The following is a 72,089-nucleotide window of genomic DNA, read 5'->3' as shown; positions in this document are numbered from 1 at the left end:
GCAGATTAGCCGTTTGGGAGGCAACATGACACAACATGGTGAGAGCGGGACTCTTTTCCAGAACCACTTGGTTTTTAACTCTTGTCCAAAGTTTGTCGAGTGCAAGCAACTCACTGGAGTTTTATTGTCGGCACTACAACAACCAGCAGGCCAAGCGAGAGCCAACGCCCACTGGGGCAGCTGGTGAGACTACTATTTTTGTAATGCCGAGTGCTTCACTTCACAAGGACTCTAGCCTCTGAAGAAATGCTGTGTGAAGCATGAAACGCATCAGGCTGAGTAATTCTTCTGGAACAGACTTGCTTTTGCTGTGCTGCAACTTCCCAATAAAAACGAAATATTGCTATCTGCGTGGGCTCTCCTAAGTGGGCTTTGTGAGACGTAATTAAATGACGGCCGGTCCCGGTCATGGGAGAGACCTGCCATGGATGGATGGACTGTGCTGCTTTTCACTTGAGGCAGCACTGCAGGCAGATTAGCCGTTTGGGAGGCAACATGACACAACATGGTGAGAGCGGGACTCTTTTCCAGAACCACTTGGTTTTTAACTCTTGTCCAAAGTTTGTCGAGTGCAAGCAACTCACTGGAGTTTTATTGTCGGCACTACAACAACCAGCAGGCCAAGCGAGAGCCAACGCCCACTGGGGCAGCTGGTGAGACTACTATTTTTGTAATGCCGAGTGCTTCACTTCACAAGGACTCTAGCCTCTGAAGAAATGCTGTGTGAAGCATGAAACGCGTCAGGCTGTGTAATTCTTCTGGAACAGACTTGCTTTTGCTGTGCTGCAACTTCCCAATAAAAACTAAATATTGCTATCTGCGTGGGCTCTCCTAAGTGGGCTTTGTGAGACGTAATTAAATGACGGCCGGTCCCGGTCGTGGGAGAGACCTGCCATGGATGGATGGACTGCGCTGCTTTTCACTTGAGGCAGCACTGCAGGCAGATTAGCCGTTTGGGAGGCAACATGACACAACATGGTGAGAGCGGGACTCTTTTCCAGAACCACTTGGTTTTTAACTCTTGTCCAAAGTTTGTCGAGTGCAAGCAACTCACTGGAGTTTTATTTTCGGCACTACAACAACCAGCAGGCCAAGCGAGAGCCAACGCCCACTGGGGCAGCTGGTGAGACTACTATTTTTGTAATGCCGAGTGCTTCACTTCACAAGGACTCTAGCCTCTGAAGAAATGCTGTGTGAAGCATGAAACGCGTCAGGCTGTGTAATTCTTCTGGAACAGACTTGCTTTTGCTGTGCTGCAACTTCCCAATAAAAACGAAATATTGCTATCTGCGTGGGCTCTCCTAAGTGGGCTTTGTGAGACGTAATTAAATGACGGCCGGTCCCGGTCGTGGGAGAGACCTGCCATGGATGGATGGACTGCGCTGCTTTTCACTTGAGACAGCACTGCAGGCAGATTAGCCGTTTGGGAGGCAACATGACACAACATGGAGAGAGCGGGACTCTTTTCCAGAACCACTTGGTTTTTAACTCTTGTCCAAAGTTTGTCGAGTGCAAGCAACTCACTGGAGTTTTATTGTCGGCACTACAACAACCAGCAGGCCAAGCGAGAGCCAACGCCCACTGGGGCAGCTGGTGAGACTACTATTTTTGTAATGCCGAGTGCTTCACTTCACAAGGACTCTAGCCTCTGAAGAAATGCTGTGTGAAGCATGAAACGCGTCAGGCTGTGTAATTCTTCTGGAACAGACTTGCTTTTGCTGTGCTGCAACTTCCCAATAAAAACGAAATATTGCTATCTGCGTGGGCTCTCCTAAGTGGGCTTTGTGAGACGTAATTAAATGACGGCCGGTCCCGGTCGTGGGAGAGACCTGCCATGGATGGATGGACTGCGCTGCTTTTCACTTGAGGCAGCACTGCAGGCAGATTAGCCGTTTGGGAGGCAACATGACACAACATGGTGAGAGCGGGACTCTTTTCCAGAACCACTTGGTTTTTAACTCTTGTCCAAAGTTTGTCGAGTGCAAGCAACTCACTGGAGTTTTATTGTCGGCACTACAACAACCAGCAGGCCAAGCGATAGCCAACGCCCACTGGGGCAGCTGGTGAGACTACTATTTTTGTAATGCCGAGTGCTTCACTTCACAAGGACTCTAGCCTCTGAAGAAATGCTGTGTGAAGCATGAAACGCATCAGGCTGTGTAATTCTTCTGGAACAGACTTGCTTTTGCTGTGCTGCAACTTCCCAAATAAAAACGAAATATTGCTATCTGCGTGGGCTCTCCTAAGTGGGCTTTGTGAGACGTAATTAAATGACGGCCGGTCCCGGTCGTGGGAGAGACCTGCCCTGGATGGATGGACTGTGCTGCTTTTCACTTGAGGCAGCACTGCAGGCAGATTAGCCGTTTGGGAGGCAACATGACACAACATGGTGAGAGCGGGACTCTTTTCCAGAACCACTTGGTTTTTAACTCTTGTTCAAAGTTTGTCGAGTGCAAGCAACTCACTGGAGTTTTATTGTCGGCACTACAACAACCAGCAGGCCAAGCGAGAGCCAACGCCCACTGGGGCAGCTGGTGAGACTACTATTTTTGTAATGCCGAGTGCTTCACTTCACAAGGACTCTAGCCTCTGAAGAAATGCTGTGTGAAGCATGAAACGCGTCAGGCTGTGTAATTCTTCTGGAACAGACTTGCTTTTGCTGTGCTGCAACTTCCCAATAAAAACGAAATATTGCTATCTGCGTGGGCTCTCCTAAGTGGGCTTTGTGAGACGTAATTAAATGACGGCCGGTCCCGGTCGTGGGAGAGACCTGCCATGGATGGATGGACTGCGCTGCTTTTCACTTGAGGCAGCACTGCAGGCAGATTAGCCGTTTGGGAGGCAACATGACACAACATGGTGAGAGCGGGACTCTTTTCCAGAACCACTTGGTTTTTAACTCTTGTCCAAAGTTTGTCGAGTGCAAGCAACTCACTGGAGTTTTATTGTCGGCACTACTACAACCAGCAGGCCAAGCGAGAGCCAACGCCCACTGGGGCAGCTGGTGAGACTACTATTTTTGTAATGCCGAGTGCTTCACTTCACAAGGACTCTAGCCTCTGAAGAAATGCTGTGTGAAGCATGAAACACGTCAGGCTTTGTAATTCTTCTGGAACAGACTTGCTTTTGCTGTGCTGCAACTTCCCAATAAAAACGAAATATTGCTATCTGCGTGGGCTCTCCTAAGTGGGCTTTGTGAGACGTAATTAAATGACGGCCGGTCCCGGTCGTGGGAGAGACCTGCCATGGATGGATGGACTGCGCTGCTTTTCACTTGAGGCAGCACTGCAGGCAGATTAGCCGTTTGGGAGGCAACATGACACAACATGGTGAGAGCGGGACTCTTTTCCAGAACCACTTGGTTTTTAACTCTTGTCCAAAGTTTGTCGAGTGCAAGCAACTCACTGGAGTTTTATTGTCAGCACTACAACAACCAGCAGGCCAAGCGAGAGCCAACGCCCACTGGGGCAGCTGGTGAGACTACTATTTTTGTAATGCCGAGTGCTTCACTTCACAAGGACTCTAGCCTCTGAAGAAATGCTGTGTGAAGCATGAAACGCGTCAGGCTGTGTAATTCTTCTGGAACAGACTTGCTTTTGCTGTGCTGCAACTTCCCAATAAAAACGAAATATTGCTATCTGCGTGGGCTCTCCTAAGTGGGCTTTGTGAGACGTAATTAAATGACGGCCGGTCCCGGTCGTGGGAGAGACCTGCCATGGATGGATGGACTGCGCTGCTTTTCACTTGAGGCAGCACTGCAGGCAGATTAGCCGTTTGGGAGGCAACATGACACAACATGGTGAGAGCGGGACTCTTTTCCAGAACCACTTGGTTTTTAACTCTTGTCCAAAGTTTGTCGAGTGCAAGCAACTCACTGGAGTTTTATTGTCGGCACTACAACAACCAGCAGGCCAAGCGAGAGCCAACGCCCACTGGGGCAGCTGGTGAGACTACTATTTTTGTAATGCCGAGTGCTTCACTGCACAAGGACTCTAGCCTCTGAAGAAATGCTGTGTGAAGCATGAAACGCGTCAGGCTGTGTAATTCTTCTGGAACAGACTTGCTTTTGCTGTGCTGCAACTTCCCAATAAAAACGAAATATTGCTATCTGCGTGGGCTCTCCTAAGTGGGCTTTGTGAGACGTAATTAAATGACAGCCGGTCCCGGTCGTGGGAGAGACCTGCCATGGATGGATGGACTGCGCTGCTTTTCACTTGAGGCAGCACTGCAGGCAGATTAGCCGTTTGGGAGGCAACATGACACAACATGGTGAGAGCGGGACTCTTTTCCAGAACCACTTGGTTTTTAACTCTTGTCCAAAGTTTGTCGAGTGCAAGCAACTCACTGGAGTTTTATTGTCGGCACTACAACAACCAGCAGGCCAAGCGAGAGCCAACGCCCACTGGGGCAGCTGGTGAGACTACTATTTTTGTAATGCCGAGTGCTTCACTTCACAAGGACTCTAGCCCCTGAAGAAATGCTGTGTGAAGCATGAAACGCGTCAGGCTGTGTAATTCTTCTGGAACAGACTTGCTTTTGCTGTGCTGCAACTTCCCAATAAAAACGAAATATTGCTATCTGCGTGGGCTCTCCTAAGTGGGCTTTGTGAGACGTAATTAAATGACGGCCGGTCCCGGTCGTGGGAGAGACCTGCCATGGATGGATGGACTGCGCTGCTTTTCACTTGAGGCAGCACTGCAGGCAGATTAGCCGTTTGGGAGGCAACATGACACAACATGGTGAGAGCGGGACTCTTTTCCAGAACCACTTGGTTTTTAACTCTTGTCCAAAGTTTGTCGAGTGCAGGCAACTCACTGGAGTTTTATTGTCGGCACTACAACAACCAGCAGGCCAAGCGAGAGCCAACGCCCACTGGGGCAGCTGGTGAGACTACTGTTTTTGTAATGCCGAGTGCTTCACTTCACAAGGATTCTAGCCTCTGAAGAAATGCTGTGTGAAGCATGAAACGTGTCAGGCTGTGTAATTCTTCTGGAACAGACTTGCTTTTGCTGTGCTGCAACTTCCCAATAAAAACGAAATATTGCTATCTGCGTGGGCTCTCCTAAGTGGGCTTTGTGAGACGTAATTAAATGACGGCCGGTCCCGGTCGTGGGAGAGACCTGCCATGGATGGATGGACTGCGCTGCTTTTCACTTGAGGCAGCACTGCAGGCAGATTAGCCGTTTGGGAGGCAACATGACACAACATGGTGAGAGCGGGACTCTTTTCCAGAACCACTTGGTTTTTAACTCTTGTCCAAAGTTTGTCGAGTGCAAGCAACTCACTGGAGTTTTATTGTCGGCACTACAACAACCAGCAGGCCAAGCGAGAGGCAACGCCCACTGGGGCAGCTGGTGAGACTACTATTTTTGTAATGCCGAGTGCTTCACTTCACAAGGACTCTAGCCTCTGAAGAAATGCTGTGTGAAGCATGAAACGCGTCAGGCTGTGTAATTCTTCTGGAACAGACTTGCTTTTGCTGTGCTGCAACTTCCCAATAAAAACGAAATATTGCTATCTGCGTGGGCTCTCCTAAGTGGGCTTTGTGAGACGTAATATATATATATATATATATATATATATATATATATCCAACAGTTCAGGCAGCACTTTGAAGAAGAGCCTCTGGGAAATGAAATTAGTTCGTTTCTTTATTGTGAATACATGCCATCAATCACAGCACCAGGGCACAGGCATCCACAGTGAGGCCAGACGCGTTTCAGGAGTCCAAATCCTTTCATCAGTGGCCGGTTGAGAAATGAAAGGTCGCGCTGCAGACCAACAGTTTATATTCCACACACCTGCTCCTATGGGCGTGGCTCTCTCACAGCCTTGTGGTGTTTGTAGTTTGTCTGTGTTTCTCCATGTAGGTGCGCTTTCAAACATTTCATTTTTAAAATATTTAAATGAATAAATCCCATGTGGGTTGATGCACAGGTCCCAGCGCCGTGACTGCTCGGTTTTGTAGGAATTCACACGAACTTGTGCAGGCTGCAGCCCTGAACTGAAGACAAGCACCTTCCCTTCCGATATTTCTGGCTTATAACTTGGAGCCAAAACGGACCTGCACAGCAGTGAGCTCTTCTTATGCGACCGTGCAAGGCCGTATAAAATCGAACAGTTCAGGCAGCACTTTGAAGAAGAGCCTCTGGGAAATGAAATTAGTTTGTTTCTTTATTGTGAATACATGCCATCAATCACAGCACCAGGGCACAGGCATCCACAGTGAGGCCAGACGCGTTTCAGGAGTCCAAATCCTTTCATCAGTGGCCCGTTGAGAAATGAAAGGTCGCGCTGCAGACCAACAGTTTATATTCCACACACTTGCTCCGATGGGCGTGGCTCTCTCACAGCCTTGTGGTGTTTGTAGTTCGTCTGTGTTTCTCCATGTGGGTGCGCTTTCAAACATTTCATTTTTAAAATATTTAAATGAATAAATCCCATGTGGGTTGATGCACAGGTCCCAGCGCCGTGACTGCCTGGTTTAGTAGGAATTCACACGAACTTGTGCAGGCTGCAGCCCTGAACTGAAGACAAGCACCTTCCCTTCCGATATTTCTGGCTTATAACTTGGAGCCAAAACGGACCTGCACAGCAGTGAGCTCTTCTTATGCGACCGTGCAAGGCCGTATAAAATCCAACAGTTCAAGCAGCACTTTGAAGAAGAGCCTCTGGGAAATGAAATTAGTTTGTTTCTTTATTGTGAATACATGCCATCAATCACAGCACCAGGGCACAGGCATCCACAGTGAGGCCAGACGCGTTTCAGGAGTCCAAATCCTTTCATCAGTGGCCGGTTGAGAAATGAAAGGTCGCGCTGCAGACCAACAGTTTATATTCCACACACCTGCTCCGATGGGCGTGGCTCTCTCACAGCCTTGTGGTGTTTGTAGTTCGTCTGTGTTTCTCCATGTGGGTGCGCTTTCAAACATTTCATTTTTAAAATATTTAAATGAATAAATCCCATGTGGGTTGATGCACAGGTCCCAGCGCCGTGACTGCTCGGTTTTGTAGGAATTCACACGAACTTGTGCAGGCTGCAGCCCTGAACTGAAGACAAGCACCTTCCCTTCCGATATTTCTGGCTTATAACTTGGAGCCAAAACGGACCTGCACAGCAGTGAGCTCTTCTTATGCGACCGTGCAAGGCCGTATAAAATCCAACAGTTCAGGCAGCACTTTGAAGAAGAGCCTCTGGGAAATGAAATTAGTTTGTTTCTTTATTGTGAATACATGCCATCAATCACAGCACCAGGGCACAGGCATCCACAGTGAGGCCAGACGCGTTTCAGGAGTCCAAATCCTTTCATCAGTGGCCCGTTGAGAAATGAAAGGTCGCGCTGCAGACCAACAGTTTATATTCCACACACTTGCTCCGATGGGCGTGGCTCTCTCACAGCCTTGTGGTGTTTGTAGTTCGTCTGTGTTTCTCCATGTGGGTGCGCTTTCAAACATTTCATTTTTAAAATATTTAAATGAATAAATCCCATGTGGGTTGATGCACAGGTCCCAGCGCCGTGACTGCCTGGTTTAGTAGGAATTCACACGAACTTGTGCAGGCTGCAGCCCTGAACTGAAGACAAGCACCTTCCCTTCCGATATTTCTGGCTTATAACTTGGAGCCAAAACGGACCTGCACAGCAGTGAGCTCTTCTTATGCGACCGTGCAAGGCCGTATAAAATCCAACAGTTCAAGCAGCACTTTGAAGAAGAGCCTCTGGGAAATGAAATTAGTTTGTTTCTTTATTGTGAATACATGCCATCAATCACAGCACCAGGGCACAGGCATCCACAGTGAGGCCAGACGCGTTTCAGGAGTCCAAATCCTTTCATCAGTGGCCGGTTGAGAAATGAAAGGTCGCGCTGCAGACCAACAGTTTATATTCCACACACCTGCTCCGATGGGCGTGGCTCTCTCACAGCCTTGTGGTGTTTGTAGTTCGTCTGTGTTTCTCCATGTGGGTGCGCTTTCAAACATTTCATTTTTAAAATATTTAAATGAATAAATCCCATGTGGGTTGATGCACAGGTCCCAGCGCCGTGACTGCTCGGTTTTGTAGGAATTCACACGAACTTGTGCAGGCTGCAGCCCTGAACTGAAGACAAGCACCTTCCCTTCCGATATTTCTGGCTTATAACTTGGAGCCAAAACGGACCTGCACAGCAGTGAGCTCTTCTTATGCGACCGTGCAAGGCCGTATAAAATCCAACAGTTCAGGCAGCACTTTGAAGAAGAGCCTCTGGGAAATGAAATTAGTTCGTTTCTTTATTGTGAATACATGCCATCAATCACAGCACCAGGGCACAGGCATCCACAGTGAGGCCAGACGCGTTTCAGGAGTCCAAATCCTTTCATCAGTGGTCGGTTGAGAAATGAAAGGTCGCGCTGCAGACCAACAGTTTATATTCCACACACCTGCTCCGATGGGCGTGGCTCTCTCACAGCCTTGTGGTGTTTGTAGTTCGTCTGTGTTTCTCCATGTGGGTGCGCTTTCAAACATTTCATTTTTAAAATATTTAAATGAATAAATCCCATGTGGGTTGATGCACAGGTCCCAGCGCCGTGACTGCTCGGTTTTGTAGGAATTCACACGAACTTGTGCAGGCTGCAGCCCTGAACTGAAGACAAGCACCTTCCCTTCCGATATTTCTGGCTTATAACTTGGAGCCAAAACGGACCTGCACAGCAGTGAGCTCTTCTTATGCGACCGTGCAAGGCTGTATAAAATCCAACAGTTCAGGCAGCACTTTGAAGAAGAGCCTCTGGGAAATGAAATTAGTTTGTTTCTTTATTGTGAATACATGCCATCAATCACAGCACCAGGGCACAGGCATCCACAGTGAGGCCAGACGCGTTTCAGGAGTCCAAATCCTTTCATCAGTGGCCGGTTGAGAAATGAAAGGTCGCGCTGCAGACCAACAGTTTATATTCCACACACCTGCTCCGATGGGCGTGGCTCTCTCACAGCCTTGTGGTGTTTGTAGTTCGTCTGTGTTTCTCCATGTGGGTGCGCTTGCAAACATTTCCTTTTTCAAAATATTTAAATGAATAAATCCCATGTGGGTTGATGCACAGGTCCCAGCGCCGTGACTGCTCGGTTTTGTAGGAATTCACACGAACTTGTGCAGGCTGCAGCCCTGAACTGAAGACAAGCACCTTCCCTTCCGATATTTCTGGCTTATAACTTGGAGCCAAAACGGACCTGCACAGAAGTGAGCTCTTCTTATGCGACCGTGCAAGGCCGTATAAAATCCAACAGTTCAGGCAGCACTTTGAAGAAGAGCCTCTGGGAAATGAAATTAGTTTGTTTCTTTATTGTGAATACATGCCATCAATCACAGCACCAGGGCACAGGCATCCACAGTGAGGCCAGACGCGTTTCAGGAGTCCAAATCCTTTCATCAGTGGCCGGTTGAGAAATGAAAGGTCGCGCTGCAGACCAACAGTTTATATTCCACACACCTGCTCCGATGGGCGTGGCTCGCTCACAGCCTTGTGGTGTTTGTAGTTCGTCTGTGTTTCTCCATGTGGGTGCGCTTTCAAACATTTCATTTTTAAAATATTTAAATGAATAAATCCCATGTGGGTTGATGCACAGGTCCCAGCGCCGTGACTGCTCGGTTTTGTAGGAATTCACACGAACTTGTGCAGGCTGCAGCCCTGAACTGAAGACAAGCACCTTCCCTTCCGATATTTCTGGCTTATAACTTGGAGCCAAAACGGACCTGCACAGCAGTGAGCTCTTCTTATGCGACCGTGCAAGGCCGTATAAAATCCAACAGTTCAGGCAGCACTTTGAAGAAGAGCCTCTGGGAAATGAAATTAGTTCGTTTCTTTATTGTGAATACATTCCATCAATCACAGCACCAGGGCACAGGCATCCACAGTGAGGCCAGACGCGTTTCAGGAGTCCAAATCCTTTCATCAGTGGCCGGTTGAGAAATGAAAGGTCGCGCTGCAGACCAACAGTTTATATTCCACACACCTGCTCCGATGGGCGTGGCTCTCTCACAGCCTTGTGGTGTTTGTAGTTCGTCTGTGTTTCTCCATGTGGGTGCGCTTTCAAACATTTCATTTTTAAAATATTTAAATGAATAAATCCCATGTGGGTTGATGCACAGGTCCCAGCGCCGTGACTGCTCGGTTTTGTAGGAATTCACACGAACTTGTGCAGGCTGCAGCCCTGAACTGAAGACAAGCACCTTCCCTTCCGATATTTCTGGCTTATAACTTGGAGCCAAAACGGACCTGCACAGAAGTGAGCTCTTCTTATGCGACCGTGCAAGGCCGTATAAAATCCAACAGTTCAGGCAGCACTTTGAAGAAGAGCCTCTGGGAAATGAAATTAGTTTGTTTCTTTATTGTGAATACATGCCATCAATCACAGCACCAGGGCACAGGCATCCACAGTGAGGCCAGACGCGTTTCAGGAGTCCAAATCCTTTCATCAGTGGCCGGTTGAGAAATGAAAGGTCGCGCTGCAGACCAACAGTTTATATTCCACACACCTGCTCCGATGGGCGTGGCTCTCTCACAGCCTTGTGGTGTTTGTAGTTCGTCTGTGTTTCTCCATGTGGGTGCGCTTTCAAACATTTCATTTTTAAAATATTTAAATGAATAAATCCCATGTGGGTTGATGCACAGGTCCCAGCGCCGTGACTGCTCGGTTTTGTAGGAATTCACACGAACTTGTGCAGGCTGCAGCCCTGAACTGAAGACAAGCACCTTCCCTTCCGATATTTCTGGCTTATAACTTGGAGCCAAAACGGACCTGCACAGCAGTGAGCTCTTCTTATGCGACCGTGCAAGGCCGTATAAAATCCAACAGTTCAGGCAGCACTTTGAAGAAGAGCCTCTGGGAAATGAAATTAGTTTGTTTCTTTATTGTGAATACATGCCATCAATCACAGCACCAGGGCACAGGCATCCACAGTGAGGCCAGACGCGTTTCAGGAGTCCAAATCCTTTCATCAGTGGCCGGTTGAGAAATGAAAGGTCGCGCTGCAGACCAACAGTTTATATTCCACACACCTGCTCCGATGGGCGTGGCTCTCTCACAGCCTTGTGGTGTTTGTAGTTCGTCTGTGTTTCTCCATGTGGGTGCGCTTTCAAACATTTCATTTTTAAAATATTTAAATGAATAAATCCCATGTGGGTTGATGCACAGGTCCCAGCGCCGTGACTGCTCGGTTTTGTAGGAATTCACACGAACTTGTGCAGGCTGCAGCCCTGAACTGAAGACAAGCACCTTCCCTTCCGATATTTCTGGCTTATAACTTGGAGCCAAAACGGACCTGCACAGCAGTGAGCTCTTCTTATGCGACCGTGCAAGGCCGTATAAAATCCAACAGTTCAGGCAGCACTTTGAAGAAGAGCCTCTGGGAAATGAAATTAGTTCGTTTCTTTATTGTGAATACATGCCATCAATCACAGCACCAGGGCACAGGCATCCACAGTGAGGCCAGACGCGTTCCAGGAGTCCAAATCCTTTCATCAGTGGCCGGTTGAGAAATGAAAGGTCGCGCTGCAGACCAACAGTTTATATTCCACACACCTGCTCCGATGGGCGTGGCTCTCTCACAGCCTTGTCGTGTTTGTAGTTCGTCTGTGTTTCTCCATGTGGGTGCGCTTTCAAACATTTCATTTTTAAAATATTTAAATGAATAAATTCCATGTGGGTTGATGCACAGGTCCCAGCGCCATGACTGCTCGGTTTTGTAGGAATTCACACGAACTTGTGCAGGCTGCAGCCCTGAACTGAAGACAAGCACCTTCCCTTCCGATATTTCTGGCTTATAACTTGGAGCCAAAACGGACCTGCACAGCAGTGAGCTCTTCTTATGCGACCGTGCAAGGCCGTATAAAATCCAACAGTTCAGGCAGCACTTTGAAGAAGAGCCTCTGGGAAATGAAATTAGTTTGTTTCTTTATTGTGAATACATGCCATCAATCACAGCACCAGGGCACATGCATCCACAGTGAGGCCAGACGCGTTTCAGGAGTCCAAATCCTTTCATCAGTGGCCGGTTGAGAAATGAAAGGTAACGCTGCAGACCAACAGTTTATATTCCACACACTTGCTCCAATGGGCGTGCCTCTCTCACAGCCTTGTGGTGTTTGTAGTTCGTCTGTGTTTCTCCATGTGGGTGCGCTTTCAAACATTTCATTTTTAAAATATTTAAATGAATAAATCCCATGTGGGTTGATGCACAGGTCCCAGCGCCGTGACTGCTCGGTTTAGTAGGAATTCACACGAACTTGCGCAGGCTGCAGCCCTGAACTGAAGACAAGCACCTTCCCTTCCGATATTTCTGGCTTATAACTTGGAGCCAAAACGGACCTGCACAGCAGTGAGCTCTTCTTATGCGACCGTGCAAGGCCGTATAAAATCCAACAGTTCAAGCAGCACTTTGAAGAAGAGCCTCTGGGAAATGAAATTAGTTCGTTTCTTTATTGTGAATACATGCCATCAATCACAGCACCAGGGCACAGGCATCCACAGTGAGGCCAGACGCGTTTCAGGAGTCCAAATCCTTTCATCAGTGGCCGGTTGAGAAATGAAAGGTCGCGCTGCAGACCAACAGTTTATATTCCACACACCTGCTCCGATGGGCGTGGCTCTCTCACAGCCTTGTGGTGTTTGTAGTTCGTCTGTGTTTCTCCATGTGGGTGCGCTTTCAAACATTTCATTTTTAAAATATTTAAATGAATAAATCCCATGTGGGTTGATGCACAGGTCCCAGCGCCGTGACTGCTCGGTTTTGTAGGAATTCACACGAACTTGTGCAGGCTGCAGCCCTGAACTGAAGACAAGCACCTTCCCTTCCGATATTTCTGGCTTATAACTTGGAGCCAAAACGGACCTGCACAGCAGTGAGCTCTTCTTATGCGACCGTGCAAGGCGGTATAAAATCCAACAGTTCAGGCAGCACTTTGAAGAAGAGCCTCTGGGAAATGAAATTAGTTAGTTTCTTTATTGTGAATACATGCCATCAATCACAGCACCAGGGCACAGGCATCCACAGTGAGGCCAGACGCGTTTCAGGAGTCCAAATCCTTTCATCAGTGGTCGGTTGAGAAATGAAAGGTCGCGCTGCAGACCAACAGTTTATATTCCACACACCTGCTCCGATGGGCGTGGCTCTCTCACAGCCTTGTGGTGTTTGTAGTTCGTCTGTGTTTCTCCATGTGGGTGCGCTTTCAAACATTTCATTTTTAAAATATTTAAATGAATAAATCCCATGTGGGTTGATGCACAGGTCCCAGCGCCGTGACTGCTCGGTTTTGTAGGAATTCACACGAACTTGTGCAGGCTGCAGCCCTGAACTGAAGACAAGCACCTTCCCTTCCGATATTTCTGGCTTATAACTTGGAGCCAAAATGGACCTGCACAGCAGTGAGCTCTTCTTATGCGACCGTGCAAGGCTGTATAAAATCCAACAGTTCAGGCAGCACTTTGAAGAAGAGCCTCTGGGAAATGAAATTAGTTTGTTTCTTTATTGTGAATACATGCCATCAATCACAGCACCAGGGCACAGGCATCCACAGTGAGGCCAGACGCGTTTCAGGAGTCCAAATCCTTTCATCAGTGGCCGGTTGAGAAATGAAAGGTCGCGCTGCAGACCAACAGTTTATATTCCACACACCTGCTCCGATGGGCGTGGCTCTCTCACAGCCTTGTGGTGTTTGTAGTTCGTCTGTGTTTCTCCATGTGGGTGCGCTTTCAAACATTTCATTTTTAAAATATTTAAATGAATAAATCCCATGTGGGTTGATGCACAGGTCCCAGCGCCGTGACTGCTCGGTTTTGTAGGAATTCACACGAACTTGTGCAGGCTGCAGCCCTGAACTGAAGACAAGCACCTTCCCTTCCGATATTTCTGGCTTATAACTTGGAGCCAAAACGGACCTGCACAGAAGTGAGCTCTTCTTATGCGACCGTGCAAGGCCGTATAAAATCCAACAGTTCAGGCAGCACTTTGAAGAAGAGCCTCTGGGAAATGAAATTAGTTCGTTTCTTTATTGTGAATACATGCCATCAATCACAGCACCAGGGCACAGGCATCCACAGTGAGGCCAGACGCGTTTCAGGAGTCCAAATCCTTTCATCAGTGGCCGGTTGAGAAATGAAAGGTCGCGCTGCAGACCAACAGTTTATATTCCACACACCTGCTCCGATGGGCGTGGCTCTCTCACAGCCTTGTGGTGTTTGTAGTTCGTCTGTGTTTCTCCATGTGGGTGCGCTTTCAAACATTTCATTTTTAAAATATTTAAATGAATAAATCCCATGTGGGTTGATGCACAGGTCCCAGCGCCGTGACTGCTCGGTTTTGTAGGAAGTCACACGAACTTGTGCAGGCTGCAGCCCTGAACTGAAGACAAGCACCTTCCCTTCCGATATTTCTGGCTTATAACTTGGAGCCAAAACGGACCTGCACAGAAGTGAGCTCTTCTTATGCGACCGTGCAAGGCCGTATAAAATCCAACAGTTCAGGCAGCACTTTGAAGAAGAGCCTCTGGGAAATGAAATTAGTTCGTTTCTTTATTGTGAATACATGCCATCAATCACAGCACCAGGGCACAGGCATCCACAGTGAGGCCAGACGCGTTTCAGGAGTCCAAATCCTTTCATCAGTGGCCGGTTGAGAAATGAAAGGTCGCGCTGCAGACCAACAGTTTATATTCCACACACCTGCTCCGATGGGCGTGGCTCTCTCACAGCCTTGTGGTGTTTGTAGTTCGTCTGTGTTTCTCCATGTGGGTGCGCTTTCAAACATTTCATTTTTAAAATATTTAAATGAATAAATCCCATGTGGGTTGATGCACAGGTCCCAGCGCCGTGACTGCTCGGTTTTGTAGGAATTCACACGAACTTGTGCAGGCTGCAGCCCTGAACTGAAGACAAGCACCTTCCCTTCCGATATTTCTGGCTTATAACTTGGAGCCAAAACGGACCTGCACAGCAGTGAGCTCTTCTAATGCGACCGTGCAAGGCCGTATAAAATCCAACAGTTCAGGCAGCACTTTGAAGAAGAGCCTCTGGGAAATGAAATTAGTTTGTTTCTTTATTGTGAATACATGCCATCAATCACAGCACCAGGGCACAGGCATCCACAGTGAGGCCAGACGCGTTTCAGGAGTCCAAATCCTTTCATCAGTGGCCGGTTGAGAAATGAAAGGTCGCGCTGCAGACCAACAGTTTATATTCCACACACCTGCTCCGATGGGCGTGGCTCTCTCACAGCCTTGTGGTGTTTGTAGTTCGTCTGTGTTTCTCCATGTGGGTGCGCTTTCAAACATTTCATTTTTAAAATATTTAAATGAATAAATCCCATGTGGGTTGATGCACAGGTCCCAGCGCCGTGACTGCTCGGTTTTGTAGGAATTCACACGAACTTGTGCAGGCTGCAGCCCTGAACTGAAGACAAGCACCTTCCCTTCCGATATTTCTGGCTTATAACTTGGAGCCAAAACGGACCTGCACAGCAGTGAGCTCTTCTTATGCGACCGTGCAAGGCCGTATAAAATCCAACAGTTCAGGCAGCACTTTGAAGAAGAGCCTCTGGGAAATGAAATTAGTTAGTTTCTTTATTGTGAATACATGCCATCAATCACAGCACCAGGGCACAGGCATCCACAGTGAGGCCAGACGCGTTTCAGGAGTCCAAATCCTTTCATCAGTGGCCGGTTGAGAAATGAAAGGTCGCGCTGCAGACCAACAGTTTATATTCCACACACCTGCTCCGATGGGCGGGGCTCTCTCACAGCCTTGTGGTGTTTGTAGTTCGTCTGTGTTTCTCCATGTGGGTGCGCTTTCAAACATTTCATTTTTAAAATATTTAAATGAATAAATCCCATGTGGGTTGATGCACAGGTCCCAGCGCCGTGACTGCTCGGTTTTGTAGGAATTCACACGAACTTGTGCAGGCTGCAGCCCTGAACTGAAGACAAGCACCTTCCCTTCCGATATTTCTGGCTTATAACTTGGAGCCAAAACGGACCTGCACAGCAGTGAGCTCTTCTTATGCGACCGTGCAAGGCCGTATAAAATCCAACAGTTCAGGCAGCACTTTGAAGAAGAGCCTCTGGGAAATGAAATTAGTTCGTTTCTTTATTGTGAATACATGCCATCAATCACAGCACCAGGGCACAGGCATCCACAGTGAGGCCAGACGCGTTTCAGGAGTCCAAATCCTTTCATCAGTGGCAGGTTGAGAAATGAAAGGTCGCGCTGCAGACCAACAGTTTATATTCCACACACCTGCTCCGATGGGCGTGGCTCTCTCACAGCCTTGTGGTGTTTGTAGTTCGTCTGTGTTTCTCCATGTGGGTGCGCTTTCAAACATTTCATTTTTAAAATATTTAAATGAATAAATCCCATGTGGGTTGATGCACAGGTCCCAGCGCCGTGACTGCTCGGTTTTGTAGGAATTCACACGAACTTGTGCAGGCTGCAGCCCTGAACTGAAGACAAGCACCTTCCCTTCCGATATTTCTGGCTTATAACTTGGAGCCAAAACGGACCTGCACAGCAGTGAGCTCTTCTTATGCGACCGTGCAAGGCCGTATAAAATCCAACAGTTCAGGCAGCACTTTGAAGAAGAGCCTCTGGGAAATGAAATTAGTTCGTTTCTTTATTGTGAATACATGCCATCAATCACAGCACCAGGGCACAGGCATCCACAGTGAGGCCAGACGCGTTTCAGGAGTCCAAATCCTTTCATCAGTGGCCGGTTGAGAAATGAAAGGTCGCGCTGCAGACCAACAGTTTATATTCCACACACCTGCTCCGATGGGCGTGGCTCTCTCACAGCCTTGTGGTGTTTGTAGTTCGTCTGTGTTTCTCCATGTGGGTGCGCTTTCAAACATTTCATTTTTAAAATATTTAAATGAATAAATTCCATGTGGGTTGATGCACAGGTCCCAGCGCCGTGACTGCTCGGTTTTGTAGGAATTCACACGAACTTGTGCAGGCTGCAGCCCTGAACTGAAGACAAGCACCTTCCCTTCCGATATTTCTGGCTTATAACTTGGAGCCAAAACGGACCTGCACAGCAGTGAGCTCTTCTTATGCGACCGTGCAAGGCCGTATAAAATCCAACAGTTCAGGTAGCACTTTGAAGAAGAGCCTCTGGGAAATGAAATTAGTTTGTTTCTTTATTGTGAATACATGCCATCAATCACAGCACCAGGGCACAGGCATCCACAGTGAGGCCAGACGCGTTTCAGGAGTCCAAATCCTTTCATCAGTGGCCGGTTGAGAAATGAAAGGTCGCGCTGCAGACCAACAGTTTATATTCCACACACCTGCTCCGATGGGCGTGGCTCTCTCACAGCCTTGTGGTGTTTGTAGTTCGTCTGTGTTTCTCCATGTGGGTGCGCTTTCAAACATTTCATTTTTAAAATATTTAAATGAATAAATCCCATGTGGGTTGATGCACAGGTCCCAGCGCCGTGACTGCTCGGTTTTGTAGGAATTCACACGAACTTGTGCAGGCTGCAGCCCTGAACTGAAGACAAGCACCTTCCCTTCCGATATTTCTGGCTTATAACTTGGAGCCAAAACGGACCTGCACAGCAGTGAGCTCTTCTTATGCGACCGTGCAAGGCCGTATAAAATCCAACAGTTCAGGCAGCACTTTGAAGAAGAGCCTCTGGGAAATGAAATTAGTTCGTTTCTTTATTGTGAATACATGCCATCAATCACAGCACCAGGGCACAGGCATCCACAGTGAGGCCAGACGCGTTTCAGGAGTCCAAATCCTTTCATCAGTGGCCGGTTGAGAAATGAAAGGTCGCGCTGCAGACCAACAATTTATATTCCACACACCTGCTGCGATGGGCGTGGCTCTCTCACAGCCTTGTGGTGTTTGTAGTTCGTCTGTGTTTCTCCATGTGGGTGCGCTTTCAAACATTTCATTTTTAAAATATTTAAATGAATAAATCCCATGTGGGTTGATGCACAGGTCCCAGCGCCGTGACTGCTCGGTTTTGTAGGAAGTCACACGAACTTGTGCAGGCTGCAGCCCTGAACTGAAGACAAGCACCTTCCCTTCCGATATTTCTGGCTTATAACTTGGAGCCAAAACGGACCTGCACAGAAGTGAGCTCTTCTTATGCGACCGTGCAAGGCCGTATAAAATCCAACAGTTCAGGCAGTACTTTGAAGAAGAGCCTCTGGGAAATGAAATTAGTTCGTTTCTTTATTGTGAATACATGCCATCAATCACAGCACCAGGGCACAGGCATCCACAGTGAGGCCAGACGCGTTTCAGGAGTCCAAATCCTTTCATCAGTGGCAGGTTGAGAAATGAAAGGTCGCGCTGCAGACCAACAGTTTATATTCCACACACCTGCTCCGATGGGCGTGGCTCTCTCACAGCCTTGTGGTGTTTGTAGTTCGTCTGTGTTTCTCCATGTGGGTGCGCTTTCAAACATTTCATTTTTAAAATATTTAAATGAATAAATCCCATGTGGGTTGATGCACAGGTCCCAGCGCCGTGACTGCTCGGTTTTGTAGGAATTCACACGAACTTGTGCAGGCTGCAGCCCTGAACTGAAGACAAGCACCTTCCCTTCCGATATTTCTGGCTTATAACTTGGAGCCAAAACGGACCTGCACAGCAGTGAGCTCTTCTTATGCGACCGTGCAAGGCCGTATAAAATCCAACAGTTCAGGTAGCACTTTGAAGAAGAGCCTCTGGGAAATGAAATTAGTTTGTTTCTTTATTGTGAATACATGCCATCAATCACAGCACCAGGGCACAGGCATCCACAGTGAGGCCAGACGCGTTTCAGGAGTCCAAATCCTTTCATCAGTGGCCGGTTGAGAAATGAAAGGTCGCGCTGCAGACCAACAGTTTATATTCCACACACCTGCTCCGATGGGCGTGGCTCTCTCACAGCCTTGTGGTGTTTGTAGTTCGTCTGTGTTTCTCCATGTGGGTGCGCTTTCAAACATTTCATTTTTAAAATATTTAAATGAATAAATCCCATGTGGGTTGATGCACAGGTCCCAGCGCCGTGACTGCTCGGTTTTGTAGGAATTCACACGAACTTGTGCAGGCTGCAGCCCTGAACTGAAGACAAGCACCTTCCCTTCCGATATTTCTGGCTTATAACTTGGAGCCAAAACGGACCTGCACAGCAGTGAGCTCTTCTTATGCGACCGTGCAAGGCCGTATAAAATCCAACAGTTCAGGCAGCACTTTGAAGAAGAGCCTCTGGGAAATGAAATTAGTTCGTTTCTTTATTGTGAATACATGCCATCAATCACAGCACCAGGGCACAGGCATCCACAGTGAGGCCAGACGCGTTTCAGGAGTCCAAATCCTTTCATCAGTGGCCGGTTGAGAAATGAAAGGTCGCGCTGCAGACCAACAGTTTATATTCCACACACCTGCTCCGATGGGCGTGGCTCTCTCACAGCCTTGTGGTGTTTGTAGTTCGTCTGTGTTTCTCCATGTGGGTGCGCTTTCAAACATTTCATTTTTAAAATATTTAAATGAATAAATCCCATGTGGGTTGATGCACAGGTCCCAGCGCCGTGACTGCTCGGTTTTGTAGGAAGTCACACGAACTTGTGCAGGCTGCAGCCCTGAACTGAAGACAAGCACCTTCCCTTCCGATATTTCTGGCTTATAACTTGGAGCCAAAACGGACCTGCACAGAAGTGAGCTCTTCTTATGCGACCGTGCAAGGCCGTATAAAATCCAACAGTTCAGGCAGTACTTTGAAGAAGAGCCTCTGGGAAATGAAATTAGTTCGTTTCTTTATTGTGAATACATGCCATCAATCACAGCACCAGGGCACAGGCATCCACAGTGAGGCCAGACGCGTTTCAGGAGTCCAAATCCTTTCATCAGTGGCCGGTTGAGAAATGAAAGGTCGCGCTGCAGACCAACAGTTTATATTCCACACACCTGCTCCGATGGGCGTGGCTCTCTCACAGCCTTGTGGTGTTTGTAGTTCGTCTGTGTTTCTCCATGTGGGTGCGCTTTCAAACATTTCATTTTTAAAATATTTAAATGAATAAATCCCATGTGGGTTGATGCACAGGTCCCAGCGCCGTGACTGCTCGGTTTTGTAGGAATTCACACGAACTTGTGCAGGCTGCAGCCCTGAACTGAAGACAAGTACCTTCCCTTCCGATATTTCTGGCTTATAACTTGGAGCCAAAACGGACCTGCACAGCAGTGAGCTCTTCTTATGCGACCGTGCAAGGCCGTATAAAATCCAACAGTTCAGGTAGCACTTTGAAGAAGAGCCTCTGGGAAATGAAATTAGTTTGTTTCTTTATTGTGAATACATGCCATCAATCACAGCACCAGGGCACAGGCATCCACAGTGAGGCCAGACGCGTTTCAGGAGTCCAAATCCTTTCATCAGTGGCCGGTTGAGAAATGAAAGGTCGCGCTGCAGACCAACAGTTTATATTCCACACACCTGCTCCGATGGGCGTGGCTCTCTCACAGCCTTGTGGTGTTTGTAGTTCGTCTGTGTTTCTCCATGTGGGTGCGCTTTCAAACATTTCATTTTTAAAATATTTAAATGAATAAATCCCATGTGGGTTGATGCACAGGTCCCAGCGCCGTGACTGCTCGGTTTTGTAGGAATTCACACGAACTTGTGCAGGCTGCAGCCCTGAACTGAAGACAAGCACCTTCCCTTCCGATATTTCTGGCTTATAACTTGGAGCCAAAACGGACCTGCACAGCAGTGAGCTCTTCTTATGCGACCGTGCAAGGCCGTATAAAATCCAACAGTTCAGGCAGCACTTTGAAGAAGAGCCTCTGGGAAATGAAATTAGTTTGTTTCTTTATTGTGAATACATGCCATCAATCACAGCACCAGGGCACAGGCATCCACAGTGAGGCCAGACGCGTTTCAGGAGTCCAAATCCTTTCATCAGTGGCCGGTTGAGAAATGAAAGGTCGCGCTGCAGACCAACAGTTTATATTCCACACACCTGCTCCGATGGGCGTGGCTCTCTCACAGCCTTGTGGTGTTTGTAGTTCGTCTGTGTTTCTCCATGTGGGTGCGCTTTCAAACATTTCATTTTTAAAATATTTAAATGAATAAATCCCATGTGGGTTGATGCACAGGTCCCAGCGCCGTGACTGCTCGGTTTTGTAGGAAGTCACACGAACTTGTGCAGGCTGCAGCCCTGAACTGAAGACAAGCACCTTCCCTTCCGATATTTCTGGCTTATAACTTGGAGCCAAAACGGACCTGCACAGAAGTGAGCTCTTCTTATGCGACCGTGCAAGGCCGTATAAAATCCAACAGTTCAGGCAGCACTTTGAAGAAGAGCCTCTGGGAAATGAAATTAGTTCGTTTCTTTATTGTGAATACATGCCATCAATCACAGCACCAGGGCACAGGCATCCACAGTGAGGCCAGACGCGTTTCAGGAGTCCAAATCCTTTCATCAGTGGCCGGTTGAGAAATGAAAGGTCGCGCTGCAGACCAACAGTTTATATTCCACACACCTGCTCCGATGGGCGTGGCTCTCTCACAGCCTTGTGGTGTTTGTAGTTCGTCTGTGTTTCTCCATGTGGGTGCGCTTTCAAACATTTCATTTTTAAAATATTTAAATGAATAAATCCCATGTGGGTTGATGCACAGGTCCCTGCGCCGTGACTGCTCGGTTTTGTAGGAATTCACACGAACTTGTGCAGGCTGCAGCCCTGAACTGAAGACAAGCACCTTCCCTTCCGATATTTCTGGCTTATAACTTGGAGCCAAAACGGACCTGCACAGCAGTGAGCTCTTCTAATGCGACCGTGCAAGGCCGTATAAAATCCAACAGTTCAGGCAGCACTTTGAAGAAGAGCCTCTGGGAAATGAAATTAGTTTGTTTCTTTATTGTGAATACATGCCATCAATCACAGCACCAGGGCACAGGCATCCACAGTGAGGCCAGACGCGTTTCAGGAGTCCAAATCCTTTCATCAGTGGCCGGTTGAGAAATGAAAGGTCGCGCTGCAGACCAACAGTTTATATTCCACACACCTGCTCCGATGGGCGTGGCTCTCTCACAGCCTTGTGGTGTTTGTAGTTCGTCTGTGTTTCTCCATGTGGGTGCGCTTTCAAACATTTCATTTTTAAAATATTTAAATGAATAAATCCCATGTGGGTTGATGCACAGGTCCCAGCGCCGTGACTGCTCGGTTTTGTAGGAATTCACACGAACTTGTGCAGGCTGCAGCCCTGAACTGAAGACAAGCACCTTCCCTTCCGATATTTCTGGCTTATAACTTGGAGCCAAAACGGACCTGCACAGCAGTGAGCTCTTCTTATGCGACCGTGCAAGGCTGTATAAAATCCAACAGTTCAGGCAGCACTTTGAAGAAGAGCCTCTGGGAAATGAAATTAGTTAGTTTCTTTATTGTGAATACATGCCATCAATCACAGCACCAGGGCACAGGCATCCACAGTGAGGCCAGACGCGTTTCAGGAGTCCAAATCCTTTCATCAGTGGCCGGTTGAGAAATGAAAGGTCGCGCTGCAGACCAACAGTTTATATTCCACACACCTGCTCCGATGGGCGTGGCTCTCTCACAGCCTTGTGGTGTTTGTAGTTCGTCTGTGTTTCTCCATGTGGGTGCGCTTTCAAACATTTCATTTTTAAAATATTTAAATGAATAAATCCCATGTGGGTTGATGCACAGGTCCCAGCGCCGTGACTGCTCGGTTTTGTAGGAATTCACACGAACTTGTGCAGGCTGCAGCCCTGAACTGAAGACAAGCACCTTCCCTTCCGATATTTCTGGCTTATAACTTGGAGCCAAAACGGACCTGCACAGAAGTGAGCTCTTCTTATGCGACCGTGCAAGGCCGTATAAAATCCAACAGTTCAGGCAGCACTTTGAAGAAGAGCCTCTGGGAAATGAAATTAGTTCGTTTCTTTATTGTGAATACATGCCATCAATCACAGCACCAGGGCACAGGCATCCACAGTGAGGCCAGACGCGTTTCAGGAGTCCAAATCCTTTCATCAGTGGCCGGTTGAGAAATGAAAGGTCGCGCTGCAGACCAACAGTTTATATTCCACACACCTGCTCCGATGGGCGTGGCTCTCTCACAGCCTTGTGGTGTTTGTAGTTCGTCTGTGTTTCTCCATGTGGGTGCGCTTTCAAACATTTCATTTTTAAAATATTTAAATGAATAAATCCCATGTGGGTTGATGCACAGGTCCCAGCGCCGTGACTGCTCGGTTTTGTAGGAATTCACACGAACTTGTGCAGGCTGCAGCCCTGAACTGAAGACAAGCACCTTCCCTTCCGATATTTCTGGCTTATAACTTGGAGCCAAAACGGACCTGCACAGCAGTGAGCTCTTCTTATGCGACCGTGCAAGGCCGTATAAAATCCAACAGTTCAGGTAGCACTTTGAAGAAGAGCCTCTGGGAAATGAAATTAGTTTGTTTCTTTATTGTGAATACATGCCATCAATCACAGCACCAGGGCACAGGCATCCACAGTGAGGCCAGACGCGTTTCAGGAGTCCAAATCCTTTCATCAGTGGCCGGTTGAGAAATGAAAGGTCGCGCTGCAGACCAACAGTTTATATTCCACACACCTGCTCCGATGGGCGTGGCTCTCTCACAGCCTTGTGGTGTTTGTAGTTCGTCTGTGTTTCTCCATGTGGGTGCGCTTTCAAACATTTCATTTTTAAAATATTTAAATGAATAAATCCCATGTGGGTTGATGCACAGGTCCCAGCGCCGTGACTGCTCGGTTTTGTAGGAATTCACACGAACTTGTGCAGGCTGCAGCCCTGAACTGAAGACAAGCACCTTCCCTTCCCATATTTCTGGCTTATAACTTGGAGCCAAAACGGACCTGCACAGCAGTGAGCTCTTCTTATGCGACCGTGCAAGGCCGTATAAAATCCAACAGTTCAGGCAGCACTTTGAAGAAGAGCCTCTGGGAAATGAAATTAGTTTGTTTCTTTATTGTGAATACATGCCATCAATCACAGCACCAGGGCACAGGCATCCACAGTGAGGCCAGACGCGTTTCAGGAGTCCAAATCCTTTCATCAGTGGCCGGTTGAGAAATGAAAGGTCGCGCTGCAGACCAACAGTTTATATTCCACACACCTGCTCCGATGGGCGTGGCTCTCTCACAGCCTTGTGGTGTTTGTAGTTCGTCTGTGTTTCTCCATGTGGGTGCGCTTTCAACCATTTCATTTTTAAAATATTTAAATGAATAAATCCCATGTGGGTTGATGCACAGGTCCCAGCGCCGTGACTGCTCGGTTTTGTAGGAATTCACACGAACTTGTGCAGGCTGCAGCCCTGAACTGAAGACAAGCACCTTCCCTTCCGATATTTCTGGCTTATAACTTGGAGCCAAAACGGACCTGCACAGAAGTGAGCTCTTCTTATGCGACCGTGCAAGGCCGTATAAAATCCAACAGTTCAGGCAGCACTTTGAAGAAGAGCCTCTGGGAAATGAAATTAGTTCGTTTCTTTATTGTGAATACATGCCATCAATCACAGCACCAGGGCACAGGCATCCACAGTGAGGCCAGACGCGTTTCAGGAGTCCAAATACTTTCATCAGTGGCCGGTTGAGAAATGAAAGGTCGCGCTGCAGACCAACAGTTTATATTCCACACACCTGCTCCGATGGGCGTGGCTCTCTCACAGCCTTGTGGTGTTTGTAGTTCGTCTGTGTTTCTCCATGTGGGTGCGCTTTCAAACATTTCATTTTTAAAATATTTAAATGAATAAATCCCATGTGGGTTGATGCACAGGTCCCAGCGCCGTGACTGCTCGGTTTTGTAGGAATTCACACGAACTTGTGCAGACTGCAGCCCTGAACTGAAGACAAGCACCTTCCCTTCCGATATTTCTGGCTTATAACTTGAAGCCAAAACGGACCTGCACAGCAGTGAGCTCTTCTTATGCGACCGTGCAAGGCCGTATAAAATCCAACAGTTCAGGCAGCACTTTGAAGAAGAGCCTCTGGGAAATGAAATTAGTTTGTTTCTTTATTGTGAATACATGCCATCAATCACAGCACCAGGGCACAGGCATCCACAGTGAGGCCAGACGCGTTTCAGGAGTCCAAATCCTTTCATCAGTGGCCGGTTGAGAAATAAAAGGTCGCGCTGCAGACCAACAGTTTATATTCCACACACCTGCTCCGATGGGCGTGGCTCTCTCACAGCCTTGTGGTGTTTGTAGTTCGTCTGTGTTTCTCCATGTGGGTGCGCTTTCAAACATTTCATTTTTAAAATATTTAAATGAATAAATCCCATGTGGGTTGATGCACAGGTCCCAGCGCCGTGACTGCTCGGTTTTGTAGGAATTCACACGAACTTGTGCAGGCTGCAGCCCTGAACTGAAGACAAGCACCTTCCCTTCCCATATTTCTGGCTTATAATTTCATTTCCCAGAGGCTTTTCTTCAAAGTGCTGCCTGAACTGTTGGATATATATATATATATATATATATATATATATATATATATATATATATATATATATATATATATATATATATATATCACACACGAAAAGTTGCCCACAACGGAAGAAGCCGCACACAGGTAGGATTTGCTGACCTTCTTTTAATCAGAACTGCTGCACAGATGAAAAGCAGAGTGTCTTCAAACATCATATCGGTAAAGCCTGACGCGTTTCGTGCTCGTCTGCACTTTCTCAAAGGCTCTGATCTAGCATTACACAGGAACATTTCGGCACCTCAATTAAATATCGGTATCCGCCCACCTGGGCGTGGTCACACACAGTGCTTCATGGTACCTGAAGTGCCGCTTTTCTCTCATGTGAGCAACGACAAGCGCACAGTGACAAGAGATTGCTCAACAACCCACTGGGGTATTTTATTGTGAAAAATATAGACTGCAATTCCAGGACACTCACATGAGAGAAAAGCGGCACTTCAGGTACCATGAAGCACTGTGTGTGACCACGCCCAGGTGGGCGGATACCGATATTTAATTGAGGTGCCGAAATGTTCCTGTGTAATGCTAGATCAGAGCCTTTGAGAAAGTGCAGACGAGCACGAAACGCGTCAGGCTTTACCGATATGATGTTTGAAGACACTCTGCTTTTCATCTGTGCAGCAGTTCTGATTAAAAGAAGGTCAGCAAATCCTACCTGTGTGCGGCTTCTTCCGTTGTGGGCAACTTTTCGTGTGTGATATATATATATATATATATATACATATCCGCGTGGTCACCAGCGACGCGCACTAAAGGCTCCCGCTTTCTCTAGAGGCCCTGTTTCTGCTGGATCACTGCTTGCAGTCGTTTCTACTCCGGGATACCGGAATTTACAGGGTCCACCACAGATCATTGGAAGAAGTATGACGGTGATGATGCCACTGAGCAGCACATCGGGCATGGAATTTTGCCATGTCCCCGCCAGAAAGGATTCCGATGCTAAGTGGTTGAAGCGGATTGGGGATTGGAGGAAGCACCGCTGCCCAAGTGTGTTTGTTGAACTTTGGGGGCAATTCACTGACATTGCAGCACAGTTGGTTTCCCCACTTCGTTTGCGATACTTACCAGAATCTTGCTTGTGCATGCTGGAACCTGTAGGCGCTGGGGCTCTAGCTGACCACAGGAAGTATATGCAGTGTGACATCATTGACGTGGGAGTGGCTGCAGTCCGTGGATGAGGGGAAGGCTGGACATTTTAACCTTCGCTCACACCCCTTCTTCCAACACTTTCACCCGGCGCTGAAGAGGCAGACAACGCCGAAATGCATCCGCCATCATGGGTGTCAGAACTTTACTCTGTGTGGGCAGTTTATTAAAAGCGCTTCCAAAAACCTCCTCAAGTGTGGCCTTTTCTCTTTCTGTGAAGGAGTCTGTTCGAAATATATATATATATATATATATATATATATATATATATATATATATATATATATTACCTACTGGCGGTCGCCAGTAGGTATATATAGTTAGGTTTTTTTCCCTATGGGATTTCTGAAAATTCTATGTCTAATAACTTTGGCGTATGTGGATGGAATTGGCTGAAATTTTCTGGAAAATGGCACATTTTGTTTCTGAGCAGCTCCTGGAAATTTGGGGGGTGTTCGGCAAGGGGGGGCTGAGATAAAAGGGGGGTCCCAAAACGCGTTTTTCCCATGTTAATTTCCATAGGGCGGTTGGCCTCACTTTTAGCCCGAACGGCTGAATGGATTTCCACCAAACTTGGCAAAATTGTAGGGACTGTTAGCCTGATGTGCCTTTGCTAGGTCTCAATATATGTGCTTCAGTGGATTTTGAGAAATTAACGTTTAAAACAAGATATATATCTGTAACAGCGCTCCGGGCAGCGATCCGGTTAGCGAACTTTTCGCGTATCGGAACTTTGCGAAGCGAAGCTGATTGGCTTTCCGGTGTCTGTCAACATTCTAAACAGTCCGGAGTGGCCGCCATCTTGTCTCTCGGTAGGATCGAGAGACAAGAGGAGGCCAAAACAAAGGGGGAAATTACCAAAAGGGGGCATAGTAGATCCTCGTTGACCCCCTAGGTTTTATGTGGAGGTTTTAAAAGGGCCCAGGAGGGTCAAAAAAAAAAAAAATGTTTGTTTTTTTTGCGTGGTAAGCGCCAAGTTCGCGAACCGGAAAGCGTTCTGGGCAGCGTACTATAAGTATAAAAGAATGATAGACTTTTCTAATACTGTATGTTAATTATTTGTTGTTTTTGTTGTTTTTTTTTGTTTTCTTTATTTAAATTTTTTATTTTTTATTTTGATTGTGTGTCATAATTCATTAAACTTTTAACATTCAATAAACATATAAAAATAAATAATGTGTCAAACAATTTTTGAATTAAGAAATTAAAATTTATTTTTCATTTTGTTTTTCAAAATTTAAAAGAAAATCTAAAAAATCGTGATCATTTTTTTCTTCATTTTTTAGTAGAAAATCAACTGCATCTACGCATTGGACAAGTTCATTATTTATTGTGTCGTCGTAGAAATCCATGTCATCTTGTGTCTCAATTTTTTCTTCTGTTTCAGTTTTCATGTTGTTTTGATGTTGTTCCATTTTCAATTCTGAAAAATGAATTTTTAAAAAATATATCAGTACAGAAAGGGCATTGTTGGGTTTCAGTACAGGCAGGCAGTTTGGTTATTTAAACAGTGTTTTTTTCACAAAGAAAGGTGTCGCCTGCAATTAAGGTCTATTGCAGGGGGCCCCCTCCTTGGGCCTCCCATGGATGGTGTCAGGAGGTATAGGGGAGGGAGAAGGAGACGCTCCCTCAATTGCAAGGAGACCATTCACAGGCACTGAGGGGGCCCATTGTCCAGCATTTTTGCGCACCCACAGTTTTAACTTTTAGACCACAATCAATTCTCACACCTATGAAGGTGTGAGATATGCGTGTGGATTTAAAGTTAAAACTGTGGGGGCGTCAAAATGCTGGACAATGGGGCCCCCTCAGTGCCTGTGAATGGTTTCCTTGCAAGGGGCCACTTATGTAAATTGGAGGGGGCTTTGCGCACGTTCCTTTTTAGCCTATGGTCTTGCAAATTCTTGGAATGGCTCTGCCATAACTAAAACAGAGTAGTCTATTTTTTTCTATAAGTATTACAGAGTGATAGAATATAATTCTCAGAAAATGTTTTTCTAATTAGGTTTCAGTACAGAACATACTTAAGTTTTATAAATAATATGTTACCTTTCAAATATAAGTTGAAGTTATCAGTTGATTTTTTGTTGTGCACTTCACGAAGTAGCAGTCAAAATGGCTGTGTTTCCTTCTCTTCCTTTATATATATTCAGGTATCTAACCAATCAAATGTCAGGTAATAAAAGTAGAAAATGAAAGTAACATTTTCATTGGTTGTCAATACCAACACTTCAGATGTGTTTTGTGAAGTAATTTACCTCATGGTACTTAGAGAGGTCTACAGGCTAAATGGCTAAATGAAATTTCAATCAAATTTGTGAAAATGAAAGGGATTGTTATGTAGTATTAGCTAATCTATATTTGGTGAGAGTGTCTCTAGTCGTTTTTCTGTAAATTACTTTCCCACCTTTTTTTAGGACCGCTTCCCGGAAAGCGGCTCGGTTAGCGAACCTTAAGCGTCACGGGAGTCCACCATTTTGTGTTTCGGTCGCATTAAGATACAAGATGGAGGGCAAATAATGTTTAGAATGGGTAGAAGGGGTCATGGTAGACTTATCTTGCCCCCCTAGGTTTTCTGAGGGTGGCTGAGGAGGCTTATATGTGCGGAAAAAAACATTTTTAAAAAAAATTCCGCGAGGTTAGCTTTCGGTTAGCGAACCGGATAGCGCCCCGGGGAGCGTATTTTGTGGAAAATTAGTGAAAAAGTTAGAAAAAAATAATAATTGTGAGTGATCAGATGAAGGGTAGCTCTGAGAAGAGCTTTTGGGTTTATGGTACATTTTGGTACTTATAAGTAGGTACCAATGCACAGTCTTAAATTCAGAATGAAAATTCTGTTGCCCTCATCTGAGAAGTGAACTCCATCTCCTCTGTAGATATCTTGCATGTAGTAACGCAAGTTATTGTTGTACAAGGAGCCCATTCCATGGTCTCTCATGAAAGCTGAAACAGATTTGTTTACATGCTTCCTCGCTTTCTCAATTTGTGGACAAAATTGGTTGGACCACCTCCATTTCTGTCTTTGGCATATATTGGAATATACCAAGGCAGTTTGAGGGAAAAGTGCCATTAATTGCTCAAAGGTGTCCTTTAAAAGCATTTCCAGACCTACCCCAGTCAAAGTGCCCAAATCATTACCTCCACAGTGCACAATTAACAGGTCAGGTTTTGGCAAATGCATAAAGGTTTTCACCAATGGTATCAATTGGTGACATTTTAATCCTCTGTGGCCCAACCACTTAATTTCCACATCTTGTAAATTGAGGTTAGGTAAATTTCTGTTCTCAGCATACCTTTGAGCCCAGTGGATGTAACTATGTCCAACAATCCAGACATTAAACATGGTGGGAGAAGGTTGTGCTGCAGTCAGATGAAGTGTGGTAATGAAAGGGCAGTTGAAACAGTAGGAGTTTGTAAAGAAAAAAAACTGTGGATTTCCAATGCTAATGATTCATTAGCAGTGATTGGTGCATTTCCATTTCTGAAAACAGAAAGTTAGGATGCATGGATGTGTTCTTTGAAAGATGTAATTTGAATGGTCAAGGAAGAAACATTTAATGAAAGATTGCACTGGATACGCAGGTGCACTGAGAGTTCAGAGTTCAATTGAAACATTGTTGTGTGAATTTGCAAACATGAGAGGTCTTCCAGGAGGTGGTTGCTATGGAAAAAAGGCAGAGAGGGCAGAGGGGGAAGGGTTTTGATTTGAAAATAGTGAGGGAAGAGTTATGATTGGCTAATATGAGAGATATGTGAAATGAATATCTGTATTTCTGTGCTTTCAATAGCTGCAGCCTCTGGAGTGCATCCTTTTTCTTCTGCTGAAGACAATGTGGTGTATTTTTGAGACTGTTTTCAAAACTCAAAAAGTATTTGCTAAGGTGAGAAAAGATTTATTTAATTTAGATAGAGAATAGTATGATTTAAGGAGAAAATGATGAAGAAAGCTGTGTTTTTAAAATGTGGCTTTGTCTCTAGTGATATACAAATAGATTTTGTTTCTCTGAGAAATTGTAATTGCATATTCGGTGTAGCATTCTGGCATGCAGTAACACAAGTTATTGTTGTACATGGAGCCCATTCCATGGTCTCTTATGTAAGCTGAAACAGATATGTTGTTTTAAAAAACGATTTTTTAAATCAATTACATTTCTGGATATGTACTGCTAGAGCTTCATAGGTTGTTTTGGGTCATATTTATAAGGCATTTGAGTGTCTTTGATGTTATTTTTTCCTTTTTAAATGGAAAGCATTCCTCATGGGGCAAGTGTCTTGTAATTACGCTCCCACCTGTGCTTGGCAAATTTAGATTTTGATTATGGGAGTTACATAGCCATGTTAATAATGTCCAAAAAATGGTGCTAGGGCATTCCAGAAAACGCTTTCATGTGTCTCAAGGACATTTTCAGTCATTTCCTCTTGAATGCAGGTATACAATTGATTTATATGCTGTGTTTAAAAACGATTTTTTGAAATCAATTACATTTCTGGATATGTACTGCTAGAGCTTCATAGGTTGTTTTGGGTCATATTTATAAGGCATATGAGTGTCTATGATGTTATTTTTCCTTTTTAAATGGAAAGCGTTCCTCATGGGGCAAGTGTCTTGTAAATACGCTCCCACCTGTGCTTGGCAAATTTAGATTTTGATTATGGGAGTTACATAGCCATGTTAATAATGTCCAAAAAATGGTGCTAGGGCATTCCAGAAAACGCTTTCATGTGTCTCAAGGACATTTTCCGTCATTTCCTCTTGAATACAGGTATACAATTGATTTATATGCTGTGTTTAAAAACGATTTTTTGAAATCAATTACATTTCTGGATATGTACTGCTAGAGCTTCATAGGTTGTTTTGGGTCATATTTATAAGGCATTTGAGTGTCTATTATGTTATTTTACCCTTTTTAAATGGAAAGCGTACCTCATGGGGCAAGTTTCTTGTAAATACGCTCCCACCTGTGCTTGGCAAATTTAGATTTAGATTATGGGAGTTACATAGGCATGTTAATAATGTCACAAAAATGGTGTAAGGGCATAATCAAAATCTAAATTTGCCAAGCACAGGTGGGAGCGTATTTACAAGACACTTGCCCCATGAGGTACGCTTTGAAAGATCTGGGCCTAAACAAACCTTTAGATAGGCCACACCTTATTGTCATCCTGAATTAATCATTTAACCCCTTCCATGCTGATGACGGCCCCCATCCGTCATGCATTACAGTGCTCGTGTGCTGATGACGGCTGGGGGCCGTCATAAAGCCATTGATTCTTTAAAAGCCTAGCACACGAGGAAAATCGGCCCAGTATGGAAGGGGTTAAAATATTAGGGAGAGATTTATGATTGTTGTATGCCTGTTTTGTACCACTGTGTGTCATTTTTGTGATGCAGTGCTGGTGCAAAAGATTTGCTATGTTAAATAATAAGTAGGGCATTAAGTTTTTGATGACTGTTATTCATTTACTGTTTGGTAATAGTGGTTAATAACATTTTTTATTATATTTTTCCACAGATTCAACTGCAGATCTTTTCTTAATTTGAAAAATGCCAACGAAAAATCGAATTAGAAAGGCTAGAAAACGTCAAAGACAGCAGGATGATCTTTTATTGCAGCAGTCCTCTTCCCCAAATACTTTTAAAAACACCAAGAAAGCTCCGGGTAAGAGCACAAAATCATTCTTAAGAAATATTTTTAGTAAAAAAAGTATTTATCCAAAAAATGTTTCAGTTCAGAAAAAGAAAAGCAATTTAAATGGAAAGGAAAGACCCATCAAAAATGTTACTGGTAGAGGAAGAGATAACTCTGTGCATGATAGTAGAAGGAAACAACAGTTTAGGGACATTCGAAAACGAATGTTCCGTAATAGGATAATAGTTAATTTATTAAAAAATATTAAGAAAGGCCAACAGAAAGCGGCATTTTATAAGAAGAAGAAAAATGTAGAGAAAATTATTGATCATGCTTTTGAAATTAAGCGAAAGTTGTTTATTTTGGTAATCAATAGAATTAGGAAACTAAGCAAGGTAATTTCTGATTTCAAAACAAAAAGTAGATGGAAGAGAGTAGTAAATCGTAGTAACTTTTGTGAAGTTTTTTCCGGAGAATGGATGCATAGTTCAAGTTGTGAGGCATTTTTTAATGAGGGGAGTTATTTTCAGGATAATGATTTGGTGTTTGCAGTTGACACCAGTGGTCGAGCTTATGAAGTGAAGGATGGTTGTCCAGTTGAAAAAGAAAAACTTGTGACAACAGAGACAGAAGAGGCGCTAAGTGATGAGGTTTTAGGAAGACGTCCTAAGGGTCCTGTGTACATTTGGAAGTGTAGTTCTATTTGCAGTGTGCGACAGGTTTCCATCAATTTGCTTTGTGATTTTATACGGACATTTAATAAGAAAAGTTTGAAGCAGAAAATGAAGTTGTTGCAAGATTTAGATCCTTGCAGAGTGAGACAAATGACAGGTTTGCGTGGTCATTCACTGGCTTGTCTTTCCAGGAGAGTATGCCAGAGTGTTTTTCATCATTTCAGGATGCTAGCAGTGCATCATAATAAAGTGAGAAAATTAGTGAGAATGTTGTATTATGCTAAGAGTCCAGCAATTATGCTTAAACAATTATGTGCTGCTCTTTTGCATGGTTCTGAAATAGATGTGAAGAATATTTGTGAAGAAATTGAGTTTTGTTACTTTGGTAGTAAAGATGAGAATGTTCAAATTGACCCAGAAGTAGAGGGTAATGTTGAAGATAATGTACAGGTTTCCAGTACAGATAATTTTCAGAAGGAAATTGCCATGTTTCAGATGAAATCAAGTGAGAGGCCTAATTTCACTTGTGTGTGTTGTCGACGCACTTATTATAAGAATCAGACTAAGTTAGTGGATTTATATGCAAAAAGTGAAAGGGAAAATAATAGTGAATGGAAGGATTTTGCCACATACTTGATGGTAGAAAATTATTTTGATTTGGGATCGGATCAACGTGTGTGTACTTATTGTTGTAATAAATTAAACCAAAACCAGATGCCTGCTAGGGCAGTTCATAATAATCTGGAATTGGTTGAGATTCCTTCTGAATTGAAGGATTTAAATACTTATGAATCTATTTTGATTCAAAGTATCCATCCCTTTCAGGCTATTGTAAGAATGGAGCCAAAGACAGGGAAGTTGCCTCCAGCAGATTTACAGAGAGGATTAAAGGGAAGAGTTGTTTATTTGCCTCTAGATTTGAACAAAAACATTAACACAATTGGAGTAGAAAAAGTGGAAGAGGAACCTCTGGTTATCTTGGTTAATGGGGTTCCGACAAAGAATAAGAAAATATGGCAAGATTTAGTGGATGTTAGGAAAGTCAAAAAGGCAACATTGTATTTGAAGAAAAATAATAAGTACTATAAGAATGTATATGTTGCAGAAGAGGAAGTAAGTGATGAAGAGGATAGCGATTTGTGTGCTGGCCAAATTGAGAAAGTAGAGGCCTCTAAAAGTGAAGAAATATATGAACATTATAGTGTTCATCCTTTGCATTCCAAGGAAGTCATGGGGAATGCTATTGAGTTGTTTCAAATGAAACAAGCCAAAGGGAGTCCCATTAGTGTTTGGGAGGAAAGTTTGGAAGCTCAGTGTTTCCCACAGCTATTTCCCACAGGTCGAGGAGGAAGATATGATGAGCGACCTCATCAAATTCCTGCGTCTGAATACCGGACTTTACGATTGTATGCAGAAGATCCTAGGTTTCGTCAATGCATTCCCTATTTGTTTCATCTCCTGTTTGAAAGCGATCTGTCTGGGCTGTCATATGCAGTGAACCACATCTTAAAAAGTGGTATACAGATGCGAAACATCTCGGCAAGTGATTTTATGCATAAAGTCAATGTCCAAGACAGTATTTTGGATTCTCACTTAATTAATCTCATGGCCTGTCAGCGTGGTACTAATGAGTACTGGTACCGTCGTCATGGTGATTTAAAATGTATGCTGAGGAACTTAGGAACTCCGACATGGTTCCTCACTCTGAGCTGTGCCGAGTATGGCTGGGAAGACTTACTTGAATTTCTACGAGAGGCAAATGAAAATATTGAAAACATTGAATTCAAGACACCTGGAGAACTGTGTTCTTTGGATCCAGTGAATGTATGCAGGTACTTCAATCATAGATTTGAAGCTATGATGTCTTTCATCACAAATAAGAAGAATCCACCTCTTGGAGAGGTGTTGGATTTCTTCTGGAGAAAGGAGTACCAAGCAAGAGGTGCTCCTCATATACATATGTTGTTGTGGATCAAGGATGCACCTAAATTTGGAACAGATCCGGATGACTTAGTGATGAATTTCATAGAACAGTATTCTACGTGTGCTGTTCCAAACGCAACGGAGAAGAAAAGCCTAAGAGAACAAGTTCTACGTTTCCAAAGCCATCGTTGTGGAAAGTACTGTCGTCGTAAATTCAGAAACAAGGACAAGTTCTACACCAAATGTCGTTTTAACTTTCCACGACCGGTGATTTCTAAAGGAAGAGTGAACAGTTTGATGTCTTCACTGCGACATAATGTGATGAGGAAATCACCCAAAAATACATACAATTTGAAAAGGAACGAAGAGTCCAAGTACATCAACGACTACAACCCAGTGATTTTGTCCGGATCACTGAAATAATATCGACTGACAAAATATCGACTTACCAAAATATCGTGGACAAAATATCGACAGTCAAAATATCGAGTTTGTATCTACAAACAGGTAAGTACAAAAATATCGAGTACAAAATATCGTTAACAAAAATATAGATGTAAAAAATATCGACTTTACTAAAAACAGTGTTAAATTAAATTAATATTAAATTTTAATTACTAAAATATACTTAAAACGACTTAAATTAAATTATAATAATAAAATAATAAATGAAAATAATAAAAATAATTTTTTTAAATCTTATTTGTTAACCCTGAACCCTAAAAATACCCCTTTACCCAAAAACCCAAAACTGACCCTGAACCCTAAAAATACCCCTTTACCCATGACCTGAAAACTGACCCTGAACCCTAAAAATACCCCTTTACCCATGGCCTGAAAACTGACCCTGAACCCTAAAAATACCCCTTTACCCATGGCCTGAAAACTGACCCTGAACCCTAAAAATACCCCTTTACCCATGACCTGAAAACTGACCCTGAACCCTAAAAATACCCCTTTACCCATGGCCTGAAAACTGACCCTGAACCCTAAAAATACCCCTTTACCCATGGCCTGAAAACTGACCCTGAACCCTAAAAATACCCCTTTACCCAAAATTTATCAATATTATTTAATTACCAATTAATTATTAATTAACAATAACAATAAAGTAAATATATTAGAACATTAGGTGTAATTATTTTAATAATTAATATTATTTTATAAAAATTAATTACTTTAAAATAACACAAAATTATATATATAAAAAATGTACTCTAATTAATGTAATTAACTAATTACAATTAATTAATTAACAATTATTTACTAATACAAAATATATTCAAAATTATATTAATTAATTAACTAATTAATATTAATTAATTATCAATTAATTATTAATTAAAAATATTAACAAACATATATTAATTAATTAATTATTATTAAATTACTTCCCACCCTATTCCCCTATAAACCCACAACCCGCTACAGAATTACATTACGCAATTATTATCAAAACAAAATTCATGTAATAAAATATTTAATAACATTAATACACACTATTCACACATATTATTACATAAAAATAGACTATAAAATATTATATATTATTAAAAAATCGATATTTTTGCTATCTATATTTTAGACAGTCGATATTACTTCACTTACCTGAAAAACGATATTTTTGTAGTCGATATTATGTCCAGTCGATATTTTGTCCAGTCTATATTTAAAACTCGATATTATGTCCAGTCGATATTTTGGAGTCGATATTTTGTCTCTATACCATTTTGTCCATGTGGAATGCTAACATGGATATACAGTTTGTGGCTGACAACTGTATGGCTGTGGCACGGTATGTGACATCTTACATCACCAAAAAAGAAAAGACAGAACTGAAGGATATGTGGGAGGACATTTCCCATGAAAAGAGCCTCAGCAAGAAGTTGTACAGTTTCAGTCTGAAGATGTTGTCGCATCGAGAAATCGGAGCTTACGAATGTTCTGATCGATTGTCTTCAGCAAGTCTCTATGCCAAATCCAGGAGTATCGTTTGGGCGAGTCTTGGTCTTGCTGCAACGCGAAATCGAGTTCTAAAACCTGTCCGGGAAATTGAGTATTTGGCAGAAAAGGAACCAAACAGTACCGACATTTTGAAGACCAACATGTTGGATACATATTATCCAAATCAAAGCAGTCACCTTGAGAATGTTTGTCTATATGAGGTTCTACAAAATTATATATTCAAGAGGAACATCAAAGAAGATATTGAGAAAGGAGTGTATGCTGTAATTGGAAGTGAGGGATGCCTGGTCAAGCAAAAAAAATGCCAATTAGTAAACCATCGAAAATTGAGTGGTGAATCTCCAGAAAAAAAGGAGTTCTTCTATTTAGCCCTTTTGCAACTTTTCAAGCCTTGGCGTGCAGAAGAGGAACTGCTTGGAGATTTCCTCTGTTACGAAGACTCTTTCACTGCTGCTAAGGAGACCATAGAATGTCCTGCTTTTCCCAAATATCAAGAAATGCTAACTTTGGAAATTGAGCAGGAAGCAACGATTGCAGCCGAGATTGCCAGAGACAGTTCTCAGGACAGTCAGAGTTCTGTTTCATTGAGTCAAGATCCACTTGGAGGACCTATTATCGAAAATGAAGCTGCCACTGCTATGAATGAAGTGGAAAGAGCCATGGCACATGCTCAGGAGGATTCAGTTAACTTAGAAGACTTGGAAAAACAACTCAACGTTGAGCAGAGGAAAATATATGATGAAGTTACCAAGCAAATTGAGCATGGATTAAGTCATGAGAAGAAAGAGTGCTCATGTACATCGTTGAAGCCTGTCCGACTGTACGTGAGTGGAGAAGCGGGAACTGGAAAAAGTTTCCTCATTAAAGCAATTTCTTGTTATTTGCAGGAAAGGACTGAGTCATCGCTGTCTTGTGTTGTCACCGCTCCTACTGGACTGGCAGCACATAACATTAAAGGTATTACTTTGCATCGTCTACTGATGCTGCCAGTGGAGCATGACAACAAATTACAATACCACAAGTTATCTGGGGATGCTTGCTGTGAAGTTTCAAGAGTCTTGAGGAAAATGAAACTACTTATCATTGACGAAGTAAGCATGGTTTCCAATGTCATGCTTGCCTTTGTGCATTTGAGAATGCAAGAAGTACTTAAAACTGAATATGATGTGTTATTTGGTGGCAAACACATCATTGTTTTCGGAGATCTTCTGCAGCTGACACCAGTAAAAGGTCAACCTGTGTTCAAAATACTCACGCATGAAGATACCAGGAAGTGCCTAGGGAGCATTGGCAACGCCAATATATGGTTAAACTTCAATTATGCTGAACTGCATGAAAATATGCGTCAGGCGAAGGATGAAGATTACAAGAAAATTCTACAAGATATTAGAATTGGAAAAGTGACCGAGCATGGAAAAGAAGCTTTAAATGCACGATTACTTTCAAATTTATATCCCGAACAAGAGATTGTGCCTGAGAATATTTTTCAGAAAATTACTGAGAAGAAATCCGGAATATGTTTGATGCCAACTCTTGCAGAATGTGCCTTCTTCAACAACAAAATGTTGAATTTAGAAAAGCAAGAGATTGTGAAACTTGAAGCTATTGACAAAATAGAGCATATGGGATCAACAATTATTTTGTCAGAGAATTTGAAATCAAAATTGGATTCATTAGAGAAGACTATATCTAAAACAGCGGGTTTTGAAAAGACTTTGAATGTGTGTTTAAATTGCCGAATCATTTTGAGAAGGAATTTACATGTTGAAAGAGGTCTGGTAAATGGATCAATGGGTAATGTTGTTGATTTTGAGAAATACAGAAATAGAGATGGAATAGAATTTTTAAAAATTAAATTTGATGGCATTGAGGAAGTACAGCTAATTGGTCGTTGTTCTGCTAGGTTTTTGCTTGTTAAAGACTTATATGTTCGCCGTAAACAGTTTCCTGTTTGCTTGGCATATGCGGTGACAATCCATAAATCGCAAGGTTTAAGTGTAGACAGTGCATTGGTGAATATTGGCAGTTCTGTGTTCAAGGAGGGTATGGCATATGTGGCATTGTCACGAGTTAGAACTTTATCGGGATTGTACTTGATTGGCTGTGATGTCACAAACATTTGTGCGGATCTAGATTGTGTTAAGGAATACAATAGGTTAAGAAGAGAGTATGCGCCACATTTGCCTCAATATCCTTTGTTTGAGAAACGTGTGGTAGGCCGGAAACGTAGAAATATCAGTAATAGTAGGGAGGTTGTAGCAAAAAGACCAAAAGTCAATGAACCGAAAATTGTTAGCAGAAAGAAAGTGGATTCTGTTGAAGATGTTGTCGGTTTTCAATTTGAAAACAGTTCTGGTGTCAACTGCTATGCAAATGTAGTGGTTAATGTTCTCTTTTCACTAGAGAGTTTAAAAGAACAGATTCTGTTGAATTCAGAACAAATTTTATGCTGTTTGTTGAATTCTGTTTTCGAGAAATGTAGCACTGATCGAACAAAAGTAGAAAGTGTGTCTGAAGTTCGTTATCTGTTAGATGAATGTTCAGGTCAAACAGATTTCTCTGAAAATAATCAGCAAGATTGTCAGGAGTTTTTAATGTATATGCTTGATGTATTGCAAGATGAGGGTGTAGATGTAGATCACCTGTTTGGGCTTTCTTATCAATGGCAGCATGACTGCGAGAACTGTATGGTATCAAGTACTACTAGTGTAGACTCAGAAAGATTTATATATTTAACTTTGCCAGACAGTAAATCAGTCTCCTTTAATAAGCTAGTAAATGCAGCGGATCACAACATGGAGTGTAGCCAATGTAAATCTGAAATGATGTCAACATTATTTATACGTAGATATGGCCAGTATGTCATTTTAATGATCCAACGATGTAGGCCTGATGGATCAAAATTGTCAACTTTAATAAAAAATGTTGTGGCTTCTCAGCTGTCAATATCAGGAAGGACTTTTGTAACTGTAGCAATTATCTATCACGATGGTCCTTCAACAACATCAGGACATTATACAGCTTATTTAAAGTCTCGAAACGGCTGGTCATTCTGCAATGATTCCGTTGTAACTTTTAAAAAAAAATTGCCGTTTGACCTTAAAAATTCTTATCTGGTGTTTTTAAAACCAAAATTTTAAAGAAAGAATCTCGGGATTTCCTGTGAGGAATTGCAAAAGGTTCATCAAGTAGAGGGAATGTAAGTCTGCAATGCTGTCTAGATTATTGGTCCAAAACTTTTAATTATAATGTCAATTTAAAAATCCAACTATATAAACCTGATGCAAGTAAGTCTGCTTCATAGTAAGCAGTATCAGTGTCATAGGAAAAGGAGAACATGAGTGACAAAGAAGGGTAAGATATTAGTAGTCCAGGATTGTGAAAATAATCTTAAATGTTTTCTTTTTGAAAGTTGCGAAAATAGAAAATGACGGGATTTGATTGGAAGAATTACAAGAGTTCTGAATCGCTGCAACATGATTTGGCCTAGTGGAAACATGTGGTAGAATGTGAGAAGTATTTTCTTGTATGTAACATATTTTTCAAAACGATGGAGGTTTTCTTTCAGAAAGTGGCGGGCTGAAAATATTTATAGCACAACAGAGTGGACGCTGTTCATAGGACATCCTTCGACGTCATTGAAAGTAAGTTAATTTTAAGGAGTTTTGAATTCAGATTTCTTAGGTTTAATGGGTTTTTTAAACACAATCATTTTGATTCTGTTTTTTTTTCCCCGCTGTTACATGATGAATACCTTCAAGTCACTGATTTAAGTGAAATTTGATACATTCTGAGAACAGCAAAAATAAACCATTTAACATGTATAATTAATGTTCTGCTTTTTGTACTTATGATATACATTTAGAAATGTGAGGTAGATATGGAGAAACTGAGTCTTCTGTAAGTGCCAATTTTAATGCTTACAGTGCTGTACTTCTGGGTACTGTTTTTTTTTAAAAAAAAGGAATAGGCCTCACCTCAAAGAAAGCTCTTGAAAGCACCCATCTTATTTGCATCCTGAAACAATCATTTAAAATGTTAGACACAATTTTATGATGGCTTTACATCTTTTTTGCGCTGCTATTGCATCACTATTGTGAGACATCAGCAGTGCAAAAGAAGCACCATGTTCCAAAATAGGCCTCAGTTCATCAGCATGAAGATACTGTTTGTTTAAAATATATATCTTTAGGATTATGTAGGGGACGTAGAGAAGCAGAGGCTTCTGTAAATGTCAAAGTTGTTGAAAAACTGTTTCTTCTTGAACGTTTTCCCTTTTCTTTTCTAATTTTTAAATGCATGTTTTAATATTTTTGGAAATGTTTGTTCTCTCTTTTACAGATTGAAAGTATGAAAAAATATTTTAAAAAGGTAACAAGAATTATAAGGTAAATGTTTTCTACTCTTTTTACCCGCAATGCACTGCTGATGATGTCACTGACCATGTCATGAATGATGTAATAAGAGGACATGACTTACTTCATTGGTAGGCCTTCACATGCATTATCTGCTCTGTATTCTTCAACAAGTGTAAAATTGATCTGTAACCCTGAGTAGGTCTCACCTTAAACAAACCTCAGGAGAGATCACACCTTATCGTCATCCTGAATTAATAAATAGATCTATTAAACAGTATCTCTGGTTTACTCCCTATAGCTGTCTTTCTTTTAACATTACTCTCTGTTTACTTCCCTTATACTAACTCTTCTTTTTTTAAAAAAAATATTTTTTTGGTTTGCTTCAAGTTCGCGAACCGGGCAGCGAACCGGAAAGCGAACCAAAAGAAATAGAGCTTGCCAGAGTGCTAAACATTCTAGCAATTTTATTTGAAAGGGGAGGTAGTTCTGAAAATAACTTTTTTTTATGTTTTTGTTGAACATTTCTTTTTTTTTTGTATTTTTAGAACAGTTTTATTTTTTTTTTGTGTTTTTCATGGAGGGGAAACAACAAAAAACAGGCATTGAAAAGGGCTCAACAGGAGCAAAAAAAAAATTACTGTTTGGGTGGGTTAGGGCACTTATGGTTTTCAAACACCAAGTTGATTAAGTTCACGCTCATGTTCCCACATGAGAGCAGAGCACCACAATATATGCACGTAAACTTCATGTGCTTGAAGTTTGGCTGTATGTTTGGCACAGTTTCCTGTGCCTCTCTTCCTGTCAAAGATATAGTTGATGTTGATCTGGCCACAGGAGTTGTCGGGGGATTATCTTGAAGGTCTCTTAACTCTGCCCGGCTGTAGTTTAATGGATGCCACCTGGCCATATGGCGATGCATAGTATAGTTGCCCATACTATACTTTTTGTCAGTGCCTCTAGATAATCTGTATTTGCAGATTAGGCAGGTGGCATACTTGGCATTGACCTTCTTCTCCCCTCGAGGGATTGAGAAAAACTGCCATATAAAACTTGTTTTCCTTCGAGAAACACGGGGCAACTCCTGTATAAATTGAGGTTCATCTGTGTCCTCTTCTTCTAGGTCCTCCTCTTCCTCCTCTCTGTTGGAGATGAATTGTGATGGTGGTCCTCTCTTCTCATGAGGAGGTTGAGGTGGTGGTGGGGGTCCACCAGCTGAAGCAAGGATAGAAGCCATTGCTGAAATACTGGAAAATGGTCTTTCTCTCACCAAGATGAAAGTCAGAGTGAGGAAAGAAGGAGGGGTTTACATGATTTGGGAAAAGCAAAAGTTCTGAACCAATGAAAAGTGTTATTTTTAGGTCACATGACCTAGTCATACATCATTTGGAAACCAAAAGTGAAATGAACCAATGAAAAGTTTGATAAACAAGTCACATGATCTGTTCCGCTTACGTTACGCGGTGCGCGCCGCGTCCCGGATCGTTTCCGGTTCGCGGTCCGGAACATTTCCGGGAGCGCTAACGCGGCGCGTCATAAGACGCATTACGCGACAACGTGATACGTCGCGCTTCCGCGACGCGTCACAGTTGCGCTAACGAAACGTTTACCGGTTCGCGGACTAGGTCGCGGCAACAAGTTGAGCTAACGGAAAGCTTCCCGGTTCGCTTACCGGAAGCGAAGAAAAAAAATATTTTAAAAAAAATTATCAATAAACATCTAAAATATATTTTGGGATTTAAAGAAGAATACATTTTACAGCTACAGATGTTAGCTTTTAAAAAACCAATGAAATTCACTGAAAAAACCATAGGTTATAGACCATATATAGTTAGGAATTTGCATTTACAAAACCTTGAAAATTCACTGAAAAAACCATAGGTTATAGACCATATATAGTTAGGAATTCGCATTTACAAAACCTTATTTTACTCACACAAAACCATTGAAATTCGCATATATAGTTAGTTGCACTAACTATATATCGCGCACCCGCAATCCACTGCTGATGATGTCACATATTACATCATTCATGACATGGTCAGTGACATCACTGATGACATCACTGATGACAACTCAAATGACATCATTCATGTGATAATACGATGAACCTTTTCAGACTCTAATATAACCTTAGATACACTTAGATACACTCAGTGTAAACAGACACTCACTCACAGACACTCACAGATTGTCACTCATCCATGGAGTTACTCATACACCTAGTCAGTCATGCAAAGAATCAATCACACCTCCATTTCCTCAACTATACAGTTATACACACCTTACTTATTCAAACATATTCTAACACATATTTACTCACTTTTACAATCACTGATACAAGTTTTCAATGATCCATGCAGCCACTCACACATTCACTAGCTCTAGTAATTTATATATGTCAACTCTCACATGTACTGTGTTTTACATATGTACTTACTTTGACATGTAGCACTGAGATATCCATTCACTCACAATACACTCATGCACACAGTCAACCACCCATACAGCTATTTGCACATGCAGTTTTGAACCCATACATCTAGTGAATCAACTGTTCACACATCTATGCACAGAGTCATACACCTCCCAGCCACCCACACACACACACTCACTCTCCCATACAAATACTTGGGCAACCAATCAATAACCCATATAGTTACTCATATAGGTACTGATCAACACATGCAGCACTTTACAGAACAACAGATATAATGATGCACAAATTAAGACAGTTTAATCACTAACCCATGCACTCAGTGAGACACATTTAATCACTCTCTCATACAGTCAGTCATGCACCTACTAAATCCTTCATCCAGACACTTATACATTCACTCATTCTTCAATATGTAAAACATATTTAAACTTTACAGAAACACACAGTCACTGGATGATGTCATCAGTGATGTAATCAGTGATGTCACTGACCATGTCATGAATGATGTAATATGTGACATCATCAGCAGTGGATTGCGGGTGCGCGATATATAGTTAGTGCAACTAACTATATATGCGAATTTCAATGGTTTTGTGTGAGTAAAATAAGGTTTTGTAAATGCGAATTCCTAACTATATATGGTCTATAACCTATGGTTTTTTCAGTGAATATATATATATATATATATATATATATATATCCTCCACAAAGCCTCCAAGCTTTTAGAAACGCACTCCACGAGTGAGAGTTCACAGAACCATTTATTTCCAAAGGCAGCAAATCACAAACTTATTGTTTCCAGTCCCTGACGCGTTTCGATGCCACAGGCATCTTAATCATAGGGCGGGTCCTTTTGGAAAATCCGATGACGGACTGCTGCTCAATTACCTATCACATGCATTCTCCAGTGAAGTGCATGCTAGTTGCAGTAGTCCCGATTCTTTCCCTTCGGTGGGGTCCGTTTTTTCCAAAATCATTTTCACTCCCAATTTCAGCAATTTATTTTTTCTCCCTTCAGTGGGTTCAAAGTTCGTGATTCTGCCTCTTATTTTCTGGCTCACTCGTACTGGAAATGGGCTGCCAAAGTCCGCAGCCCCACAGACCTTCAAACAGTTGTCAGCGGCGGTGCGTCTCCCACGGCTGGAGCAGCCGTTTATTAATTCCTCCACAAAGCCTCCAAGCTTTTAGAAACGCACTCCACGAGTGAGAGTTCACAGAACCATTTATTTCCAAAGGCAGCAAATCACAAACGTATTGTTTCCAGTCCCTGACGCGTTTCGATGCCACAGGCATCTTAATCATAGGGCGGGTCCTTTTGGAAAATCCGATGACGGACTGCTGCTCATTTACCTATCACATGCATTCTCCAGTGAAGTGCATGCTAGTTGCAGTAGTCCCGATTCTTTCCCTTCGGTGGGGTCCGTTTTTTCCAAAATCATTTTCACTCCCAATTTCAGCAATTTATTTTTTCTCCCTTTAGTGGGTTCAAAGTTCGTGATTCTGCCTCTTATTTTCTGGCTCACTCGTACTGGAAATGGGCTGCCAAAGTCCGCAGCCCCACAGACCTTCAAACAGTTGTCAGCGGCGGTGCGTCTCCCACGGCTGGAGCAGCCGTTTAATAATTCCTCCACAAAGCCTCCAAGCTTTTAGAAACGCACTCCACGAGTGAGAGTTCACAGAACCATTTATTTCCAAAGGCAGCAAATCACAAACTTATTGTTTCCAGTCCCTGACGCGTTTCGATGCCACAGGCATCTTAATCATAGGGCGGGTCCTTTTGGAAAATCCGATGACGGACTGCTGCTCATTTACCTATCACATGCATTCTCCAGTGAAGTGCATGCTAGTTGCAGTAGTCCCGATTCTTTCCCATCGGTGGGGTCCGTTTTTTCCAAAATCATTTTCACTCCCAATTTCAGCAATTTATTTTTTCTCCCTTCAGTGGGTTCAAAGTTCGTGATTCTGCCTCTTATTTTCTGGCTCATTCGTACTGGAAATGGGCTGCCAAAGTCCGCAGCCCCACAGACCTTCAAACAGTTGTCAGCGGCGGTGCGTCTCCCACGGCTGGAGCAGCCGTTTAATAATTCCTCCACAAAGCCTCCAAGCATTTAGAAACGCACTCCACGAGTGAGAGTTCACAGAACCATTTATTTCCAAAGGCAGCAAATCACAAACTTATTGTTTCCAGTCCCTGACGCGTTTCGATGCCACAGGCATCTTAATCATAGGGCGGGTCCTTTTGGAAAATCCGATGACGGACTGCTGCTCATTTACCTATCACATGCATTCTCCAGTGAAGTGCATGCTAGTTGCAGTAGTCCCGATTCTTTCCCTTCGGTGGGGTCCGTTTTTTCCAAAATCATTTTCACTCCCAATTTCAGCAATTTATTTTTTCTCCCTTCAGTGGGTTCAAAGTTCGTGATTCTGCCTCTTATTTTCTGGCTCACTCGTACTGGAAATGGGCTGCCAAAGTCCGCAGCCCCACAGACCTTCAAACAGTTGTCAGCGGCGGTGCGTCTCCCACGGCTGGAGCAGCCGTTTAATAATTCCTCCACAAAGCCTCCAAGCTTTTAGAAACGCACTCCACGAGTGAGAGTTCACAGAACCATTTATTTCCAAAGGCAGCAAATCACAAACATATTGTTTCCAGTCCCTGACGCGTTTCGATGCCACAGGCATCTTAATCATAGGGCGGGTCCTTTTGGAAAATCCGATGACGGACTGCTGCTCATTTACCTATCACATGCATTCTCCAGTGAAGTGCATGCTAGTTGCAGTAGTCCCGATTCTTTCCCTTCGGTGGGGTCCGTTTTTTCCAAAATCATTTTCACTCCCAATTTCAACAATTTATTTTTTCTCCCTTCAGTGGGTTCAAAGTTCGTGATTCTGCCTCTTATTTTCTGGCTCACTCGTACTGGAAATGGGCTGCCAAAGTCCGCAGCCCCACAGACCTTCAAACAGTTGTCAGTGGCGGTGCGTCTCCCACGGCTGGAGCAGCCGTTTAATAATTCCTCCACAAAGCCTCCAAGCTTTTAGAAACGCACTCCATGAGTGAGAGTTCACAGAACCATTTATTTCCAAAGGCAGCAAATCACAAACTTATTGTTTCCAGTCCCTGATGCGTTTCGATGCCACAGGCATCTTAATCATAGGGCGGGTCCTTTTGGAAAATCCGATGACGGACTGCTGCTCATTTACCTATCACATGCATTCTCCAGTGAAGTGCATGCTAGTTGCAGTAGTCCCGATTCTTTCCCTTTGGTGGGGTCCGTTTTTTCCAAAATCATTTTCACTCCCAATTTCAGCAATTTATTTTTTCTCCCTTCAGTGGGTTCAAAGTTCGTGATTCTGCCTTTTATTTTCTGGCTCACTCGTACTGGAAATGGGCTGCCAAAGTCCGCAGCCCCACAGACCTTCAAACAGTTGTCAGCGGCGGTGCGTCTCCCACGGCTGGAGCAGCCGTTTAATAATTCCTCCACAAAGCCTCCAAGCTTTTAGAAACGCACTCCACGAGTGAGAGTTCACAGAACCATTTATTTCCAAAGGCAGCAAATCACAAACTTATTGTTTCCAGTCCCTGACGCGTTTCGATGCCACAGGCATCTTAATCATAGGGCGGGTCCTTTTGGAAAATCCGATGACGGACTGCTGCTCATTTACCTATCACATGCATTCTCCAGTGAAGTGCATGCTAGTTGCAGTAGTCCCGATTCTTTCCCTTCGGTGGGGTACGTTTTTTCCAAAATCATTTTCACTCCCAATTTCAGCAATTTGAAACGCGTCAGGGACTGGAAACAATAAGTTTGTGATTTGCTGCCTTTGGAAATAAATGGTTCTGTGAACTCTCACTCATGGAGTGCGTTTCTAAAAGCTTGGAGGCTTTGTGGAGGAATTATTAAACGGCTGCTCCAGCCGTGGGAGACGCACCACCGCTGACAACTGTTTGAAGGTCTGTGGGGCTGCGGACTTTGGCGGCCCATTTCCAGTACGAGTGAGCAAGAAAATAAGAGGCAGAATCACGAACTTTGAACCCACTGAAGGGAGAAAAAATAAATTGCTGAAATTGGGAGTGAAAATGATTTTGGAAAAAACGGACCCCACCGAAGGGAAAGAATCGGGACTACTGCAACTAGCATGCACTTCACTGGAGAATGCATGTGATAGGTAAATGAGCAGCAGTCCGTCATCGGATTTTCCAAAAGGACCCGCCCTATGATTAAGATGCCTGTGGCATCGAAACGCGTCAGGGACTGGAAACAATAAGTTTGTGATTTGCTGCCTTTGGAAATAAATGGTTCTGTGAACTCTCACTCGTGGAGTGCGTTTCTAAAAGCTTGGAGGCTTTGTGGAGGAATTATTAAATGGCTGCTCCAGCCGTGGGAGACGCACCGCCGCTGACAACTGTTTGAAGGTCTGTGGGGCTGCGGACTTTGGCAGCCCATTTCCAGTACGAGTGAGCCAGAAAATAAGAGGCAGAATCACAAACTTTGAACCCACTGAAGGGAGAAAAAATAAATTGCTGAAATTGGGAGTGAAAATGATTTTGGAAAAAACGGACCCCACCGAAGGGAAAGAATCGGGACTACTGCAACTAGCATGCACTTCACTGGAGAATGCATGTGATAGGTAAATGAGCAGCAGTCCGTCATCGGATTTTCCAAAAGGACCCGCCCTATGATTAAGATGCCTGTGGCATCGAAACGCGTCAGGGACTGGAAACAATAAGTTTGTGATTTGCTGCCTTTGGAAATAAATGGTTCTGTGAACTCTCACTCGTGGAGTGCGTTTCTAAAAGCTTGGAGGCTTTGTGGAGGAATTATTAAACGGCTGCTCCAGCCGTGGGAGACGCACCGCCGCTGACAACTGTTTGAAGGTCTGTGGGGCTGCGGACTTTGGCAGCCCATTTCCAGTACGAGTGAGCCAGAAAATAAGAGGCAGAATCACGAACTTTGAACCCACTGAAGGGAGAAAAAATAAATTGCTGAAATTGGGAGTGAAAATGATTTTGGAAAAAACGGACCCCACCGAAGGGAAAGAATCGGGACTACTGCAACTAGCATGCACTTCACTGGAGAATGCATGTGATAGGTAAATGAGCAGCAGTCCGTCATCGGATTTTCCAAAAGGACCCGCCCTATGATTAAGATGCCTGTGGCATCGAAACACGTCAGGGACTGGAAACAATAAGTTTGTGATTTGCTGCCTTTGGAAATAAATGGTTCTGTGAACTCTCACTCGTGGAGTGCGTTTCTAAAAGCTTGGAGGCTTTGTGGAGGAATTATTAAACGGCTGCTCCAGCCGTGGGAGACGCACCGCCGCTGACAACTGTTTGAAGGTCTGTGGGGCTGCGGACTTTGGCAGCCCATTTCCAGTACGAGTGAGCCAGAAAATAAGAGGCAGAATCACGAACTTTGAACCCACTGAAGGGAGAAAAAATAAATTGCTGAAATTGGGAGTGAAAATGATTTTGGAAAAAACGGACCCCACCGAAGGGAAAGAATCGGGACTACTGCAACTAGCATGCACTTCACTGGAGAATGCATGTGATAGGTAAATGAGCAGCAGTCCGTCATCGGATTTTCCAAAAGGACCCGCCCTATGATTAAGATGCCTGTGGCATCGAAACGCGTCAGGGACTGGAAACAATAAGTTTGTGATTTGCTGCCTTTGGAAATAAATGGTTCTGTGAACTCTCACTTGTGGAGTTCGTTTCTAAAAGCTTGGAGGCTTTGTGGAGGAAATATATATATATATATATATATATATATATATATATATATATATATATATATATATATATATATATATATATATATATATATATATATATATATATATATATATATATTCACTGAAAAAACCATAGGTTTTAGCCCATATATAGTTAGGGATTAGCATTTACAAAACCTTAATTTTACTCGCACAAAACCATTGAAATTCGCATATATAGTTAGATGCAATAACTATATATCGCGCACCCGCAACCCACTGCTGGTGATGTCACATATTACATCATTCATCACATGGTCAGTGACATCACTGATGACATCACTGATGACATCTCAAATGACATCACTAATGACATCTCAAATGACAACATCCAGTGACTGTATCTTTCTGTAAAGTTAAAATATGTCTTACATATTGAAGAATGAGTGGATGTATAAATGTTTGGATGAAGGATTTAGTAGGTGCATGACTGACTGTATGAGAGAATGATTAAATGTGTCTCACTGAGTGCATGGGTTTGTGACTAAACTGTCTTAATTTGTGCATCATTATTACTGTAGTTCTGTAAACTGCTGCATTTGTTGATCAGTAGCTATATGAGTAACTATATGGGTTATTGATTGGTTGCCCAAATATTTGTATGGGAGACTGAGTGTGTGTGTGTGGGGGTGGCTGAGAGGTGTGTGACTCTGTCCATAGATGTGGGAGCAGTTGATTCAGTAGATGTATGGGTTCAAAAGTGCATGTGAAAACAGCTGTATGGGCGGTTGACTGTGCGCATGAGTGTATTGGTGAGTGAATGGATATCTCAGTGCTACATGTCAAAGTAACTACATATGTAAAACACAGTACATGTAAGAGTTGACATATATAAATAACTGTGCATAAATGCCAGTGAATGTGTGAGTGGCTGTATGGATCATTGTGAACTTGTATCAGGGATTGTATAAGAGAGTAAATATGTGTTAGTATATGTTTGATTAAGTAAGGTGTGTATAACTGTATAGTTGAGGAAATGGAGGTGTGATTGATTCTTTGCATGACTGACTAGGTGTGTGAGTAACTCCATGGATGAGTGACAGTCTGTGAGAGTCTGTTTACACTGATTGTATCTAAGGTTATATTAGAGTCTGAAGAGGTTGATCGTATTATCACATGAATGATATCATCAGTGATGTGATCAGTAATGACAAATGAGATGTTATCAGTGATTTTACAAGTGATGTCATTTGAAATATCATCAGTGATGTCATCAGTGATATCACTGACCATGTCATGAATGATGTCATTTGAGATGTCATCAGTGATGTCATCAGTGATGCCACTGACCATGTCATGAATGATGTAATATGTGACATCATCAGCAGTGGGTTGCGGGTGCGCGATATATAGTTATTGCATCTAACTATATAAGCGAATTTCAATGGTTTTGTGCGAGTAAATTAAGGTTTTGTAAATGCTAATCCCTAACTATATATGGGCTAAAACCTATGGTTTTTTCAGTGAATTTCAATGGTTTTTTAATAGCAAATATCAAAAGCTGTCAAATGTCAAGTACGTGATAGGTAAAAACTTTTTCGTGTTTATGCACGCTGATGTGCTTTGAACGCTGCCCCCCCCCCTCCCCTCTTTTCTCTTAGTAGTACTCTCTCTTTGCAGATAGTGAAGGGTAGTTAACGCAGGCCTTTACCCCCGTTGTAATCCGTCGTGCCTGCTTGTCTCTCCATTTGATTGATTGTTATCCAAGCATTTACTGTTTTACAATTGATTCTCTTTGGTTCATTCTCTATTTACAAACAAGCACAAAGTCGCAATACTCTGTTTAGTCTTTGCAGATAGTGAAAAATCGTGTAAAAAAATAAAAGTAATCGAGCAAAATCAGTAGGCCACTAATGGGATCTCTTTTTGACCTCGCTAAAATAGAAACATTAGGAACAACCCTTCTTGAGAAATACGAAAATAGTGAGATGAACTGAGCTCCACACCATGAGGGCTGCAAGACAGCTCGGCTCCGCCACCCACCCCGCCCAAAATAACGATAAACTCTATGCAACTATTATAAATATATACAACACACCAGCAAAGTAACAGGGTAAAACATTTTATTAAATAACTATTTACATAACTATTTTATACTTTTTGTTGCCTGATCCGGCTAGCTCAATCGATCGAGTATGAAACTCATAAACTCTGATAGCAAGCGTTGCTGCTGATGCTATGCAGACAAAAACTGGTTTTCAGTTTGTACATTCATCAAGATTTTTCCATCCAAGGCTGGTTGAGAGTTTGTAGAACGATAGCTTCAGATTTTCAACATACGGTGTGGTGGCGCGGACTGGGAGGGGGCGCCTGGCTCCTGCCCCCTCCCCAAATCGTGTTGCCCTGGTGTGGCCTAAGATCGCCCCCGACATAGGCGGCCGGCTCCCGGGGTCCGGCGGAACTTTTTGCCTTTTGATGACTCTTCCATTCTGGACCTTGTCCCACAATCCGTTTGACCTGAAGACACGCTGTAGTGGGGCGCCCCTTTACCATTTCAGTTGCCATTCCGCCCGCTTTTTCTACACCGTGCCTCTTCCACCATTCAGCTGTTTACCGCCCGCTCTTGTGACTACAGCGTCTCGCTCACCATGTAGTTGAGTTGCTCCCGCTCTTGCGATGCAGCGATAGGCGGCTGCCACAAGACTCTCAAAATGGCAGCCGCCTCTTCAGATTTGGGCGTGATCCACTAAAATGGCCCTGGGACACCTTGGAACTCGGACGCTTGTCTGCTAGGGCTTGGGCCCCATTCTCGAAAGCGTCCCCTGAGCCTTGAAGATTCTACAAAAGTCTTGGGGGCCCCCGACTCCCGCAGGCTTCTGGTGGGGAGCGGCTACCATGATTGCTCGTGGAATGGCCACGACTGAGCTACGAGATGGTGGTGCTCTCATGCTGACGCCAGCTTAAGTCTGAAACATCCAGAAACACTGTAGACTACCAATTCGATCAGTTCCGGTAGCGCCCCAACGTGACCCGGTAGGGAAGAACTTGCCCTCCCCTCTTTGACTGATGGTTCTTGTTGCCTGTCCCTTCTGTTGTCATTTAACAGAACCTTTTAGACTACTGAAAGGGGTGGTGTTCCGACCGCTGGTTGGTGGAGACATTTTGACTATATTCTGGACCTACGTTGTCGCGTAATGCGTTATATGACACGCCGCGTTAGCGCACCCGGAAGTGCTCCGGTGCGCGAAGCGCAGCTTCCCGGAAGCGATCCGGGGCGCGGCGCGTAACGTAAGCATAACAGGTCATGTGACTTGTTTATAAAACTTTTCATTGGTTCATTTTACTTTTGTTATTCTAATGATGAAAGGCTTGGTCATATGACCTAAAAATTACGCTTTTTATTGCTTTCGAACATTATTTTTTCTTAAACATATATGTTATAATGTTCCAGGCTAATGTACTTTCCCGGAAAATTTACAACTGTCCTGCAAGTAAAATATATTCCTTTTTTAGCAAAAGGGCGTTTCTTCGTCCCATGACGGAGCCGTTGACCAAAAGATGCTCGGCCTGCTGTCTTAGTCGCCGATACGCCTGAATATCAGATTCTTATCGATCACTTTATGTTGCAGGAGTAAAAAATACAACAGCCATTGACCATTTATCTTAACTGCGTTCCTGCGTATTATACCTTTTATCCGTCATATAATTGGACTGCTTTATTTCACTTGCCTTTTACTGATTCGAAAACAGTGACTAAAATTAAAAACTTTACCAATGTAAATACTACTTCCATGTTTTGTTTTAAAAACCTTTATTGTGAAAATGTCAGTATACAAATACGGGCCTATAACCACGTGGGCCGGCCACGGAGCAAACTGGAATCGTATATGATGAGGAAACATCTACACTGTAGAGGAACGTAACGAGCGGGCCATTAGGTTGCAAGAACTAAGGTGTCTAACAGTTGCGGAATCGGTGGACGTACATTTTGTAATTAAAATACGACAGGGCCACTTACAATAACATTTTCTAGATATACATTTGCGGGCAAGTACCATGGGTGACGTTAATTCGAACTTACAATAGTACAGTAATCAATAACACATCAGAACTTAATATCAATAAGGATGTCCAAATGTTCAATCAGTACTCGTCCCCGCCCACCATGTGCTTCAAAACTGCATATGTATCTCGTGATATCAAGGTTGTTCAACCAGTACACAACAAGGAGTTACGAGTCCCATTTATACCGGCGCCATTTTGGGCGAGGCCGGGCAGGTCCAGGATATAGTCAAAATGTCTCCACCAACCAGCGGTCGGACCAGAACCCCTTTCGGCAGTCAAAAAAGGTTCAGTTAAATGACAACAGAAGAGATAGGCAACAAGAACCAACAGTCAAAAGAGGGGAGGGCAAGATCTAAAGCCATTGTTCTACAAACTCTCAAGCAGACTTGGATGGAAAAATCCTGAAGAATGTACAAACTGAAAACCATTTTTTGTCTGTATAGCATCACCAGCAACGCTCGAGTCAGCTTTGTGTGAAGCCGCCATTTTGATTCAATCAATAGCGTCCCCCTGCACACATTCAGGGACCTGGTCGTGTCTTCAGGTCAAACGGATTGTGGGACAAGATGCAGAAAGGAAAAGGAAAAAAGTTCCGCCGGACCATGGGAGCCGGCCGCCTATGTCATGGGCGATCTTTGGCCACACCAGGGCAATAGTGAAGCTGCAGCAGGTGCAAATAAGCTTCAGACAGTGTTACAAGCACTGCTCAGAACTCTCAACTATGGCACCCAACATCCAGGACTTGCCATCCGGATCTTGGCTCTCAACTATGGCACCCAACATCCAGGACTTGCCATCCGGATCTTGGCGCCTTGTGCTGGTTCCGACCTATTCACACATCGGTCCGCTACTGACACCACCTCATAAGCAAACGGGGCACCCCACGCCGACTTTCGGCGCAGCGTTGTAGGATGGCCACACCAGTGCGGCAACTTGCTGGACACCACCTCGGTGCCATCCAGATCTCGGCGCGTTGTGCTGCCTTCGGTCTACTGTAGCCGCAAGTGCGGACGCAACTCAGCTGGATAGCGAGTGAAACACCAAGGGGCGCCCCACTGCAGCCGAGGAGCCTCCATCTTAGGGTCGACGCACAGCATCACATTGCTTTCTCAAACAGCCCTCACTGACTGACGCGACCTCACAGGCCAACGGGGCGCCCCACGCCGACTTTCGGCGCAGCATTGTAGGATAGCCACACCAGTGCGGCAACTTGCTGAACACCACCTCGGTGCCATCCGGATCTTGGCGCGTTGTGCTGCCTTCGGCCTATTCGCACATCGGTCCGCTACTGACGCCGCCTCACGTGCCAACGGATTTTCTACGCTTTTTATACCAGCGCGTAACGTAAGCATAACAGGTCATGTGACTTGTTTATAAAACTTTTCATTGGTTCATTTTACTTTTGGTTTCCTAATGATAGAAGGCTTGATCATATGACCTAAAAATAACACTTTTCATTGGATTAAAACATTTTTTTTTTCCCAAACGATGAAAGCCCCACCTTGTTTCTGGATGTTTCAGACTGAAGCTGGCGTCAGCATGAGAGCACCACCATCTCGTGGCTCCGTCGTGGTCATTCCGCGAGCAATCATGGCAGCCGCTCCCCACCGGAAGCCTGCAGGAGTCGGGGGCCCTCAAGACTTTTGTAAAATCTTCAAGGCTCAGGGGACATCCGAGTTCCAAGGTGTCCCAGGGCCATTTTAGTGGACCAGGCCCAAATCCGAAGAGCCGTCCGCCATTTTAAGAGTCCAGTAGCAGCCGCCTATCGCTGCACCGCAAGAGTGGGCGCAACTCAACTACATGGTGAGTGAGACGCTGTAGCCGCAAGAGCGGGCGATAACCAGCTGAATGGAGGATGAGGCACAGTGTAGCAAAAGCGGGCAGAATGGCAACTGAAACGGTAAAGGGGCGCCCCAGTACAGCAGACGAGCCTCCACCTGGGGAGGCCCATTCACGCTGCCCCCCCCTCCTCCCCGGGGCGCCCCACGCCGTTTTCCCGAGCAGCATTGTAGGATGCCAAAACCAGTGCAGCAACTTACTAGACATCACCTGGTTGCCATCCACATCTCAGCGCGTTCTGCTGCCTTGGGACTATTCGCACAACAGACCGCTACTGACGAGGCCTCCTCCCGCACCACCCGGGACGCCCCACGCCGTTTTTTGGAGCTGCATTGTAGGATACCAAAAACCAGTGCAGCACCCAGGTAACATCACCTGGGTGCCGTCCAGAACTCAGCACATTGTGCTGCCCTGGGACTATTCGCACAAAACACAGCTACTGACCATTGTTGCTTCTTTTTTAAAAAAATGTTTAAATGTATTTACTGTTTTTGTTGCGTTGTATATATTTATAAGTTATTAAAGTGTTATAATCCTACAACTTTGTTGGAGTGCTATATATTTTTAATGTGACACATAATTGTGAAGACTTTGATGTACAAAAAGGCATCCCTGGAATCTTCCGCTTCAGGCTCGGACCCACACACCCTCACAGTGAGAATCCCCTCCCCTAGCACAATACAGGATGGTTGTCAGATAGTAGGAACGCGTATGGTGTGACGGATCTCATGAGGTGGGGGCCTTGATCTACTGTAACTCCTTTGAATAGGGGTGATTCTCTACAGCTGGGGCCATAAACTACACCTGCAGGACTAGGTGATAGCCTGGGACCGGCCTGGACAATCGGACACAGCGGAAGAGGAGTGTCAGAGGGTGCGGTAGTGAATAGGGTGAAAGGGAGGTGTCGGGCGGGCACAGGGTGTGATTCTCAGAGAAGAACAGCGCAGATGGGAGGAGGTTTCTGGGCCATGCATGAGAGAGAGAGCGGGGGTGACCAGTGCGTGGGGGAGATGCTTGCGAGGGTGGGAAGCCATGCTGAGGATCAGCGGCGTGCAGAGAGTGGGTCTGGACAAGGCATCTAAAATGGCTGCCGTGCTCAACAAAAGTGTGGCATTGCAAAAAAGGCAAGATGGCGCAGACAATGTTTATCAATAAGGATTAATTTATAACAATTATTTTTAACAAAATATTTAATCGCAGTGACAAAATAGCGGTCAACAGTTCCTGATTTCCATCGAATCGAACGTTAACAGACGTCACGCAGCAAAAAAAAAAAACGCTCATGAACAGCGCAGATGGGAGGAGGTTTCTGGCCCATGCATGAGAGAGAGAGCGGGGGTGCACGCAGCAAAAAAAAAAAACGCTCACGAACAGCGCAGATGGGAGGAGGTTTCTGGCCCATGCATGAGAGAGAGCGCGGGGGTGACCAGTGCGTGGGGGAGATGCTTGCGAGGGTGGGGAGCCATGCTGAGGATCGGCGGCGTGCAGAAAGTAGGTCTGGTCAAGGCATCTAAAATGGCTGCCGTGCTCAACAAAAGTGTGGCATTGCAAAAAAGGCAAGATGGCGCAAACAATGTTTATCCATAAGGAATAATTTATAACAATTATTTTTAACAAAATATTAACTCGCAGTGACAAAATGGCCGTCAACAGTTCCTGATTTCCATCGAATCGAACGTTAACAGACGTCACGCAGCAAAAAAAAAAAAAAGCTCACGCACAGCCGCTGGAAGACATGTATCAACATATATGAGCCTCCTCAGCCACCCTCAGAAAACATAAGGGGTCAGGATACGTCTCCCGTACCCCCTTATACCAAGTAATTTAATTAAATCGAAACACAAAATGGCGAATTCACGTTTCGCTACCAGTTTGCGACCCGGTTCGTGAACCGAGAAGCGCTTCTACCGCGAAAAATCAAATTTTAATTATTTGCCCCACGGGACCCTCTAATAACCCCAACATCATTCCTAGGGGGTCAAGAAGGATCTACCTTGCCCCCTTTCATTAAATTCCCCCTTCGTTTTTCTCCTCCTCTTGTCTCTCGATCCTACAGAGAGACAAGATGGCGGCCGCACCGGACTGTTTAGAATGTTGACAGACACCGGAGAGCCAATCAGCTTCGCTACGCAAAGATCCGTTACGCGAAAAGTACGCGATCTGGTGCGCTATCTAGGACGCTGTCACAGATATATCTGTTTTTTTAAACGTTAATTTCTCAAAATCCACTGGAGCACATATATTGAGACCCAGCAAAGGCACATCGGGCTAACAGTCCCTATAATTTTGCCAAGTTTCGTGTAAATCCATTCAGCCGTTCGAGCTAAAAGTGAGGCCAAAGGCCCTATGGAAAAATGAATGGGAAAAACGCGTTTTGGGACCCCCCTTTTTTCTCGGCCCCCCTTGACGAAACCCCCCAATATTTTTAGAGGCTGATCAGAAACAAAATGTGCCATTTTCCTGAAAATTCCAGCCGATTCCGTCCACAAACGCCAAAGTTATTAGACATAGAATTTTCAAAAGTTCCATAGAGAAAAAATCCTAACTATATATACCTACTGGCGACCGCCAGTAGGTAATATATATATATATATATATATATATATATATATATATATATATATATATATATATATATATATATATTTATATTACCTACTGGCAATAGCCAGTAGGTATATATAGTTAGACCTAGTTACCATAGGAAATTCCGAACTTTCTATTAATATAACTTTGGCACCGATTGAGGGATCTGCCTTTAATTTTCCTTAAATTTGCCTCGCTGCGCTCCGCTCCATCCCTGAAAGTTTCAGGGTGATTAGTCAAGCGGGGGCCGAGAAAAAAAGGGGGTCCCAAAACGTGTTTTCCCCATGTTAATTTTCATAGGGACATTCTGACAAGGCTACAGCTCGAACGGCTGAACGGAATTACATCAGATTTGGCAAAATGGTAGGGACTGGTATGCAGCAGTGCCTTTTGTATGTTTGGTGAAAATCCCTCCAGTAGTTCTTGAGAAAATTGAATTTGAAATTTTTCAAATGGAATTTTCTATTGGACCTTTAGACACGGCTACAGCCCGAACGGCTGAACGAAATTAGACCAACATTGGTAAAATGGTAGGGACAGGTATGCAGTAGTGCCTTTTCTATATTTGGTGAAAATCCCTCCAGTAGTTGTTGAGAAATTGAATTTGAGCAAATTATATATCTATATGCGCTCAACATTCTATTGGGAATAACTTTAACGCCGATTGAGGAATCTGCGTGTAATTTTTCAGAATTTTGGCCAGCTCTGCTCCGCTGCTTCCCTGAAAGTTTCGGGGGGATTCGTCAAGCGGGGGCCGAAAGGGGGGTCCCAAAACGTGTTTTCCCCATGTTAATTTGCATAGGGACCTTTAGACACGCTACAGCCCGAACAGCTGAATGGACTTACACTAAACTTGGCAAAATGGTAGGGCCTGGTATGCAGATGTGCCTTTGCTATGTTTGGTGAAAATCCCTCCAGTAGTTCTTGAGAAAATTGAATTTGAAATTTTTCAAATGGCATTTTCTATGGGACCTTTAGACACAGCTACAGCCCGAACGGCTGAACGGAATTAGACCAAACTTGGCAAAATGGTAGGGACAGGTATGCAGTAGTGCCTTTTCTATATTTGGTGAAAATCCCTCCAGTAGTTGTTGAGAAATTGAATTTGAACAAATTATATATCAACATTCTATTGGGAATAACTTTGGTGCCGATTGATGAATCTGTACGTAATTTTCCTGAATTTTGGCCAGCTCCGCTCCGCTGCTTCCCTGAAAGTTTCGGGGGGATTCGTCAAGCGGGGGCCGAAAGGGGGTACCAAAACGTATTTTCCCCATGTTTATTTCCATAGGGACCTTTAGACACGGCTACAGCCCGAACGGATGAATGGAATTACACCAAACTTGGCAAAATGGTAGGGCCTGGTAATCAGATGAGCCTTTGCTACGTTTGGTGAAAATCCCTCCAGTAATTCTTTAGAAAATTGAATTTGAAAATTTTCAAATAGCATTTTCTATGGGACCTTCAGACACGGCTACAGCCCGAACGGCTGAACGGAATTACACCAAACTTGGCCAAATGGTAGGGACAGGTATGCAGTAGTGCCTTTTCTATATTTGGTGAAAATCCCTACAGTAGTTGTTGAGAAAATTGAATTTGAGCAAATTATATATCTACATGCGCTCACCGTACACGCACCGTATGCGTACGGTACGTGTACCGTACGTGCGTGTACCCTTACGTGCGCGAGCGAGTTTCTGATTGGCTGTAAGTCAATTGTCAACATTCCAAACTGTCCAAACCAAGAAGTGTTGGCCGCCATCTTGTTTTTCAGGAGAACTGAGGCACAAGAGAGCCCAAAACAAGAGTGGAAAACACGAAAAGGGGGCAGGGTAGAGACCCCCCAACCCTCTAGCCCTTCTCAGGGGGTCCCAAAGGACCCCCAAGGGCAAAAAAAAAAAATTTCGAAAAAATCGGTGAAAAAATTGCGGGGTACGCGCACCGTACGTGTACCGTGCGCGTACCCCACAATTTAAAAAAACCCTTCTGGGACCCCCTGAGAAGGGATAGGGGGTCAGGGGGTCTCAACTAAGCATGGGCGAATTTTGTGAATCTGGCGTTCGCGAATTTTGCGAATTTGCGAACTCGCAATCCGCAAAATCCGCGAAATCTCGCGAATTTTTTTTTTGTGTTCGAAAGGATTTCTGCCAGTTCGCAAGGATTTCTGCCAGTTCGCGAGGGTTTTGTACCAGTTCGCAATTGCGAACTTACATGTTGGCTCGCAACGGTCGAGATTATGTTGTTTCTACGTCTGGTTCATCATCACAGGTTCCCAGCACCCTCTGTTTCACCCCTGCCACCCTCTGTTTCACCCATGCCACCCTCTGGTACATCAATGCCACCCTCTGGTTCATCATCACTGTAGATTATGGGGGGAAAAAGCAAGCACACCTGCCTGCTTCAACTGACATGAATTAATTTGGGGTTGATTTATTAATGTATCACTGTTTTAAAATTCCAGTCTGGCACCTGCTTCCTTATCTGTAATTTGCTTTCTGTTGCAGTGCAATTTTTTTTCTCCAGGACCTTTGTGGCCTACTTGTAGCTATTCTATGAGCGTGCTGTGAGGGTCAGAGCAGGGTCATACAATTGTTGCAACTAGCAACTGAACTCTGGAGGGGCCCTTGTCAGGAAGCACTACAGGGAATGGTTACTAATGATGAGTTTGAACTTTTGAACCTGCTGAATGCTTTCACTTTGCAAAACTCGTTTTTCTGCAGAACAGCATTACAGCAACTGTAATGCCTCAAACAAGCTTATATGAGAAAGTTGATTTCTAATCCAAAAGTTATCCAAAGAAAATCAAAAGGCCTCAAATCCAAAAAAGTGCAGGCAAATGTCAACCTGAGGGGTTATTCTGATAAAAATCATCATTTTCTGAAGGTCTATACTGCTTGCTAGTAGATTTCTTGTGCAGAATTGCAATTTTTGTAATTTTGCGAGTGCGAGATTGTTGCTGCCCGCCGCACCTACATGTTCGCAATTGCGAACTTACACCGCACGCCGCAAAATTGTATCACCAAGAAAAAAAAATCCGCTGCGTGCGAATTTGCGGATTTTCGGTAAATTTGCGAGCGTTCGCTGATTGCGAATTTACCAAAAATCCGCAAAATCCGCGAGCGGAACGGATTTTCCGCCCATGCTTAGTCTCAACCCTGCCCCCTTTTCACTTTTTCCACTCTTGTTTTGTGCACTCTTGTGCCTCACTTCTCCTAAGAAACAAGATGGCTGCTCAGGTGGTTCCAGAAGGATAATAACATATATTAGTTATCTGCTAATAGAATTAGCATTTACAAAACCTTTGAAATTTATTGAAAAAAAATATAGTTTTCACACCTGATATAGTTAGGAATTAGCATTTAAAAAACCTTGCAAATTCACTGAAAAAACCATAGGTTTCAAGCCTTATATAGTTAGGAATTAGCATTTAAAAAACCTTGCAAATTCACTTAAAAAAACATAGGTTTCAGGCCTTATATAGTTAGGAATTAGCATTTAAAAAACCTTGAATATTCACTTAAAAAACCATAGGTTTCAGGCCTTATATAGTTAGGAATTAGCATTTTAAAAACCTTGCAAATTCACTTAATAAAACATAGGTTTCAGGCCATATATAATTAGGAATTAGCATTTAAAAAAACCATTGGAATTGCTCCTATATAGTTAGTTGTACTAACTATATTTTGCGCACCCGCAATCCACTGCTGATGATGTCACATATTACATCATTCATGACATGGTCAGTGACATCACTGATGATATCACTGATGACATCTCAAATGACATCACTGATGACATCACTGATGACATCTCATTTGACATCACTGATCACATCACTGATGATATCATTCATGTGAAAATATGATGCACCTCCTCACACTCTAATATAACCTTTGATACACCCACTGTTAAATACAGACTGCCATTATTGAAACCATTGACTCACCAATACCAGTTACTACATACGCACTCACTGATTCCTAGGTCTACACACACATTCACTCATTCACCCATAGAATCACTCATACATACAGTCACTCATCAATACAACACTATCATATGCACTCATACACCTATACAGACACTCACACACTGCCACTCATCCATGGAGTTACTCACACACCTAGTCAGTCATGCAAAGAATCAATCACACTTCCATTTCCTCAACTATACAGTTATACACACAACACCTTAATTATTAAAACATATACTAACACATATTTACTCAATTATACAATCACTGATACAAGTACACAATGAGCCATACAGCCACTCGCACATTCACTGGCTCTCATGTATAGTCATTTATGTATGCCAACTCTCACATGCACTGTGTTTTACATATGTACTTACTTGGACATGTAGCACTGAGATATCCATTCACTCACCAACACACCCATGCACACAGTCAACCGCCCACATAGCTGTTTCCACATGCACTCTTGAACTCATACACCTAGTGGATCAACTGCTCACACATCTATGCACAGAGTCACACACCTCCCAACCACCCACTCAGTCTCCCATTCAAATACTTGGGCAACCAATCAATAACCCATATAGACACTCATATAGCTACTAATCAACACATGCAGCAGCTTACACAACAACAGACATACTGATGCACACATTCAGACAGTTTAGTCACTAACCCATGCATTTAGTAAGACACATTTAATCACTCACTCATACAGTCAGTCACGCACCTACTAAATCCTTCATCCAGACACTTATACATCCACTCATTCTTCAAAATGTAAAACATATTTAAACTTTACAGAAACACACAGTCACTGGATGATGTCATCAGTGATGTCATCAGTGATGTCAAATGAGATGTCATCAGTGATGTCATCAGTGATGTCATTTGAAGTGTCATCATGTCATCAGTGACGACACTGACCATGTCATGAATGATGTAATATGTGACATCATCAGCAGTGGATTGCGGGTGCGCAAAATATAGTTAGTACAACTAACTATATAGGAGCAATTTCAATGGATTTTTAAATGCTAACTCCTAACTATATAAGGCCTGAAACCTATGTTTTTTTAAGTGAATATATATATATATATATATATATATATATTTCACACGTAATGCACAGGTAGCATTATGGCTACGCTTCATCGACGACCTTTTCCTACTATGGAAGGGAACTAGGTCAGAATTCCAAGATTTCTTCGAAGAATTAAATAATAATACTGTAGGCCTGCGGTTCACACATACTATCAGTAACAAGGAAGTTGTGTTCCTGGATACAAAGGTATATGTCAACAACAATCAAATCCAGACAACAACTCACAGGAAGGAAACAGCAACAAACAGTCTATTGCACGGACGCAGCTTCCACCCTCGAAAATTGAAAGAAAGCATTCCATATGGAGAACTGTTAAGAATGCGAAGAAATTGTTCAGAGGAAACAGAAAAAGAAAAAAACTTCAGAGAAACTACAGCAAGATTTTCACAACGAGGATACAAATATCAAGATATCAAAAAAGGTGAAGAAAAAGCCAGAAAGAAAACCAGAGCTGAAACCCTACTACCCACGAAAAAATCTACCAAACAGGATAGAGACAAAGATGACGAACTGCCAAGGATGATTGTCACATACAGTAAAGAAAGCTATAGGATACAGACAATCTTGAGAAAATATTGGCATTTAATTCAAAAAGACCCAGATATAGGCAAAAATATTGGAGAAAGACCTCTAGTAACTTATAGGAGAGCACTGAACCTTTCCGATCATTTGGTGCATAGCCATTTTGAAAATACGAAAAAAACCAATAACTGGCTATCAGACAAAAACAAAGGATTTGTAAGATGTAAAAACTGTAAAGCTTGCAAAATAGGAAAAAATGTCAAGACTGTAACAGACCCAGCGGGCAAAGTATTCACAATAAGGGAAAACATAACCTGTGAAACTAGCTTTGTGATATACATGCTGCAATGTTATTGTGGAAAGAGATATGTAGGTAGTACTACATGCCTGCTAAAGAAGCGCATCCTGGAGCACATTCGTGCGATACAAAATGGGGACTCAACATATGCAATGGCCAAACACATAGCAAGCCACGCCAACAAATCATGGCTAGATGTGCAATTTTTTGGTCTTGCAACCATCCCACAACATGAACGTGGAGGAAACAGAAAACAAAAACTACGCAGAATGGAATCCAAACTAATTATGAGGTTCAGGACCAAGATCCCGACAGGCCTGAACGGGGATGAGGAGCTTCATTTCCACCTGTAAAAATATTTCTTGACACTTCCTATATACTGCAAATGATTATGTATCATTATAAATAGTGTCACTGTTAGAGATATGCAATTAATTGATAGACCTCAGAATTGCATAACACAGCAATCATTAACTTAATGTTATAATTCTGTTTTTGGCTGACAATTGATGTTTTTTGATCATGGCGACCTTATAGTGGCAGTGGCAAGGGCACTCAGCCCGAGTAACGAAATAACTCTGCACACATGATATTATAAAAAATATGTCAATTCTTGTAAATAGGAACATGCGTTGTTCACAAAATGTGCAGATCTGAACACTGCCTGGTTGCCAAAAAGTGCAAATTTTGGGACCTTAATTACATCTAAGGCACTCAGCCTTAAAAGAGACATTCAAGATGCTTTTGTTTGAATTTTATGAACAAATGTACAATTTACTTTATTTGAAATGTAAGTTAAAAAACTACATATCCCATAATGCACTAAGTAACTACAATCACTTAAATACTGAAAGTGAAGTAGGACCACTGTTTATGCCGCCGTGAGAAGGAACCATCAGGTTCGAAACGCGTAGGCTTGTGCTTGAGCACTGCAATAAACCCTACAATTCAAAACTAACGGAGTGCTGGAAATAATTTTTTCGTGTGAAATACTAACACGAAGCCCTGTCCTGGCTTCGACTCCAGCACCAACCAGCTAAGCGCTCCCTCTGCGACAGGACAAATTGTGTTGAATATATATATATATATATATATATATATATATATATATATATATATATATCACAAACGAAGAAAAGAACCTTTGTAGGAACGCCACACAGTTGGTAAGTGTCTCCGTAGCTTTTATTGCAGACTGCAGGCACAGCTTACTGTCTCCTCCCAAACTACTCTAATAAAAGAGAGAGGGACCCCAAAACCAAAGGGATAGGGTTCCACAATTGACGTTAGTCTGAAAGAAATTCCCTTTGGGTAAAATGGCAACAGTACATAAGTACTCACAAGCATACAGATAACAACTTAAGACACCCACATATCACAGGGAAGCAATGTAGATAAATAAAATTTACCAATATATGTGAAAACACTCTCAGAACATTTCAAATTATAAAAACAATTTATTAAAGATACATTACATTAGATAAAAACAGAAATTTGGGAAACATATAAGGACGGTGCAATAATCAATAAAAACAACATTCAATTAAAAAGGAGTGTACAGGAAAGAAGGATAGAACCCAATCATAAGACAACAAATTTGGTTTCCTCCTTAGTGTATATTCCCAGATTTACTCCTTAGGCGTCGACGCGTTTCGGCGGTGTAAACATATTAATCCGCCTTCATCAGGACAGTAGGACAATACAGTTTCCCAAATAGATTCTGAAATTTAAATAAAACCAATCTTAGGCTCACTTAGCTCATAACATATAGTAATCTAAAAATCACAATCTTTAAAAAACGTAATGTTTCTAAATCATTATACCAACATATATATATACATTGCTTCCAGAACAAAACACATTGATCAACTCATCAAGATACACAGCATTCATGGTTTAACAGCAATAGTTCAAGACTTCTTGTTCTTATACAACAACCTTAAGGGTACTGATATATACATGTTCAGGCCTGAATTAGAGTCCAGGAACATTTAGGTTTCTTTTAGGGTTCATGTATTGAATTCCCAGATTACATAGAGAGAGGTGGCGTTAGATAAAGAGCACTGGCACATCACCTACCTCAGACACATGATAGGTCTGACCAATATTGTAAGGGGTTTTCAGCCTCCTAAGCGTCAAAGCAAGGAATTCGTCCAGCGAATTCTTTTGGATATGTGTTCAGACACCTATTCAGACAGAGATAAGTTACATGAAATGAAGATATTCCAGGGTGGCCATTTTGGAGGCTATGTCACAAGATTCATATAGGACTATGATTGATATTTGTCCTTTGCCTGCACCGCCATTTGGGCTGTATTTTATGCGATTCTATCTTTTGTTATGCTATGCCTGTTTATTCATTGCATTCGCAAATAGTCTTAAATTCACTTATGTTTAGTTCAACATCAAGTAGAAAAACGATAAAATAGTTATCAGAAAACCAGCCTCAAGTCTTTTCTTTGGCCAATATTCTTCCACATAGCGAGTTAATGCACTTAAGTCCGAAAATTAATTCAGGTACTTACTATTTGAGTTGTAGTGATGAAAAGCGTAAGTACGTCTTTAAGGGTCATATACTTCTCCAGCTAAATGACTGGACGCTGCAAGATATTTATATACATGTATGAGCCACGCATTTCTTACTGGCTGCTAGAGAGTAAAAAAATGCGCGCTGTTCAAGTGGCATACTTACGAGTGATTAAAATGCTAGTACGTAAGCACGCAGTAGTGATGATTTCACTTTTAACTTCGGTCCTACTTAGGCGCAATTGAAATACAGCATGGGTTCTGGGATTTATCCAAAGATACCCGCTGTCCAAGGGAAGTCCTCTCTATAATCCCTGCAAAATTCAACAAGAAAGAGGGGACAGAAACCCTCATTACAAGCGTGCTTTTTTTCGAAAAACGCTACTGCAGTATAGCGAGACCCCCTCTTGCAGTCTACATACCTTAGGCTTAGACACCACGGAGCCAGAGGATACCTCTGGCTCCGTGGTGTCCCTGTTAGCAAGTTCGGAGTATGAGTATATGTACATGTCAGATGTATGCATAATAGGTTGCTTCCTAATGCGAATATAGATCTTTCTTAAATGCAACCTCCATGCCCATAATAATTAGGCTACCGGATTGTCAGCAAATCTTCAACTTGTAATCATACCGGTGACAAACCTAACAAAGAACTACATCAAACACAATTTTAAACTTTTCTCTACCAATTTTGGAAGATGTCAAGCGATCATAAATTAGAACATCAAACTGCTAATATAATGGTCAAAGAAGTCTTTTCGTAACTAGATGTTTTCACTGACTAACGCGATGACACCTACGGGTAGTCTATTTTCACGTTCTATCAACTTCGTCCTCGTCATCATTAAACGTTAAATGAAACGCTCCGTGAACATAAATTGCAAAACCAGCCATTTAATTAATCCTTGGCAAATGTACTCAGCACTTTAAGCATTTTAAGCACGGGAAATAGAATCATCCTTAATTAAATGCGTTTCATTGACTAACGCGATCACAGTAACGGGTAGTCTTTCTCCCCGTTCTATTATTCCCGCCCCCGTCATCAACAAACACCCGCGCAATGCTCGGTATTTAAATCCGTGTGTTCCTTCTAAACGCTGCTAGCCGGGGACACGAATAGGAGCACGCAGGACGTCCGACGATCTAAAGCCTAAGGTATGTAGACTGCAAGAGGGGGTCTCGCTATACTGCAGTAGCGTTTTTCGAAAAAAAGCACGCTTGTAATGAGGGTTTCTGTCCCCTCTTTCTTGTTGAATTTTGCAGGGATTATAGAGAGGACTTCCCTTGGACAGCGGGTATCTTTGGATAAATCCCGGAACCCATGCTGTATTTCAATTGCGCCTAAGTAGGACCGAAGTTAAAAGTGAAATCATCACTACTGCGTGCTTACGTACTAGCATTTTAATCACTCGTAAGTATGCCACTTGAACAGCGCGCATTTTTTTACTCTGTAGCAGCCAGTAAGAAATGCGTGGCTCATACATGTATATAAATATCTTGCAGCGTCCAGTCATTTAGCTGGAGAAGTATATGACCCTTAAAGACGTACTTACGCTTTTCATCACTACAACTCAAATAGTAAGTACCTGAATTAATTTTCGGACTTAAGTGCATTAACTCGCTATGTGGAAGAATACTGGCCAAACAAAAGACTTGAGGCTGGTTTGCTGATAACTATTTTATCGTTTTTCTACTTGATGTTGAACTAAACATAAGTGAATTTAAGACTATTTGCGAATGCAATGAATAAACAGGCATAGCATAACAAAAGATAGAATCGCATAAAATACAGCCCAAATGGCGGTGCAGGCAAAGGACAAATATCAATCATAGTCCTATATGAATCTTGTGACATAGCCTCCAAAATGGCCACCCTGGAATATCTTCATTTCATGTAACTTATCTCTGTCTGAATAGGTGTCTGAACACATATCCAAAAGAATTCGCTGGACGAATTCCTTGCTTTGACGCTTAGGAGGCTGAAAACCCCTTACAATATCGGTCAGACCTATCATGTGTCTGAGGTAGGTGATGTGCCAGTGCTCTTTATCTAACGCCACCTCTCTCTATGTAATCTGGGAATTCAATACATGAACCCTAAAAGAAACCTAAATGTTCCTGGACTCTAATTCAGGCCTGAACATGTATATATCAGTACCCTTAAGGTTGTTGTATAAGAACAAGAAGTCTTGAACTATTGCTGTTAAACCATGAATGCTGTGTATCTTGATGAGTTGATCAATGTGTTTTGTTCTGGAAGCAATGTATATATATATGTTGGTATAATGATTTAGAAACATTACGTTTTTTAAAGATTGTGATTTTTAGATTACTATATGTTATGAGCTAAGTGAGCCTAAGATTGGTTTTATTTAAATTTCAGAATCTATTTGGGAAACTGTATTGTCCTACTGTCCTGATGAAGGCGGATTAATATGTTTACACCGCCGAAACGCGTCGACGCCTAAGGAGTAAATCTGGGAATATACACTAAGGAGGAAACCAAATTTGTTGTCTTATGATTGGGTTCTGTCCTTCTTTCCTGTACACTCCTTTTTAATTGAATGTTGTTTTTATTGATTATTGCACCGTCCTTATATGTTTCCCAAATTTCTGTTTTTATCTAATGTAATGTATCTTTAATAAATTGTTTTTATAATTTGAAATGTTCTGAGAGTGTTTTCACATATATTGGTAAATTTTATTTATCTACATTGCTTCCCTGTGATATGTGGGTGTCTTAAGTTGTTATCTGTATGCTTGTGAGTACTTATGTACTGTTGCCATTTTACCCAAAGGGAATTTCTTTCAGACTATCCTCCCAAACTACGCCAAATGCATTTCGGGCTGCTGCCCTTATTCACTGGCTCATTCAAAACAGTCCTCACAGCCAGGTGGACTATATACCATATACCCCGCCTTCCATTGCTTAGTGCCTGCCGGGTATTGAAGTCCTTTCCCATTTCTCCATAGTGGGTGCTGGACGGAATGCTTGAATTAAAATTGAACTCCCCATGTGGGTTACATGGAGGAGAAACTTAAGAGTTCCTGCTCGTTTTTGACTGCAACATTGGATTTACCATTACCATACGGCCCTCTGTGTGATGAGCGCCGTCGGTCCGCTGTCATCGCTGCAGGGCATTCCCGCGACGAGGCACGCCGCAATTTAATCACAAACGAAGAAAAGAACCTTTGTAGGAACGCCACACAGTTGGTAAGTGTCTCCGTAGCTTTTATTGCAGACTGCAGGCACAGCTTACTGTCTCCTCCCAAACTACGCCAAATGCATTTCGGGCTGCTGCCCTTGTTCACTGGCTCATTCAAAACAGTCCTCACAGCCAGGTGGACTATATACCATATACCCCGCCTTCCATTGCTTAGTGCCTGCCGGGTATTGAAGTCCTTTCCCATTTCTCCATAGTGGGTGCTGGACGGAATGCTTGAATTAAAATTGAACTCCCCATGTGGGTTACATGGAGGAGAAACTTAAGAGTTCCTGCTCGTTTTTGACTGCAACATTGGATTTACCATTACCATACGGCTCTCTGTGTGATGAGCGCCGTCCGTCCGCTGTCATCGCTGCAGGGCGTTCCCGCGACGAGGCACGCCGCAATTTAATCACAAACGAAGAAAAGAACCTTTGTAGGAATGCCACACAGTTGGTAAGTGTCTCCGTAGCTTTTATTGCAGACTGCAGGCACAGCTTACTGTCTCCTCCCAAGCTACGCCAAATGCATTTCGGGCTGCTGCCCTTGTTCACTGGCTCATTCAAAACAGTCCTCACAGCCAGGTGGACTATATACCATATACCCCGCCTTCCATTGCTTAGTGCCTGCCGGGTATTGAAGTCCTTTCCCATTTCTCTATAGTGGGCGCTGGACGGAATGCTTGGATTAAAATTGAACTCCCCATGTGGGTTACATGGAGGAGAAACTTCAGAGTTCCTGCTCGTTTTTGACTGCAACATTGGATTTACCATCACCATACGGCCCTCTGTGTGATGAGCTCCGTCGGTCTGCTGCCATCGCGGCAGGGCGTTCCCCCGACAAGGCACGCCGCAATTTAATCACAAACGAAGAAAAGAACCTTTGTAGGAACGCCACACAGTTGGTAAGTGTCTCCGTAGCTTTTATTGCAGACTGCAGGCACAGCTTACTGTCTCCTCCCAAACTACGCCAAATGCATTTCGGGCTGCTGCCCTTGTTCACTGGCTCATTCAAAGCAGTCCTCACAGCCAGGTGGACTATATACCATATACCCGCCTTCTATTGCTTAGTGCCTGCCGGGTATTGAAGTCCTTTCCCATTTCTCCATAGTGGGTGCTGGACGGAATGCTTGAATTAAAATTGAACTCCCCATGTGGGTTACATCACTGATGACAACATCCAGTGACTGTATGTTTCTGTAAAGTTAAAATATGTCTTACATATGCGCAACTTCAAGTGGGCGTAAACATCTATTGAGGATGGAGCATGACGTGAATAAATTAAAAGGAACAACCTGCCACTCATTTGCTGAAGCTGCCTCTGATGAGAGACGTGATGTCTCGAAACGCGTAAGGCAAACGAAGATACAATCTGGGTGTGGGGCCAGTTGTCAACTCAAAGCCGAAAGGAAGGCTTGCTGCCGAGTGCGTCCTGCAAAGCTTCTGGGCAATTAGTGAGACATAACTTACACGGCGGCCCTCGTCGTGGCAAGGCGCACCATCTTGAAAACTTCAAAGAGGCTGCAGTTTGAAACTGTGTTCAGACCGAATCGGCGCAGTAAGTCAGACAAATTGAGCTGGCCTAAATACTCGGAATCCTACTAAGGAAACACGTGCTTTTAAAATTACAAGTGAGTTGGAACCTACTGAAGGAAACTAATAAGTTGTTCCTCTGGACTATAACTACCAGCATGCAAATCCCTTGTGACGAACTATGCGCAACTTCAAGTTGGCGTAAACATCTATTGAGGATGGAGCATGAACGTGAATAAATTAAAAGGAACAACCTGCCACTCATTTGCTGAAGCTGCCTCTGATGAGAGACGTGATGTCTCGAAACGCATAAGGCAAACGAAGATACAATCTTGGTGTGGGGCCAGCTGTCAATTCAAAGCCGAAAGGAAGGCTTGCTGCTGAGTGCGTCCTGCAAAGCTTCTGGGCAATTAGTGAGACATAATTTACACGACGGCCCTCGTCGTGGCAAGGCGCACCATCTTGAAAACTTCAAAGAGGCTACGGTTTGAAACTGTGTTCAGACCGAATCGGCGCAGTAAGTCAGACAAAATGAGCTGGCCTAAATACTCGGAATCCTACTAAGGAAATACTTGCTTTTAAAATTACAAGTGAGTTGGAACCTACTGAAGGAAACTAATAAGTTGTTCCTCTGGACTATAACTACCAGCATGCAAATCCCTTGTGACGAACTATGCGCAACTTCAAGTGGGCGTAAACATCTATTGAGGATGGAGCATTAACGTGAATAAATTAAAAGGAACAACCTGCCTCTCATTTGCTGAAGCTGCCTCTGATGAGAGACGTGATGTCTCGAAACGCGTAAGGCAAACGAAGATACAATCTGGGTGTGGGGCCAGCTGTCAATTCAAAGCTGAAAGGAAGGCTTGCTGCCGAGTGCGTCCTGCAAAGCTTCTGGGCAATTAGTGAGACACAATTTACACGGCGGCCCTCGTCGTGGCAAGGCGCACCATCTTGAAAACTTCAAAGAGGCTGCGGTTTGAAACTGTGTTCAGACCGAATCGGCGCAGTAAGTCAGACAAAATGAGCTGGCCTAAATACTCGGAATCCTACTAAGGAAATACTTGCTTTTAAAATTACAAGTGAGTTGGAACCTACTGAAGGAAACTAATA

This window comes from Lissotriton vulgaris, chromosome 7 (genome assembly GCF_964263255.1).
Source record: "Lissotriton vulgaris chromosome 7, aLisVul1.2, whole genome shotgun sequence".
In the NCBI taxonomy this organism is placed as follows: domain Eukaryota; kingdom Metazoa; phylum Chordata; class Amphibia; order Caudata; family Salamandridae; genus Lissotriton; species Lissotriton vulgaris.
This window is presented reverse-complemented; position numbering follows the sequence as displayed.